We start from the raw sequence: 72,089 nt of genomic DNA, 5'->3' as shown, positions 1-72,089 counted from the left end.
TCTTACTGTCACTGACAGTATTGGCCTGCACTCTTAATATGTTTCCAGTGTCTTTTTCCTTGCCATGGAGGAGGTCATCACTCTGGAATGGAACAGTTTAATTTCAGGGGGAGGCAGTTTCATCATCTTTTGTTGTTGATTCATGTTGACTCCAATAATCAGGAATTAACTGAACAAATAAAAGATTTCATTGACTTTTGAGGGAGGGTTTTTTGTTTTGTTTTGTTTTGTTTTGTTTTGTTTTGTTTTGTTTTAAGCCCTCACCTGAGGATATGTTTATTGATTTGAGGAAGAGAGAGAAAAACATCCATGTGAGAGAGAAACATCAATTGGTTGCCTCCTCTACATGCCCTGACCAGGAATCAAACCCGCAACCAAAAGTATGTTCCCTGACAGGCAATTGAACCTGCAACCCTTTTGATGTACCAGACGACACTCCACCCAACTGATCCACCCAGCCAGAGGTTGGGGCGTTTTAATTTTATGGATCTTGCATTGTGTTACCCATTCCCAATGCAGTTAAGTGCAAAAGAAATTCAGACAGTAAAGAAAATCTTCAAAAATAAGAGTAAATTATGAAATAAGTATTTTCGTTGTATATATGTGCTGTAGATGTGCTTCTCATGTCCCAATAATGGAATGTGGGCTTAAGTAGCAATATTTCAGCCCTTTTTCATAGGTGGGAACATTGAGGCTCAGCCATGAAATGGCTGACCCAGGTCACAGCCCAGCTTGACTCAGTGTGGAGTTCCTCCCCTGCTTGCCCTCTGGGTCTGTGGGCTCACTTTTTCAGCTGCAGGGCAGTGTTCAGCCTGGGGAGGGACAGCCCCATTCTTCCACTTTTCATCCCGATATGAGGAGGGCAGAGGTAGAGATGGCTGTATCTGTGACCTGAATGTTGTCTTTTTGCTGCCTCTAAAAAGCTATTTTCATTTGTTCTGAATGTCCTTTTAATGTAGAATGAATGATACTCTGAACTCTCTTTTATATTTTGGTTTCATATTATGATTCTACTGGTATATTCAAATTGCAATTATCCTCAGTGAATCTAAAGGTCTCCTATTACCAAAATAAAAGCTGAGCGGCAGTTTAGAAATGTTTCTCATTTTTTTTTTCTTTTTCCTTTATGAGCAACTTATTGCATTACAGGTCAATTGTCAGGGATGTTTATTTAGCTGAGGTTGTCTTTCTGAGCTGACTGAGAGAAAACAAAAAAAGGTTGATTGAAAAGTCAGTGCGCATGAGTTCACCACTGTGCAATCAACAGGATGATCAAAGTGCTTTCTCCAGATTCGGGTTGCACTGCATTATGCCTGAACACATGCGTCTCAGCTTTTGTAGTTTAAATATTGTTGGGACTAAAAGGCCACATAAACATTACCCGAGCCCTGATTGCCACCAAATTGGAGGCAAAACAGCATGTCTAATGATTTTAGAGCCAGCCTTGGCATTTTTGTGTGTGTGTGTGTGTGTGACTTTGGAGATTTGTAGAAGTTTTAAGCCGTTAGTCGGACATCCTTAGCGCTCCCATGGAGGCAGGAGAGGCTCCCACCATGACCACTGCGCTGGCCAGCCGTGAGCGGGCTTCTGGCTGAGCCACGCTCCCCCTGTGGAACCACACTGACCACCGGGGGAGGCTCCTGCATTGAGCATCTGCCCCCTGCTGGTCAGTGCATGTCATAGCAACCAGTCGTTCCTGGTTGTTTGGTCATTAGGGTCAATTTGCATATTACCCTTTTATTATATAGGATGAATTAATACACACACACACACACACACACACACACACTGCTATACACATTACATTATAGCAAAACTGGCTGTGTCTTATGCTTAGAGAAGGTAGAAGGTGAAACACAGGTGCATTGCAAGTCACCTTTTGTAACTTACTTTCTCACCTTTTCTGACCTTTCAGTTGCAGGTAGGCTGGTTGAGGTTGCTGGCCTGTGCACAGACTAGTTTCCTCAGGCTACAGTGCCATAAAACTCATTTAGTCGTCATCACCTAGAAGATAGCTTTATTTATTAGAGGTTTAATATTTTTTCACAGGAAAATTGATCCTTTTTTTTTTGGTAATTAGTTTGTATATTTTATATATACACATTGAATACCTCTGAAATTCTAGGCAAGGGCTAGTGATTTTTATACTTTTCAATCTGCTATAAATTACTTTTTACACCTGTATTATTATTATTTTTTTTTGGTAAAACTAAACTGTGTACCAAGAGACTTTTCCCTTACAAAAGCTTGATTTTCTTTTTTGTCAATTTAATGCCTTGCCCGCTAGAAACATCCTTATCAGTTCTTTACACATACAACTCTATTTTATTTGTTCATTTTCTCTTTTATTGTCTTAATTTGGTTTTATATCAGGGTGTTTAAATTGTGCTTCTTTGCCTTGTCTCAACTCTGGAGATAAATTTTAGATTTCTAGAGAGGGCTTTTTCTTCCTTTATTTGTCTAACAAAGGTGCTTATTGTTCGAACAGCACATTGTATGGCTGCCTGGGGCCATAACTACACATCTAATGGTGAAACTTAAACATTTGTAGAGCTATCACCTCAGAATATTCCTAAATACATGCCCTCATCATCTTCCCTGGAAGTATTTCATTTGCTTCTCCCCTGACCTCCTTGTCTATAGTTTCTTCTCACTCCAATTTGTCTTCCAATTACTGTTCCAGTTCCTAAAACACTGGCTTGTCGATGTCATTTCCTCACTTAAAAACCTTTTCTGACCCTGCTTTCTCTGCAGAATAAATTCTGATACAATCTGAGAATACCTACCATATCAGCTTCATTCCTTGTTCCCCGCCACCCACCCCATCTAGAGTTTGCCCATCCTCAGCTGAATGCACTGTGCAGCCTCATGACTTTGCATTTCTCTCTTTTCCCTGCTTTCTTTTCTCATCAAAGACCTAATCCTACTTTAAATATCTCTTCAATGCCATTCCCAAACTTCTTGGACAAAATGGATGTTCCTGGAACTTTGCTTATGTTTTTAAAACTCTCTATTATACTTAATTGGCTCTTTACTCATGTATGAGCTCCCTGAGGGTGAAGAACTCGCTCATCATATTATTATCAATACCAGACCATTCAGTCCTTAACCAACTAAGTGCTCAGCCAATACCGGGTGAACAAGTGACTGAGTGACGAAACAAATAATTATATTGTAAGCATGAGTTGGACTGCTGGTCAGCAACATCCTCCAAATTGGCAAGACTTTTATGTCATGTCAGGAACTCTGAGGCATGACTGTTGGTGAGATAAGCAGTAGCAGACCAGGTCACCTTGAAACTCCAGCCAGAATAGTCAGGGAAACAGTTTTGATATTAAGTGTAAGGCATCTCAGTTTTTATTTTTTTTCTGGAATGAAACCCTCTTCATCACTCATATATTTCCTACAAACAATATTTAAATAAGCTTTTTAGATAACATATAGCCTACATACATAAAGGAGCACAGTGAATTTCCACAGGGACGACAGTCCAGGAAATCAGCACCCAGGCTGCCACAGGGGTCCCTGGTGCTGATTCTATCCCTGCAGACCATCTGAGTTCACCGGTATGTAGGGAACACAGTGCCTCACATACTGACACTTTCTCTTGTGCCAGGAGAGCTTACGTATGAGAGAGGTGGCGGGTTTGATGTCCCTGGGACAACCCTAAAACAATGGGCCTGGGAGTCTGGTCCTCCTGAATGGCACAGCCTCCCCATCATTCAGTGGGACAGTTCTGAGAGGTAGGTTCTCATACAACTGATTAGGTCATTCACGCTAATGTGTTTAAAACATAGTTCAAGAATTTGCCCACATAAAATTTTGCTAAAACCATTGTATTGAGTTTATGGACACAAATATAATTTTTATTCTACATAAACATCACATAAAGCCATTGCATTGAGAGTATAAATTTTGGATATTAAGTAAGGTGAGATATGACAATGAGAGAATATTAGCTCAGGAAATAATCTATTGGTATGTCTTGTATTGTAGGGTCAAAGGCTAACTACTTGGAGGTATAGTCAAGGCCAGATGTATCAGTAGTACAATAAATGTAAAATAATTAAATTTCCTGATTGAAGAGAGTTTATATAGGATTTAAAAAGAGCCAGCCATTTGCTCTTAATAAGACTGACACCTAAAATCTAAGGCGGGAGGAATTTTGAAAATGAAGGACTGAAATGTAAAGTACATAAGAACCAAAAGTATAAAAGTGATAAAGAAGAAAATCACTTTATGTGAAAAGAAACAGTCTGCTAAGAATATATAACTCTCAAGACTTTTCTGCATTTAATAACCTAGGCAGGATTCATGACCCATAAAATGAAAATAATTCCTCTTTGGGAGAATTCAGCACAGCTTTTTAAAAAACACAGACAAAGAATGAGAAAATAGATAATATTTGTAAGTATATAACTTAATGGAAACACAGAATTAATAATCTTAAAGTAATAAATGTATATAAAAATCTTTCATCCAACAAGTAGATAATGTAGTTTCTTTTCCAATAATTATTAAAGTTGTATAAACTTATTTATTATAGGCCCACAAATTAAGTCTCAACAAATTCCAGAGAATTAATATGTAAATAGTGATATTTGCTGACTAAAATCAACATGGTAAATATTCATAAATATAACTGACAGAAACAGAAGCCTTTTGAAGTTCTCAATAGTTTATAAGCTTGTAAAAAGGTCATGAGATCAAAATGCTGGAGAAACCCACTGATTTAATCAAATTTTCTGTCCCTTCCTTCTCCCTTATCTCCTCCCATCTCACTGTAAGAGAAAATTGAGATTCAGTCAGTTTCACAGTTTCATTTTCAAGGCTTTATGGAACAAACAGTTGCAGTATTTACCCATCATATTAGTTTTACCATCATAAAAAAAATCTTAATAGAAAAACCTGACAAGTATTGTAAAGGAAAAAAAACACATTTTAAGATGACTCACTTATTATGAATACGTAGCTGCAAACTGCTTAAATAAAACATAGTAACTAAAATCTAGCATCATATAAAAGCCACACCTTATCAGGTAGAGTTTATCTCACAATTAAAGGATGATCCACATGAAAATTTAATGTAATCTACTTATTATTATATTAAGGCCATATGCATGATAATCTAAGATATAGGAAAAGCATTTTGTGTTGTTCAATAATACACATTAAAAATCTCTTACCAAACTAGCAGTAGAAGGTAATTTCCTCTGTCTGATACATGGTATGTATCAATAGCATAACAAGTGGTCTAAATTTAGAAGCATCCAATTAGAATCAGAAACAATACATGTAAGGCTGCTATCACCTTCACTGTTCTTCAGTCTGTTGGTACTCAAAGCCTGTACAATAAGGAGGAAAAAACGTTATTTAAAAGGAAGAGATACAATAATCATTATTTATAGATAAAACATAGGTCTACAATAAAACTCAAGAAATTTACTGGTCAAATTTATAAATTAATGTAAATCTGTTTTACATTAAATCTGATTTACATTAATTTAAGGAAAATAACTAGATAAAGGATCAGTATAGAAAATGTAATAGTGTTCATCATATACCAGGAATAGCTGACTTCAAAAAATAATGACAAAAACAATTCCATTAGTAAGAGTAACCAGGTTGTAAGGTATCAAGAAATCAATCTAAAATTATATTTAAAATACCTTTTGAAGAAAATTTTCAGGTTTATTGAAATGTACATAAGAAGATAAAATAAATTGAGAGAATCATTTTTGCGGATAGAGTGACTGGATTTTATCAGTTTGTCAAGCTTAATTTCTCTTCAGGCTAATAAATTTATTGTAATTCCAATGGAAATTTTAAGCTTTTTCCCATGAAGCTTCACAAAGCAATTTAAAAAATTAATATGGATGATTGGAGTTCTAATAATAGCTGAGATAATTCTTATGGACAAAAACAGGAAGAGAGAAGTCCTGCCATAACAAAGCCATTTTTATTGTAAACATAAAGTGAATAAAATAGTGTAGTATTGGTGTAAGTACTGACAGGATCAACAGAACATTATATAGAAACTCAAAGCAGATCCACGCACCTGGGACAAATTGCATACAGTAGAAATAGTATTCACATTACTGGGGAGACAGTGATCTAGTGAAATGGTATTGGAAATGTGGCTGCCTGTCTATTACAAATAAAATTAGTCAATAGTTAGCAAAATATAAAATACTAGGGGCCCGGTGCACGAAATTCGTGCACTGGGTGTGTGTGGGGGGGAGTGTCCCTCAGCCCAGCCTGCCCCCTCTCACATACTGGGAGCCCTCAGGCGTTGACCCCCATCACCCTCCAATCACAGGATCGGCCCCTTGCCCAGGCCTGACGCCTCTGACAGAGGCGTCAGGCCTGGACAGGGGACCCTCATTTCCCCCCATCACTGGTTCTGCCCCCAGCCCAGGTCTGATGCTTCTGGCCCAGGCATCAGGCCTGGGCAGGGGACCCCCAGACCCCTCTGATTGTTGGCTCTGCCCCTTGCCCAGGCCTGATGCCTCGGCCAGAGGCGTAGACCCCCATCACCCTCCGATCGCCTGATCGGCCCCTTGCCCAGGCCTGACGCCTCCGCCAGAGGTGTCAGGCTTGGACAGGGGACCCCCATCTCCCCCCGATCACTGGCTCTGGCCCCTGCCCAGGCCTGAGGCCTCTGGCCCAGGAATCATGCCTGGGCAGGGGACCCCCATCTCCCTCTGATCGCTTGCTCCACCCCCCGCCCAAGCCTGACGCCTCTGACCCAGGCTTCAGGCCTGGGCAAGGGGACCATCATATCCCCCCAACCCCCGGCTCCGCCCCCCGCCCAGGCCTGATGCCTCAGCTAGAGGAGTTGACCTTCATCACCCTCTGATCACCAATCACCGGATCGGCCCCTTGACCAGGCCTGAGGCTTCCGGCAGAGGTGTCAGGCCTGGGCAGGGGACCCCCAGCTCCCCGCGGTTGCAGGCTCCGCCCCTGCCCAGGCCTAACACCTCTGGCTGAGGCGTCCGGCTCGGGCAGCGGGGACCCACAGCTGCAGCGGCCCCGGGATCGTGGGCTCCACTTTAGGCCCAGGCAAGGGACCCCTAGCTCCCGGGACTGCCAGCTTCGACCGTGTCCAGCTCCCATCGCTGGCTCTACCCCTACTTCCTGCTATCACTGGCCAGGGCGGCAAAGGCGCCTGATTCTCTGATCATGGCTGGGGGGCAGGGCAAAGGCGGCCCCAGGGCCGCCTTTGCCCTGCCCCCCAGCTCTTAGCTCCCCCCTGGGTTTCCGATCACTGTCAGTGGCAGGGGGCTTCTTCCTGCTTTCCCTTTCGCCTTCCTGCATTGTGCCTACATATGCAAATTAACCGCCATCTTGTTGGCAGTTAACTGCCAATCTTAGTTGGCAGTTAACTGCCAATCATAGTTGGCAGTTAACTGCCAATCATAGTTGGCAGTTAATTTGCATATAGCCCTGATTAGCCAATGAAAAGGGTATCGTTGTACACCAATTACCATTTTTCTCTTTTATTAGTGTAGATAATTATAATTTGAGAAAAAAAGACTTCCATTTTTCAATGACAACATAGGAAAACATTTTTATGACCTGAAAGTGTAGAAAGGATTTGCTTAAAAAAAAAAAAAAAAAACCCACAAAAAAGCACATATTACAGAGGCAAATATAAATTTGGCCAAATAAATATTAAAAATTTTATTACAAAATATCATAAAGTTTAAGATTATAGACTGAAACATGGTATCTGCAATGTATCTAATAGAATAAGTTCAATATTAAGCATATATAAAGATCACATAATATAACCCTATAATTAAAAGTTGAACAACTCAAAAGTCGGCAAAGCACAGGAAAGAAAACAAAATGGCCATAAGACATAAAATGAAATTCACTCTCACTACAATCAGAGATATGTAAAAAAAAAAAAAAAAAAAAAAAAAAAAAAAAAAAAAAGTGCCGAAACCGGTTTGGCTCAGTGGATAGAGCATCGGCCTGCGGACTGAAAGGTCCCAGGTTCGATTCCGGTCAAGGGCATGTACCTGGGTTGCGGGCATATCCCCAGTAGGAGATATGCAGGAGCCAGCTGATAGATGTTTCTCTCTCATCGATGTTTCTAACTCTCTATCTCTCTCCCTTCCTCTCTGTAAAAAATCAATAAAATATATTTAAAAAAAAAAAAAAAAGTGAGAGCTCAGCCATTGTGGCTCAATGAACCAGGAAATCATGGTTCCATTCCCTGTCAGGGCACATGCCTGGGTTTCAGGCTCCATCTCCAGTGGGGGGCATACAGGAGGCAGCCAATCAATGATTCTCTCTTATCATTAATGTTTCTATCTCCCTCTCCCTTCTTCTCTAAAATCAATAAAAATATGTTTTTAAAAAAAGTGAGATAGCGCCCTAACCGGCGTGGCTCAGTGGATAGAGTGTCAGCCTGCGGACTCAAGGGTCCCGGGTTCGATTCCGGTTAAGGGCATGTACCTTGGTTGTAGGCACATCCCCAGTAGGGGTGTGCAGGAGGCAGCTGATCGATGTTTCTCTCTCATCGATGTTTCTAACTCTCCATCCCTCTCCATTCCTCTCCATAAAAAATCAATAAAATATATTTTTTTAAAAAGTGAGATAGCTTTTCTATTAAATTAAAACAAGATTGTCAAAAGGGAAGCTTCCTGTTAATTAGTGTAAGACCATTAAAATCTATTATTTTCTGTACTAGTAGTGTGTTCTAATATACAAATAATTATTTTCTATTCTGTAAATTGTTTTCTCCCAAATTCATGTGCAATTTTAATAAGAATAGATTTCATAAAATGGACCATGCTTGGTTGATAACTGTGTGAAACCCACTGAAGATGTCCACACCCTAATCCAGGGGTCCTCAAACTTTTTAAACAGGGGGCCAATTCACTGTCCCTCAGACCGTTGGAGGGCCGGACTATAGTTTAAAAAAAAAAACTATGAACAAATTCCTATGCACACTGCACATATCTTATTTTGAAGTAAAAAAACAAAACGGGAACAAATACAATATTTGTATTTGCATGTGGCCCGCGGGCCGTAGTTTGAGGACCCCTGCTAATCCCTGGAAACTGTGCCTAGGTAAGCTTACATGGTAAGAGGGACTTTGCTGATATGATTAAGTTATAGGTATTGAGATGGGGAGATTACCCTGGATTACCCAGGTGGGCCCATATGACTAAAGTTCTTATAAGAGGGAGGCAGGGGGATCAGGGACAAAGGGAGAAGAAGCTCTGAGGATGATAGCAGAGGGAAAAAGGCAATGCGATGTGTCTAATGAGCTAAGAAATGAGGTCTACCTTTAGGAGCTAGTGAAGTGAGGACGGATTCTCCCCTAGAGTCTGCACAAGGAATGCAGCTCAGCTGACAACTTGATTTTAGCCTCCTGAGACTGATTTTGGACTTCTGACTTTCAGGACTGTAAGATCACATACTTGTATTGTTTTAAGCCACCAAAATGATGGTAACTTGTTACAGCGGCAATAAGGAGCTAGTACAATGACCTGTGCAGAGTATAGGATTTCTATTTCACTGTTCATAGATACAGAGGACAGAAGGGAAGGGGATTGGGTGAAAAAGGCAGAGGGATGAAGTACAAATTGGTAGTTACAAAATAGCCACGGAGATGTAAAGTGAAGTATAGGGAATAATATTGCATTACTATTGTAATAGCTATGTATGGTGCCGAGTGGGTACGGGAAATACCAGGGGGTGGCACTTTGTACAAGCATATGATTGTACAGCCACTATGCTCTACTGTGCGAGCCAGCTCAGTCAAGGGCTCCTCAAGCCTGAGTGAGGACAGTGAAGGATGAAGAAATGACAGACAAAGAGAATAAGCTGGGTCTAGGTGGATCTTCCTGTGCCTGGCTGAGGCCACAGAGAGAGATCCAGAGGCAAGCTGAGACTATTTTGTAGCCAGAGGTAAACAAGGTAGCGGTCACCATAGTTACAGTGTCCTTGTGAGTTTCACTTGTTTTGGCAGCGCTTGCTACATCTCCCTCAGCCCATCAGCTTCCCAGATAAGATCTAGGGAACTGTCATAAGGTCAAGCCTAATTATGCTAAGAGGGCTGTGCCCTCTAAGCTGGGACTTGTTTATGGCTTTGCCAACGGGTCAGTCCGAGGCTTAACCCTATAGCTGCTCCCTACACTGTACACTTGAAAGTAATACAAAATGATATTGAATGTAAACTGTAATTGAAAAATAAAATAAGTGACATCAGGAAATTCTTGATCCCTGTGAAGGCCCCACCTAGTTCTCCTGACCCCAGCAGAAGATCTCTTCTCCAGTGCCAGTCAATGTACCCCTAGTGAGAAGGGTCAGCTTACCACCACAAACAGAATTTCTCAGATGAAAGCAACCAAACGTAGACTGCTTAGTTACTTACTGGTGGCTCACGCCCCAAAACAGTTTATTTCCATCTGCCTGTTTATATGACCTCCCCTCTTGGGCCATTGTGAGAAATAGAGAAGTTGCAAACCCTTCACAGAAGAGGTTAGATTAGAACTATGTTCTTCTTGTCTACAGGCAAGATATGCCAAGATCAAAAGTAGTAGGGCAGCAACATTAACTATGAAAGGACAGTTACCTAAATGTGGTCAGGTTTATGTTAGTTTTAGTCATGCTAACAGGACACTGCCATTTGGAAAGTACCCTTGAGGAGAAAACTGGTCTTGCAAGGCTTGTCAGGCCATAAAAACTGAACAATGCACTGCCCTTGTGTGTGTGTGTGGGGGGGGGAGGGGGTGGCGGGGAAGGTCATCTGATAGGACCTGGGAACCCCAACACCTGGGGGCCTTCCTGTAAGCCCACAAGGGGGCGGAACCATATCTGCAAGACAAAGACCCCCAGAAGATTATAAAAAGCAAAGCCTCTGTATGTTACTTCACTCTGATTTGGAAAATCCCTGAGTCCACTAGTCACTAGTGTTAATAAATGGGTCCCTCCCTTTCTCTAGGAAGCCTGCTTGGTTTTTCTTTGCTCTTCTGTAACACCCTCACATTCACAGCTGCCCTGAGCCGTGTTCCTCGGACTCTGGGCTCCGGACTCTGGGTTTGGTTTCCACCTCAGTGACAGCTTTCAGTCTGTCCTTGTGTAGCAGTTGATCTGTGAGGTGATCGGAAGTGCCAGATGGCCTGAGGATGAATGGCTGCAATTTTCAGTGTTCTTGCTAGCCGCCACTTTGTACCTGTAAGCGGCAGGAGCCAGGCCCGCTCGATACAGCGACTTACTTTTAATGCCTGTCTGTCTCTGTGTGGGTGGCTGCCTATGTCATTGGGAGGCGGTGCGCTGGTGTTCAGATACAGGGGTTATGTAATCAAGTGGTTGGTCACATAGGAGGGACCAAAGAGGCCATTTAAAAGAAGACACGCCTCCTCCCAGTGGCCAACGGATGACAAAGGCGTGGACCCCTAACTACCAAAGATGGGGCAAACAAGAGAAAGGGAAGACAGTAGTGAAATAATATTTGTTATTAACCAGTGTACACCTTGGCAGAGTGGGCATGCTAGATTGCTATAGAATTTTTGGAAGAATAGGCTTGTGGTAGAATTTTGGAAGTTTCCAACTTACCTACTCAGATTCTAGTCAGCGGCAAATAATGTCCATTAAAAAGATGGTACAAGGAAATGTGATTAAAATTCCAAGTGCAAGATCACAGTGTGTGAGAGAGATTTGTAATTTATTTAAACCTCCAGGCTTGTTTTTAAGGGTTGGTGGTTACTGGTTTTGGTCGCTTTCCTAAAGTGATCAGTGTCGGGGAGTTCAAAGATAAAGTGGTCCTGGGAGGTGAAGGCTGTACTGAGAAAAAGACAATGTTGTTTTGCTGTCATTCCCTCAGGTGCAAAAGTGCCCCTACCCCCCCCCCCCCCCCACACACACACCTACTCACTAGGGAGTCGGGTCAGTATTATTTTTGCTCCAATTGATATCTTCAGCTCTTGGTGAAACAAAGCATTCTTGTTCTTAGCCGCCCATACCTGTTACATTCCTTTGTATTGATCCTTGCATACATTTAATTTCTTTCATCCTCACCATCACCTTTGCTAGGTAGATAAGAAAACTGGGTCTTCAGTAGTTTAAGAGATTTACCCAAGGTCACAAATCTGGTAAATGGCAGCTCATACTATTTTTTTTTTCTTTTTTTTTTGAGGAGATACATTTACAGAGGATACATCTGCACAGTATTTCCAAGAAATGGTTAAAATTTATATTTTATGAATTGATTTGCATGAACATGTCTGTCTGATGACAGGGTTTATTATTTTACTTTTCCTTTAGACAAGCATGGCACATATTTACAATCTTCGTTCACAGGAACTGTAGTGACCTACCAGTAAGTATAACGATGGTATAGTTGTTGGCATGAAGCTTTCATATGCTTTTTGTGTATTTGTTATTGTAGTTTGACTTTTTTTAAGCCACAAGAAGCTGTTAGCACTGAGTTTGGGCTCCTTATTACCACTGGGTTTCGCTAAACATCAGATAATAACCAAAAGATGAAAAACCTTATTTAAAAAATTCCAGCCTTTTAATGCATTTCCCAGCACATTTAAGCAGCAGTGGTATGTTCAAATTACAGTGGGTGCTGGCGTGTTTTGCTTTCATTATTTTTCTCTGTGTTTATAATTACACCAAGCCCCAATATATTTTTAATAACAGCTTTTAAAAAGTTGTTGCAAAAGCAGAGAGAGAGAGAATGGCAGAGATTTGTAGAAAAATAGCATTAATTTCATGGTCCTTTTCACATGGCTCATAACAGTTGCCAGTTTTTAACACAAGTATCCATCCCCAAGGAACTATTTGGTGTGAAACTATTTTAGACGTCAAAGTTCCCTGACCTGAATGTTTGGCTGCCTGGAGTGGAGAGAAATGTGGGTTATAGGTAGAAATAGTGTCGTCAAAATTTTTTTAATGAAAATGCATATGTTGTGAAACCACTAAGGAGCATATTCATAAAGATTTAAGTTTTACTTGTGTGGGTAGGGGTGAGTGTGTGGGGGGACCTCTCTTGTTCCTTTTCCCCCCTGAACAGATGTGAAGACCATGCTTGGCCAGTGGGAGCCTGGGCGATTCATTAATTTTTTCTCACTTCATCCAAGACAGCTTTCTCTCACACCTGAGGTGCTTACACTGTGACCCACTTCAGCCTTAGCGAGGGCTAGTGGAGCCATTGTCAAAATAGCAAAAAAGGATATGCATAGATATTTCCCCTGCCGGGTTACATGCCTCTAGCACTTCTCTTTTGTAAAGGGGCAGGATGCATGAAAAAGATCAGGGATTTATATCCACAAAAAACTCCACTTGAGTCCTAGGTCTCCCCCTTAATAGTGGTGTTAAATTGGGAAAGCTACTTAATTGCTGTGAGCGTCAGTTTTCTCATCTAGAAAATATAGTTAATAGCACCCTGTCTCGCAGGAGCTTTGGGGAATGAGAAGTCATGACATACACAGTGTGTGGTACGTGAAAGCCATTTATATAGATCCGTGGTCAGCAAACCGTGGCTCGCGAGCCACATGCGGCTCTTTGGCCCCTTGAGTGTGGCTCTTCCACAAAATACCAACTTCTGCACATGGGCCACAAAGTTTCAGTCGCACTGTACGTGCGTGCCCGCACGTGGTATTTTGTGGAAGAGCCACACTCAAGGGGCCAAAGAGCCGCATGTGGCTCACGAGCCGCGGTTTGCCGACCACGGGAGATGGTACTTCCTTTGGCTTCTCCATTAAATTCCAGTCGGCCTGATCGGTGGATGTCTATGTGAGGTGGCGCGAGTAGGGTCCAGCTTGCTTGGGAATATTACTTCCAGAAGGAAAACAACATTTCCTGTGTGGAATCTCCATGAAACAAGGTTGCTCTTTTTAACTTACTGAAAAACACACACACAACAGTTCGTTGTTGTTGTTTTGTAAATTGAGGTATAATTTACATCGAATAAATGTACAGCTCAGTGAATGCTTACATATTTATGTACCTCTGTAATTACTACCGGATCAAAATATAGCACATCTGGGAAGATCCCTCATGCCTCTTTCTAGTCAATGTCCCCCACCTGTTCAGAGGTAATCATTATTCTGACTTGTATAACCATAGATTAATTTTGCCTATTTTGAAAATCTCATAAAGATAACCATATAGTACGTCTTTTGGTCTGGCTTCTTTTGCTTTATATAGTGTTTTTCATTCACCCAGGTGTCAGTACTTCATTTCTTTCACCTCTTAAAAAAAAATATTTGGGTTGTGTCCAGCACTTGGCTGTTATGGAAAAAGTCTATCACTGTTCTTTGACAAGTCTTTTTGTGGATATATCTTCTTATTTCTCTGGATTTATACCTACGATGGAAATTGTTGGGTCAAAAGGGAAGCATGTGCTTAAAATTATTAGAAACTACCAAACTGGTTTCCAAAGTGCATGTTCCAGCTTCTACTCCCACCAGCGTGTATGAGAGTTCCAGTGCCCTCATCCTCCCTAAAACTTGCATTGTCACTATTTTTCATTTTAGCCATTTTTGGGGGGAGGGATTTTGTGGTGGCATCTTATTGTGCACTTAATTTGCATCTCCCTGAGTACCCATGAAGTTGAGTATCTTTTTTGTGTGCTTATTGGCCATTCGGGTATCTTTTTTGCGAGCCTACTGATAGAACCAGAGACTCATGAACCAATTGTACTTTTGTGGAGGTCCTCATGTGCTGAGGATAGGTAAGTGCTTCCCTTGGAAGTAATTGATTTAAGAAAAATCAAATCAATGCAAATATATTTGTATTTCCTAGATCAAGGCTAATTGGCGGTTAAGAACTATGGCTTCCTTAATAAGAAAAAGTACACAGGGGTGTCCTTTAGCTGGTTCCCCAACGTTCCTGTAATAAGATGTTCCTACTGCTCACAGCCTGTTGGAACACAAACATCAGTGGGGAATGCTTTGTGCCTAGAGCAGGATGGCTTTGCACATAGCAGAGATGATTAGGCGTTTCAGAGGATGACAGCTCAGAAGGGAGCTGACAGCTTCCCTGAGTCTATTGTTCCACTGAGGTGTTCAGAGGCCCTCGAGGGTGACATCAGGTGACAGGCGATTTAAGCAGAAAGTGTCTGGATGGCTATCATTTGGTGGCCGTTATTGAAAATGTACTTCAGGCAATAGAAAGTCCTAAGCAGAAATAAGTGCATGGTTCATAGAATTGTAGGATTTTAAAGTTAGAAGGGACCCTAGAGATAACTTAGTCTAAACATCCCCTTTTATGAATGAGGAAATGCATACATTCATGATACCATTACCATAATCAAGTAATAAACATATCTATCACCCTCAAAATATTCCTTGTGTCCCTTAGCTTATTGTGTGTGTGTGTGATTAACACACTCAACATGAGATTTACCCTCTTAGCAAACTTTAAAGCACACATTACTGTATTAACTACAGATACATGTTGTATAGCAGATCTCTAGAACTTATTTATGTTGTATTAATTATACCTGTATAACCATTCAACAATTCTTTCCCGGAAACCACTATTCTATTTATTGCTCGTATACATTTGACTGGTTTGGATATCTTGTGTAAGTGAAACCAAGCAGCATTTGTCATCTGGTGACTGACCTATTTCACTTAGCGTAATGTCTTTCAGGTCCATCCGTATTGTTCCATATTGTCGCAAATGGTAGGATTGTCTTCTTTTTTAAGGAGAAACGTCCCAACCTTTGTGTTAATATTTGCTTCTGGCATAGACTCTAAAGCCGGGCTTCCTTCCTGAGATTACTTGCTATCCCAACTCCAAGTGGCATACACAGACAATTGAAAGGTAGAAAAGAGAACATACCTCTCTTGTGTCCCATTTAAGGAATAAAGAAATTCCTCCCAGAACCCCTCAGCAGACTTCGCATTTTTATTGGCTGTAATTGTGTCACATGTAAAGGCCAAAGCCAATCACTTGGGAAGGTGAATGACACTATCTTAATTGGCTTAGCTTAGACCCATTAAGCTTTATTGGACTTGGGTTGTGGCCCAGCTTCCTCTTAAGAACAGGTTGTACTAAGGATAATGAATGAAATTGGGACTTTGGAAGAAAAATGGCAGGGGGCAGGTGGGAGGAGGAAACTAGGAAATGAACTTGCCTTGATACATGATCAAATTCTTCAATTACCAAATGACCGACAAATAATTAAAGCCACACAAGAGTCCACTAAACACCAAAATGAAGAAAAAAATTTATAATCCATATTAACAAGAATGTGATGTAACTGGAATTCTTATACATGTTGGAATAAAAATTGGCATTACTACTTTGGAAAAGCTGTTTAGCTGTATCTTCTAAACCTTAACTTAGGCCTGTCCTATGACCCAGCAATTCCACTTCAGTATACCTAAGAGAAATGTGTGCAGATGTTCACCACAGAACATGTATGTTCATTGTAGCACTATTCATAATAGTTAACTGGACATAATTCAGTGCATAATAACAGCACAATGAATAAAAGAATGTTCTATTCAAAGCATGGAATAAGACATAGAAATGAAAATGAATATTGCGATAGGCAAGTACTTGGATAAATTTTGATTACACAATTTTGAACAAAATAATCCAGGTCCAACAATATGAATGATCTTATTACTACAAAATTTAAAAAACAGTCAAAAACCCTCTGCGATACCAGAAGTCAGGATAGTGATGGCCATGGTGAAGGAATGGGTACTAGTGAGTGAGGATACACCCAGGGAGGACTTCTGGGTGTATGTCCCATTTCTTGAGCTTGGTGGTGTTTACATGGGTATGTTCATTTTATGGGATGCCATTTACCTATATATTTTGGAGTAATGCACTTTCCGTTTTGTATGCTATACTTTAATAAAAGATTATGTTAAAGTATGATTAATTATATTAACATATTAAGTATGTGAGCCTGGTAGGTAGGTGTATTTTTTTAATTCTCTGCAGTTTATCTCTAAAATAATTCTTAATTTAAAAATAATAAAGATAAGTAAAGTAAAACTGTTAATAAGAAATCACTCTCTTGAAAGGATTGAGTCTTAAAGTACAGATAATACTATCCTAGGTATCAGTTAATTTATTAAACCAGTGAGTTAATTTAATAGTTTAACTTAATTCTCCATTTTCCTGTCCTGCTCACTCACTCTCTCACCTGTTAAAAATAGCCATCATATTATATTACCATGACAACAAACAGTATTCCAAAATCATCCTTTGACTGTCTTTCACTTAGCTTCTCTATTTACAATTTCAGTTTAATTTTAGAAGTCTTTAGAAATGCTGATTACATTCTTTATGCTTAGCTTGGCAGAAGAATGGATAAACTGGTTTATTAATACCACATTATTTTACGGTTATAATAAACACAATTAAGTTGTAATTTTAAGCCAGTTTGTGAGTCAACCCAAAGATTTTAATGCGCTGCTTTAAAGTCTGTCATCTGCTTAAAATTAAACAATAATCTGGCAGCCCCCTCTGGTACATGTACAAAATAAACTAGTTGGAGGACTGTAACCCAGAAAGTTGATGGTGATTCAGCCACAAAGTTTATCTATGGGCTTATACTCTCCACTTACTTGATTCTTTTTGATAGATTGAGTCCATAGGTACTCTAAATGAAAAAAATCAGAAATTAAATTCATAAAGGAAACTTCTGACCCAATGTGTAGGGTCTAAGATAAATCACTAGAACATAATGGAGTTTACCTATTAAATATTATAGACTATATTTTAGTTTATAATGTTCTTTGTAAGAAATGACACATTTATAAGAACTTAGACATTCAAAATGATCTAAAATGCCACTGCTCCTTTTTGGCAAAGATGCGATGTCTAAGTGAGTTCTGGGAGTTGGCCTTAGAGACTTCAAAGCCTCATGTTTATCTATGAAGTGCTTCATTATTAATGTCCTAATATAATGTTTAGTCTAATTGGACTGAAATAGCTATTGTAGGAAGTTTTTATGTAAGGTTATTTTTACAGCCTCAGTGATAATATCTTGTGTCATTGAGAGTTTTCTAAGAATATTTGCCAAGAGACAAACATTTTCAGTTGAATAGTTGTATTTCATTATCATGCATATGATGGAATAAATTAATCTAGCAACTTTATTAATAATGGTCCTATTTTTTCTAAGTATATAGATAGCAGAGGGATTTGGTTCATATTAATTGTTCTGTTATAAGATGATATGTTAGGCTTGTGTGGTTGGGGTGGAGGGAAAGGGTTGCTAGGAAATATATCCCCCTCCATCTGCATAAGAAATGTCAATACCTTTGATCCTGCTCCCATAAGGGAAAAAAGGTGGGGATTGCTGGAAAACTTTGTATGATTGGAGCAGGATCACAGTGTTCCACGAGTTACGGTTGTTATTCACAAGGACAAGTGAGTGACTTCTGGCTATGTCTGTCTGACTCTGTCCGTGTGTCTATCATCTATCTGTTTATCTATCTATCTATCTATCTATCTATCTATCTATCTACCTATCTATCTATCATCATCTAGCTAATCTTGCATGGAGTCTCACTATGAGCCAACCTGTGTTCTAAGTCCTTTAAAATATTAAATCCTGGGTGAGGAAGAGGCATTTATAATGGTATAAACTCTATTTTGTATTTATGCTTATAAAAAGACCAATGGTAACACCATGAAACTAAACTAAACAAAACAAAACCTAGCAATAGCCACAACATCATAAGTGATGAAAGGCAGGAAAACAAGCGAGTTTACACAAGGGTAGAGAGTCCCTTCAACTAATCTTGAAATAACTGGGAGATCCAGCTTTCGGCTATGAGCACGATACATTGTTTGCATCTGTTAAAGGACTCAACAGCCCCTGGAGACACCATCCTTCCTTTTTTAAAAGAGAACACTGTGGGTCCCAGTTCCAGAGACGCCCGGAAGTTACGGTTGGAGCCAATGAGTATTTTATTGTTTCCATCTTTTTCTCTCTCCAACCCTAATGTGTGTTTCCTCCCTAATGATCCCACTTTGATGGCCACCTTATAAGGCACTGGAAAAGATGGATCTTTTTAAACATTATAAAATAGAATGGACATTATTTTAGTTCAATGGCAGAGACTAGTAAACAGGCAGGACCTGGGATTATTTAATTATTTAAAAAATTTTAAGAACAGAGAAGAGCAATTCTTTTTTTTTCTTTCTTTCTCTTTTTGATTTTTAGAGAGGGAGAGAGAAAGAGAAACATCGATGTGAGAGTGGAATATTGATAGGCCACCTCCTTCACACCCTCACTGGGGATTGAGGCTGCAACCTGGACATGTGCTCTGACTGGAGGACAAATTTCTTCCCCAGAAATTATGACCTAATTGGAATTCCTCCTGTTCTGTGATGAATAAGGCCATGCTACTGGGTTCATCTGGCTTATTGTGTCAGGTTCTTTCTTCCCTATGATGAGTCTCTATCTAAAAGCCATGTCAGTCCCTTACGGAAATTGGTTTCCAGCAGGTCAGACTCTCCAGTTTGTCCTACATGTCCATATATTTTGGAACGCCAGATCTATGTGGAGTTACACTGAAGCAGAGGAATCCATGTATTTCTCTTTAAGTTCCACAGGATCTCCCAAAAGAGAACAGGGGGTGGAAATATGTAAGTGGAGCCATCTGGTGGGAGGGCCACCTACACACATCTTCCCTCACATCAGATTTTGGCTACTATGGAATTCACACACACACACACACACACACACACACACACACACACACACACGCCAGATTATTATGACCACCTGACATTTGTAGGCAAATTAGCTATAATTTCACACTGAAGTTGCTAGAGGGTCAGACCATTATAAATAGGAAAGCAGGTTGTTTACCACGACAGTAGAAGTGATTTTTTTCCTGAAGATATGGGTAAACAATGCGATTTAACAGCCTTTGAACGTGGGATATACTTGAACGTGAGTGGCCAGATTATTATGACCACCCCATCAGTACTTCGTTGGGCCACCTTTTGCCTTCAATAGTGCGGCGATTCTTCTTGGCATTGACTCCACAAGATGTTGAAAGGTGAGGCGAGGAATCTGACACCATGCCTGATGAATAGCACTGCCCAGTTCTGTGAGATTTGATGGTTGTGGAACCAGCTGCCTGATGGCTCTTTTAACTTCATCCCACAAATGCTCAATTGGATTGAGATCTGGTGATTGTGGGGGCCACCTAAGCAAGGTAAAGTCTCCCTCATGTTCTTGAAAGCACTCCTGCACAATACGAGCACCGTGGTATGGCACATTGTCTTATTGGAAGAAGCCATCTCCATTGGGATACACCATCAACATGATAGGATGAATTTGATCAGCAACGATACTTAGGTATGTTGGGCTATTCAGATATTGTTCCACATGAATTAAAGAGTCCAAATCATGCCAGGAAAACATGCCCCAAACCATAACACTGTCCCCACCAGCTTGAAGGGTTGTACTCATGCATGTGGGGTGCATGCTTTCATGCTGTTTCTGCCAAATTCTCACTCTGCCATCTGCATGATGCAACTGGAAACGTGATTCATTGGACCACATGACTTTTTTCCAATGCTCGACTGTCCAATCCTTGTATTCCTGTGCGAATTGGAGACGTTTTATCTTGGTAACTGCAGACAGCAAAGGTGTTCGAACAGGCCTTCATCTTCCATATCCCATACGATGCAGTGTGCAGCTAATTTGCCTACAAACGTCAGATGGTCATAATAATCTTGCCACTCAGTGTATGTGTGTGTGTGTGTGTGTGTGTGTGTGTGTGTGTGTATCCCACGTTCCAAGGCTGTTAAATCGCATTGTTTACCCATATCTTCAGAAAAAAACCCACTTCTACTGTCATGGTAAATAACCTGCTTCCCTATTTATAATGGTCTGGCCCTCTAGCAACTTCAGTGTGAAATTATAGCTAATTTGCCTACAAACGTCAGGTGGTCATAATAATCTGGCCACTCAGTGTATATAAAAGGCTAATATGTTAAGTGTCTGGTAGAACAGTAGCTCTGATGCGCACTGACCACCAGGGGGCAGATGCTCAACACACAGGCATGGAAACATGGAACGGACTGATGAATCTCAGAGGGAAGGTGGGAGGGGGGAGGGTGGGAAGAGATTAACTAAAGATCTTATAAGCATACTGGATCTTGTATCCATACTAGGGTCCCTCAGCCTGGCCTGTGCCCTCTCACAATCCGGGACCCCTCAGGGGATATCGGACTGCTGGTTTCGACCTGATCCCTCAGGCCAGGTTGAGGGACCCCACTGGTGCACGAATCCATGCACTGGGCACCTAGTCTTACCTAATAATAGACAAACATGTAAATTAACTATCCCTCTGCTACGCACACCAGCCAATCAGGAGAATATGCAAATTAACCCAACAAAGATGGCAGTTAATTTGCATACAGAGGAGCAAAGCGGTGGAGCAAAGACTGAAGTCTCCGTCCGGAGCGAAGGCCTGGGTCCCGGGTGCTGGAGGAAAACCAGTGCCGGCAGAAAACTGGTGCCAGCGGAAAAACTGGTGCCGGCAGCCAGGGGAAGGGAAAGCCTATTGCAGGAATCTCTTCATGCAACGGGCCTCTAGTATTATATAATTAGCTTCATCCTTATTCTTACATATGGAATGATAGTTCCCAATTCTCTAGTAATGAAAAAAAAATCATGCTTTCTTTCATATCCCATAAGTTGACTTCTTAAAAATCTAGTTTACAAATGGAACTAAATATAGTCTAATGCTCAGCTAGAAAGTTGATCTTGAAATGGCCTATATGTCAGTGGCAGCCAGAAAACTAGTTGGAACATTGAGAATTTTATTAGTTGGTGCTATGTGATCCCCAGAGAGACTGGTTAACTGGTTTCTTCTTACAAAAATGTTGGCGTCCTCTCAAATGAGACACGTACTGTGTTAACAACACTATATAAATTGAGTGAAAAACCGCTTGTTTCCATCACTTACACCATGCAAAAAGAGGGGGCTAAAGAGTGGAATTTCTTGAAAAGCTACTTACTAGTAAGTCAATATTAGGAAAACATCTTAAGGATCCAGTATAAATCCAGCCTTACGAGGAAAACTAAAATCTCTTCTTCGACCCGTATAGAATGTAGCAGAAAGCATTTCTGACTTAAGGGGTTTTTTTTAGACTTTTGGAATATTAATGTTGGATTTTAATCCATAATCCTTCAATTATTGGACCCTCTAACTCTGTTATATGGACCGATACTACCAGCATACATAGATGGCTCTATTCTGGTGGTAAAACAAAGCAGAGTAACACCTATTCTGGGCTGTGCCTCCACGGGGGAATTTCAGGACAGATATGCTTATTTCTCCTGTTTCAGAAATTTAACATTTTCCAAACTAGTATGCTGTAAGTATTACTTTTCTTTTTTTTACTCCTTCTTTCCCTTCCTTTGTCCCTTAACTATAACGAATCTATCAGGAACAGAATTTACAAAGATGTTTCTCTAACTACATATGCTCAGAGACTTAATCCTTCCTTTTGGTTAGTTCTGTTTACATTCTACAAAAATGTACTGAGTTTAGAACGATTGCAAATAGTAGGAGAGTTGGTAAAGCAGATGAGAGTGACAATGGATAGTTTGACACTAAGGTAAACAGAGGCAAAGTGCTTCCAAGACTTGGAACCTTACACCCTTGACCTGAGAGGGGAAACTTCAGGTGGTTTTAAGAGAAACCTGGTGCTCTTACAGGACGAGTGGGCTAGTATGCAGCCCAAGGCTCAGTTATAGGCTTTGAATTCTGATGTTGAAGCCACATTTTTTGAACTTGGTGAATACTCTCATCTTCCTGTGGCCCTGGGGGAATTTCAGCTTCAAGCAAGAATACATCAACTCTTAATCTATTATTACAGGTTTGGGAGCCTGCATTACTATGCTGACAGGCCCTAGAGATAAAACAAGACACTCTCTGGTGTTCTGAAGATAGGATCTTCCAGGTAAATAACCACAACATGGCATTATAGGTTGTAATAGAGAAAGTATGGATGCTGAAAACAGCCTAGTGAAGGAGGCAAGTAATCAGCTTAGGGAGAATGAAAGGCATAATCCAATAGGTGACATTTGACTTGACATTGATAGATGAATAGGAATTTTCCAGGTAGCAAGGAGCAAAAAGGGAATAGAGTTGTTGAAGTAATGCCTTGGGAGGACGCTATGCACCCAGGGAAAAAGAGCTTTCCATGTCCATAGTCCTGGCCTCTATTAGAGCTTAAAATGTGAGTAAAAGCCCTCTTTGTCCTCCTATTTTCCTGTATGCTATTCTGGAAGTTGATGTATGTGTGGTGCCAAATGGAGTTTGTGCTCAAAATTTCCTAATCCATTAATCTTGAGGTGTTTTTCACATTTTCCACTTGAGTGACTACAGTAGACCCACTGACCTCTCAAAAGGTTGGTAAGCCAATGAGAAAACAGCAGCAGACTCCCTGAATGCTGACTATTTATAGAAAGGACAGTTCCCTCAGAGTCATTACTCAGGAAAATTAGGACCAATGTATGGACTGAATGCCCATCATGTATTAGTGTAGAATAAAACCAAGTATAGTCTGTGACAAATGGATAGAGACAACTTTTTAAAGTAAAACCCTCTGCCCCAGTCATGCAGACCTCTGACACCAAAGCCTGTGTGCGTGCTGAATCACTCCACTTGTGGCTCACAGCCCAAAATTCAATTTCTATTGTTCAGTGTCCTCTAAAGCATGTTCTCTCTGAGACTCAGCTTGTTCTGGCAGAACTTTGCGTTATTGAATTCTGCTTGATTCGCCCTTTCTTCTGGGCCCGATGCAAGTTTCCCATTCTTTGCAGCATCTACGTCTTTCTGCTTCAAGAGAAGAGCGAGCTTAGTTAGCTCAGTTCGATTTCCCCTGTGGGTTTTTATTTTTTTTTAAATCCTCACCTGAGGATATGTTTGTATTTGTGTGTGTGTGTGTGTGTGTGTGTGTGTGTGTGTGTGTGTGTGTGAGAGAGAGAGAGAGAGAGAGAGAGAGAGAGAGAGAGAGAGAGAGAGAGAAAGAGAGAAATTGGTTGCCTCCGACGCTCCCAGATTGGGGATCGAACCCACAACCTAGGTATGTGTCCCGACTAGGAATGGAACCTGTAACCTTTTTCATGCACAGGACAGTGCTCCAACCAAGTGAGCTACTTGGCTGGGGACCCAGTATCTTTCTTTATTGCAGAAGCCCTTGCAGATAGAAACATGGCCTCTTGCGTGGATAACAAAGGCACTTGTTAACGAGTGGCATTAACCCTTATAAAGACCTCACTATTTGCCAGGCACTACTTTAAAAGCTTTTCATGAATTAACTCAGCTATCTTTACAAAAACTGAGGATGCAAGTATTAATTTTATTTCCCAATTGTATGTAAAGAAATGGAGACACAGAGAGAATACGGAGCTTGCCAAAGTTCCCAGACAAGTTCCCAGTTGTCTCTGCTTTCAATAGCTATACCCTATGGCCAATCATTGAAAGCCAGAGACTTTACATGAATCAGCAGTCTTAAACATTTTTTTTCAACTACAGTTTACATTCAATATTTTTTTGTATTAGTTTCAGATATATAGCATAGTGGTTAGACAATCCTATACTTTATGAAGTGTTCTCCCAGTAAGTCTAGTATCCACCTGGCACCATACATAATTATTATAATGTTATTGATTATATTCCCTATACTGTACTTTACATCCACATGACTAGTTTTGTAACTATCAATCTGTACTTCTTAAACCCTTAACCTTTTTGACTCAGTCCCCCAACCCTCCTCCCCACAGTCTGTCCTCTATATCTATGAGTCTGTTTCAGTTTTATTTATTTTGTTCTTTAAGTTCCACATATAAGTTAAATCATAGGATATTTGTCTTTCTCGGGCTGACTTGTTTCCTTTGGTATAATACTCTTTAGGTCCATCCATGCAGTCACAAATGATAAAATTTCATTATTTTTATGGCTGAGTAATATTTCTGTGTTATATGTACCACAGCTTTTTAATTCACTTGTGTATTAATGGGCACTTGGGTTTCTTCCATATCTTGGCTGTTGTAAACCATGCTGCAATGAACAAAGGGCTGCATATATTCTTTTGAATGACTGCTTTGGTTTTTCTTTTATATACAGTGGTGACAAAAGTAGGTTTACAGTTGTTCATATAGAAAATACAATAATAAATAATATAAGAACAAATTCTGTGTTTCACATACTCACAACAATAAATCTACTTTTTCCTATCCCTGTGTACTCAAAATGGAAATGTTGGCTCATAAGGTAGTTCCATTTTTAAGGTTTTGAGGACTTTCCATACTCTTTACCATAGTGGCTACACCAATCTGCATTCCCATCAATAGTGCACAAGAATTCTCTTTTCTCTACATCCTCGCCAACAGTTGTTGTTTATTGATTTATTCATGACTAGAGGCCCGATGCATGAAATTCATGCAAGGGCTTAGCCCTCGCAGCCCTGGCTTTGTCCGGAAGGTCATTCAGCTGTCAGGTCTAATTTGCATATTACACTTTTATTATTATAGATAGCCATCGTATAGATATGAGGTGATATCTCACTGTGGTTTTGATGTGCATTTCTCTGATGATTGGTGATGTTGAGCGTCCTTTCATATGTCTATTAGCCATTGTTATATTCTCTCTGGAAAAGTGTCTGTTCAGGTCCTTTGCCCATTTTTAAATTGGACTGTTTGTGGGAGTTTTTTCGTGTTGAGTTGTATGAGTTCTTTATATATTTTGGATATTAACTCCTTATCTGATGTATCATTGGTGAAATGAATTAACATTCTCTTTTTTATGCCCTCCATGGAAGGTATGTACTCTAATCTTATTTACATATGAGAAAGCGGAGGTTCATAAAGTTTATGTAACTAGCCTAAGTTACACACAACTAATAATTGGCTGAGATGTGTTTGAGTTCCTAGTACCTCTAACATCAATTTTGTTGCTCTTAATCACTTCACTGAGCACGATTTTTTTGTTTTTTTGTTTTAAAAAGCTGTGATCCAGAGTTCATATCCCAGACTTGTCCTCCTTCCATGGGGGATCATATCCTGCCTCATAGCTTTATATAACTACTAGAGGCCCATTGCACGAAATTCGTGCATGGGGGGTGGGGTCCCTCAGCCCGGCCTGCACCCTCTCCAATCCGGGACATCCCTCTCACAATCTGGGACCACTGACTCCTAACTGCTCGTCTGCCTGCCTGCCTCATTGCCCCTAACTGCCCCCTTGCCAACCAGGTTGCCCCCTAACTGCCCCCCTGCTGGCCTGGTTACCCCCAACTGCCCCCTGCTGGCCTGGCTGCCCCCTAACTGCTCCCCTGCCAGCCGGGTTGCCCCCTAATTGCTCCCCTGCCTGCCTGATCATCCCTAACTGCCTCTGCCTTGGCCCTCACCACTGTGGCTTTGTCCAGGAGGATGTCCAGAAGATGTCTGGTCTAATTAGCATATTACCCTTTTATTAGTATAGATACTCTGATGTCTTCCCCGTGTTTCACATTCACATATTTGGTGCGTGGGGGCGGGGAGAGGCAGGTCAGGAAACACATTCTATAAAGACCCGGCTAGTAAATATTTTAAGGATTATATGTCATGAGGGTTGTCTCCAATGGTATGAGCAACTTGAGAGTAGAAATTGGATCTTGTTCATCTTGGCATCCCTGGTGACCAGGACAACAGCTGGCAAATATATGCTCAGAATTTGTTTGTTAGATAAATTAATGAATGGATATTACACATTATCCTTGAAAGGATGAGGCTGAAAATCCTCGTTATAGAAACCTTTTCCTGATGTACTCTGAATGCACATTAACTGTTCAGTGCAAGGAGATAAGTTTTTCTCAAAACTGAATTCTCTGAGAAAACGAATTTTCTTTTCACACTCCTGAACACAATACTTTGAAAAAAGTTGTATAAAAATACAAGTGGTCATCCTTGTTGTTGGTGTTAATTTTGATGTGCATAGTTAATTAGCATAGTATTTGGGTCCAGACACAGCTGTGATCAAATAGTTACAGTGTCCTTTACTAGTTTTATGACCATATTAAATCACTTAAACTCTCTCAGCCTCAGTTATAAAAGATGATGTAAAATTTTTACAGCTTATGTAAAAGATGCATTATGTCATAAATCATATAAAATCATAACACTGTGAAGATTAAAGAACATAAAAATCACAATATTGTGAAGATTAAAGAACATATGTTCCAAATAATGTAGTGTTGTTGCACACACTACTAGTTGCTTAATTAATGGTAGCTATTATTGTTGTTGTTGTTCTCTTGCTTAATTAGTATTATTACTCATCATCTGGGTACAAGAAATCAAAATCACTGGTACCAAAACACTGTCACTAGCCATGAAGCTATTGTTCAAGTGGTTACTTTGAATAGAATATCTAACATCAGAGCGGTCAATATTGATTAGTGCCAAAGGCAGGTTTTCCAGCATTCCTGCGAAGAGAAGCTGGTTCGGATCACACATCAAAGGCACTTCCTGAGTCAGATGCTTTGTTAGCAACTAGGGCAAAGGAAGAGGGAACCTCTGCTGTAAGGAGCATGGCATCTGGTTAACATGACTATAGACCAGGGGTGGGCAAACTTTTTGACTCGAGGGCCACAATGGGTTCTTAAACTGGACCGGAGGGCCAGAACAAAAGCATGGATGGAGTGTTTGTGTGAACTAATATAAATTCAAAGTAAACATCATTACATAAAAAGGTACGGTCTTTTTTTTTTTTTTTTTTTTTTTAGTTTTATTCATTTCAAACGGGCTGGATCCGGCCAGCGGTCCGTAGTTCGCCCACGGCTGCTATAGACCCAAAGGGAGAGAGCACAGTGTAAATTCTCTGCCAGTGGCTCCGTTACAAATATGTGGCCTAACATTTCAGAGGGCAAAAATAACCCATCTAGTAAGAGGATCTTCAAAGGCTCTCTTCCTTGTGTTACAATCCTCATCCCAGAAAACTGTCCATTGTTTTTGATATTAAACAGAGGAGGATGCCAGATGGGGCTGAGGAGTATAATTCTTTTCTCTGTTCCCAATGCCTAGCACAGTGCCTGACACATACTACACTTTGAGTAAAATAGGTTGAATGGGTATATGAATGAATAAACAAAGTGTTCAACGCAGAACATGAAAGGGATATAGGACTACAGGAATATTGACTCTCTTCTGTCCTTTATATGATATATTTAATTTCATTATCCGTAACTAATTCATGGGGGACGGGGGAACAGCCACATCAGCATCACCCTAATTATTATCACAGCATGAAGCCCAAAGAGATATTGATGAAAGCTTAAGTAGATTGCCTTACCAACCTCACTAGGAGCATAAGAGTAGCTGAAATAAGAATCTTATTAGAGCCATTAACTCTGACTTGGCCCAGAGTTTTATTTGGAAGCAAATGATTTCTTTTCAGCTCTAATCCGAAAGGCTTATTCTGAACATTTCAGAGGACAAAAATAACCCATCTAGTAATAGGATCTTCAAAGGCTCCCTTCCTTATGTTACAATCCTCATCCTAGAAAACTGTCTATTGTTTTTTATATTACACAGAGAAGGATGCCATATGGTGCTGAGAAATGTGTTTCTTCTCTATGTTCCCAATGCCTGAATGCTGCTCAAATTTTAATGTACAAAAAAATCTTATTTATTTATTATTTAAAAAAATTTTTTCAATTGGACATTCAATGTTATATTTCTTTCAGGTGGTCAGCATATTAGTTAAATATTTATATGACTTACAAAGTGCTCCCCCTGGTAAGTCTAGTACCCCCCAGATACCATACATAGTTATTACAATATTATTAATTCTATCCCCTGTGCTGTACTTTACATTCACCTGGGGATATTTTTAAAAGGCAAAGTCAGATTCTGGAGGTCTGGGATGGTATTCAAGGTTTTGCATTTCTTACAAGCTCCCAGGGGCTGTTGACCACATTTTGACATCAAGGGCTTTGCCATTATCCAACATATTTCAGGAGCTTCTCTGTATAAAATTCACTGCTACCATCTCTGTCCTCATCTCTACTAATCTCAGAACCAACCCAGACTGAAGTTCATGGACATGTTGCAACATTTTAATTTCTGGTGAAGTCTATAAGTCTATGGAGCTCGGTCCTTTGTATTTGGAAAGCACTATGAAATGAATGCAACCCTCAGAGATATCGTCTGCATTTGAGAAGGGCTTTTGGGTCCTCCCCTCAGATATCATATGTGCAGAGGGTTTGACCACATCAATATCAAAATTACTCTAGACACATCATCATCTCCATAGGAACCAAGAGGGATTGCTTGAAAACAATAGGGAGTCTCAGAATTCTTATCAGAGTGGACACAGCCAACTTAGACTCAAAGAGGTCAAATATAATCCTGTAACATTCTCATATCACTTCAAGAATGTGTTTTATAGATAAATGAGTAAATATTATAAAGAGATGGTTGTTGAGTCAGTTCTGAGTTCATGTGGCTTTAAAATGCAATTTTCATAGAATTTTTTTTGGCAAGCAGATCTGTAGTTATAAGCTAACACATTTCTCCTAAATTTTTAGTGAGTCTTAGAATATGATTTAAAATACATACATTTTAAAAACATTAGCAATTCACAAAAAGGCCACTTGCATTTTTAATCAAAAGAAATTCCATGTTGCATTTTCTCAGTTTTATTCCAATATTTCACTTGGTATTTACCTAACCATTGCAGATATACTGTGTCTTTATTTTGGCCATTTATCACTTGACAAGGTGTTGATATTCTTTAGAAAATAATTCTAAGGTAGGATGCCAAGAGTTTTCTAGTGTTTGAAATACCTAGTGGCAAAAAGCACTGAAATGCTGGGTATCCATTACCCAAAGAGAAATCAAAGTATTCAGGGAAGAGCACGGCCAAGATGCATTGAAGAGGACAAATACAGATGTGTGTGTGTGTGTCCCTTAGGTTATTTTATTGTCCAACAGTAATGTGCTCATTCCAAAAAAGAATTTTAACAAAGAATCTCTTGCCAGATTTCACTGACGATTCCCCTTAGAAAAAAAATCCGAAACTTTGGCTTCTTTCAAATCCCAAAAATCTCAGGTCACTAATTGCCTAAGAGAAAGACAAAATCTGTTATTAAAACCACCAGACCAAGCTTTGAACTTTAGTTTATAGAAACTGGAAAAGAAAAGAACCTCTGAAAATAAGCTTCTTTTTCTCTATTAATCAGGGGTTAGTAGATCTGATGCTGGAAATATTTAAGACTGTCTTACATCGAGAATGAGAGCTGTATAAAGAAAAAAAGGGAAATCCACACCTAAGATGTTAAAACCTTCTATGTTTGTGATGATTTATCTAGGGCACTAGGGTTCTGAGAATAATCAGGCAATGACAGCAAATAAGAGAGAAGCTCGCGGTGGAGGGGGTGGTGCTTATATTCCAGGTTATACTTTGCCCATAAGTACAATCATTTTTGATAAAATTTGCATTATACAGGTTAGGCTAGGTCAGTGATGGCGAACCTTTTGAGCTCGGTGTGTCAGCATTTTGAAAAACCCTAACTTAACTCTGGTGCTGTGTCACATAGAGAAATTTTTTGATATTTGCAACCATAGTAAAACAAAGATGTATATTTCTGATATTTATTTTATATATTTAAGTGCCATTTAACAAAGAAAAATCAACCAAAAAAGTGAGTTCGCGTGTCATAGGTTCGCCATCACTGGGCTAGGTTATGTTGCAGGAACCATCTCTCTCCCCTGTCTTTCTCCTCCCCCAAAAGGGCTTAGACAGTACACAGCATTCAATGGGTATCTGAATGCCTCTCCTGGGAAACTCTGATGGAGGCTCAGTATTTCAGGCTATCCTGCTCCTACCCTGTGAGCAGTAAATACCTAAAGGTTGGTGAGGGCAGAGGGGACATGACAGACTTCTCACCAGCTCCGGATGTTTTCAGCTGGAAGTTAAACCATCAGTTCTACCCACACTTCTTTAGCTGAAGCACATCATATGGCGCATTTGCCTTCAAAGAGCAGGTAGGTACAACCATCTTGTGTGCCAGGAAGTAATAACCATCACAGAGTTCTCTGTATTCATATCTCCTGAAATTTATTTATTTTTTTCTCCCCGTTTTTAACCACTCACCTAGATAATTGTTTTAGGCTTATTGATAAACATTTTCTTCTTCACCACCTCCAAACCCTCGTCTATCTTGCACATAGTCACAAAGTAAGTTTCCCCAAAACAAAGAGGTTCCAATATAACCTCTGCCCTAAATCATCTACTATTTCCCAACTGGCCCATCTCCTAATGTGCCATGACTCTGAAGGGTTCAATGTGGGTGGGGCCACATGGAGATGCTATGTAATTGGGAGCCCCAGCAGAGAAGCAGACATCTTAAACCAGCCTCATCCACTTGACCTGAGAAAACACTAGGGAGAAAGGTCCAGGGACAAGCTTAGCCTCTGCACGACCTGAGAGAGTGTAATGATAAGGCAGAATGCGTCATTCATCCAGACAAGCAGTTGGCATTGCAAAGGCCCACCCAAGAGAGTTATGGACCTCATTTCAGTGAGGCAGCCCATGGGCATAGGCATTTAGGAGCACTGACTGTGCACAGACTAATGCAGGCAGATATCGGCAGGAACTAGGAGTCTCAAATGGAGAAGTGGAGCCTAGGAACAGACTCCAGTCACTGAGCAATGCTGAGGGGGAAGTGTCCGTGTTGGAGCACAGGTATGGGACTCATGCTGGAAAAGACAGGTAGGATTTAGAGACTCACAGTCATCTGTAAGACACTGGTTTCTAAATTTTTTATTGCCATTTCAAATGAAACATTCAGAAATATATATATATATATATATTACATGACAGCAGAGCTATTCTGGTTGAAGTCATCAAGGTCTCCACCTCTTTTCCCTGTAGAGTAGCAATCCCAAAAGTAATTTCCAAATATCTCTAGGTTTCCATTGAGGAAGTATATAAAGTCTTAGGGTAGGGGTGGGGACCATCCGGCCCGAGGGCTGTATAAGGCCCTCGAAATCATTGGGTCTGGCCCTGACAAGGCACTAAGGGTGAGTTCGTTAAACGTTTGACCAAATAGAGCAGGCTAATTTTTAAGTTGATAATTTCATATGGCCTGCGAATGATGTTACAAATATCCAAATGGTCCTTGACAGAAAAAAGGTTCCCCAGCCCTGGTTTAAAGGATCATGGCAGAGGTACAGGTGCGAAAGCTAGGGTGGGGCAGAAGGTAAGAGGGAGAAGGTCAGATGAGTGCCAGCAGTAAGAGTCTTGCTCTGAGACTCCTGTGTAATGAACCAGATCTGGCCTTGTAATCCCATCAGACAGATACAGATTGGACCCAGACTGAGGGGCAGAGGGAGCCTACAGCGCAATGTCTTCCTGTTTCCATAGTAGAAGTGTCCCTGTTATAATCAAGGGTATTTGTTATTTGGATGCTAGACCCTTACGCGTTTTCAGAAACTTTGCTCCTAAAGTTCTTCCTCTCTTGCATCGCCAACATCTTTCTCTACACAGGACCATTTTCTACAAGCACATGCTGGAGACCAGAAGTTCTCAAAGTGTGATCTCAGATCAACAATATCAGTATTACCTGGTAGAAACTTGTTAGAAATGCAGTTCTCACATTCCACCTCCAACCAATTGAATCAGAAACTGTGAGGCCCAGCATTTTTTTTTTTTTTTTTTTTTTTTTTAGTAAGCCCACCAGGTAATTCGGATTAAGGTAAAATCTGAGAACAAGTGCTTTAGCATAACCCACTGAAAAAATACACAAACCAAAAAACTGAAAACGTAGCCTTGGCTCCTCACTCTCCGATAACCATTTCCCATTCGCATCCAGGATAAAACTCCTCAAACATGTTGTCCACACTTGTCCTAATCTCCCACGTAGCTTTATGTGCATGATTGATGATCTATTTATGGGAATTCTTTGCAGTCAAAGGGAAATGGGAGTTACTAAAATTTCACTTTTACTATAAACTTTTTAAAAAAGTGTGTGGCCTCATTAGCCCAAATGATCTTCACATTTTGGAAGTTCTGCTTCATAAAAAGGGAACCGACCATAGCAGCCACACTGTTTCTTTGCCAAACCAATAAGTAAACAAAAAATCCAAATGAAGCAGTTCAGTCCTTAGACTTCAACGAGAGAGACATACCACAGAGTTAAAGCAGAAAACAGATATTTCCACTAAGGCTATCTTAACTGAAGCAGCTATTTGTTCAAAAACAAAAACAAAATGAATGCAATTTTGGCTTAATTCAGTTTTGTTTTATCAAGTCAGCAGAGTCAATTCTATGTCAATAAAAAAAGAAACTCAAGCTGTGCAAATCATTTTACACTCTGTGAATTTCTGGAGGAAATACTGAAAACATATTTAAATTGCACCGCAGGAACTGTGAGTACATTTAATTTTACAAAAAAAAAAAAAGTGTCATTCGTGTTTCTTTGAGAATAAAAAAGATCCAAACAAAACAAACCATTTCATAATTTAGTGTTTGGAAAACAGTGGGTTACCAATTGAAGAAGTTCCCTCCCAGGCTCAAAACAAACACTGCCTAACACATTGTTCTTCAAATCAATACCAGACCTAGGGACACGGGTTGTGGGGGCTAGTTCCCTCTCTAGCAGTTTTAACGTACATATGCACACTGTTTTATGAATGAAGAAGATTTGGTTCCTGGTGGGACGATAGCATAGGAGTTATTGTGCACAACTCAAAGTGCTAGTTTTGATGCCCTGAGCGATGTTATCTGGGCTTAGAGTTGGAATTCAATGTGTGCTTGTCCCTGTAGGTAAATAATAACTGTTGACAGAGACTGTGAAAAAGAACAAAATAAACCAGTTAAGTGATCTGCATATAGCTCAACTTCACCTCTTCCAGTAGTCTCTAAAAAGAAGAAAAATCAATGTTTATATATTATGTGCTTTAAGAAGATAAAATGAAAGCCAGTCATTTGCTTTATGAATGGTTTTTTAACTGATTTTAAAATTTATTCTGGAGTTTATATACGAGGAGCTGGTACAGCATGAGATTTAAAGGTTGTTTACTCTATCCATGGTAGCCCAACTTACCCCCCTTATTTTGAGAAGGAAAAGAATTGACCTAAGTCATCTATCTAAGAAGATACTTTCTTGTTTTCTCCAAGGTGAAAAATAGAATAGATTTGGTGTTTAAACACCAATTTTGTCAGCAGGATGGGACTGGACCCTTGGAATAAAACTCTGTGGTGTGTGTGTGTGTGTGTGTGTGTGTGTGAGAGAGAGAGAGAGAGAGAGAGAGAGAGAGAGAGAGAGAGAGAGAGAGAGAGAGGTTCCTTAGTATAAAGAAATGCCTGAGAATTCATAAGCATGGCTGATACTTCAGAACAGATATCACCTGTGGTCAAGAAAAAAATTATTCAAATGCTACTTCCTTGTGGTATTTCTGTGTGTGGCACTATTCCTATAGCTTCAAAGATCTTGTCATCTAATAAAATCTCTTTGAATATTTTAAAGTCATTTCCTCCAAAAGTACATGATCTATTTACTTCAGATGAGTGTTACATGATATGTTTTTGATATTAATATTTGCATTTTGAGTTCATCATTCATTCATTCATTGCATTTGCTAGGCATTTATTAAAGCACTTCTATATCTAACAAAGTTGATAGCAGATCTTTTTCAATACCACCTATCCCTTCCCTATATTTCAACATTATTTTAGTAATAAAGATGAAGTAAACATATATATAGCTGAAGTTTGTACCTACCAAGCAAAAATATTACACCTTGCAGCTTAAATTCTGTTTCACTATTAAAACTTTAAGTATAAACAGAAACTCTTAAGAGGTCAAATGGAATGATAAAATTGAATTTACCTAAGCTCTATTTCTTTGTCTTCACAATCACTATGTTATTATTATTAATTTCAAATCTGATGTTTAAATGTGGGAATCTTAGTGGAAGAAACAAACTGTGCCTGAAGGGTGATTTGGATGATTTGTAACTGCTATGAAATTATTCTTAAAATGAGCACATGTAGTTGAATCCACATATGTTGAAAGTTGACCATGTAACTGAGATTTCTCCCAATTAACTTTCATGTAGAATGCAAGGCTTATTTAAAGTAATAATAAATATGTGCTCATTTGAAGCATATATACATGTAGATTTATATCCTATGTAATAAAAGCCTAATATGCTAAGTTCCGGTCATCCACTCAACCAATCAAAGCATAATATGCCAATGATATGCTAAGGCTGTTCAACCATTCGCTATGATGTGCACTGACCACCAGGGGGCAGACGCTCTGGTAGGTTAGCTTGCTGCTGGGGTCTGGCCAATCAGGACTGAGTGAGATGGGCTGACATGCCCTGGACCCTTCCTGCGGTCTCTCCCGGGCTGGCCAACCTCTCACCTCCCTCCCTGGCCCTGAATGTGCACCGGCAGGGTCCCTCGGCTTGGCCTACACCCTCTCACAATCCGGGACCCCTCGGGGGATGTCAGAGAGCTGGTTTTGGCCCAATGACAGAACCATCAGTTGCTATGACATGCACTGACCACCAGCGGACAGACGCTCAACACAGAAGCTGCCCCCTGGTGGTCAGTGTGGGGAGCACCACTCAGCTAGAAGCCGGGCTTTCAGCTGGCGAGCACAGTGGTGGTGGTGGGAGTGCTAAGGATGTCTGACTGTCGGCTTAAGGCCCCTTCCCATGGGGAGCAGGCCTAAACCATCAGTCAGACACCCCTTGAGGGCTCCTGGACTCCGAGAGAGCACAGGCTGGGCTGAGGGACCCCTCCAAGTGCATTAATTTCATGCATCAGTAAATAGTACCTATTCTGGAACCTAGTCTTCCAATTCCAATTTCTGTGTAATTTTCATCATCCCATTTTGACATATTGTACTGCCAGTTGTAGGATCAAATATTTATTAGTGATGTGCCTTGCTGAGGACTTTCACATTCATTATGTCATTAATCTTTACATTCCTACCTTAATTACATAGAATCATTCCAGCTTTATAGATGAGGAAACTGAGCTCAGACTGTTGAAGTGACTTATTGAGGTTGGTAAGTGGCAGAGCTGGGATTTTGACCCCAGGCTTCCAACTCCAGAGGGAGGCCCTATAAATAAATGATCAGAATGGGGAGACTCTCCTACTTGAATAAAATAAATTTGAACTTAGCCACCAAGAAATTGCAGGATAACTGTAGCAAAGTTATGGAAATAAAAGATTTGGGCCGAAAATGAATGAGTCTAGCTGTTGAGAGGGGGCTTCTCTGGGAATAGTAAGAGAGGAGACTGGAGCTGCTCCAAAGATATAGGGCTCATACAGTTGGTACTGAGAGAAGGAAGTCAGGGTGGGAGTTTTATTTTAGAACAGATTTGCAGTTGCTGTTTGGTTCTGCTGTCTTGTTATTCAGATTTACAGAATAAAGCATCACTTCCAGAAATTTGTGAAGACAATCAGTCTTTGGCAAGCTGATTCACACTAGCCAAATCATAAGAGAACAACTCATGAATCAGAGTTATTTTACCATAGGAAGTTCATTTCACTTGAGACCTACTAGGACCTGGTAGATGATGGGAATCCAGTGGAGCTGTGGTAAGGGGATTGGCAAACATCAACTCTAGAAGTAGGTTTAGCTCAGGAGATAAAATATAGCAAAGGATTTCTTCTCATATATGAAGGCTCATCAAAGAAAATTGACGTTCTTTCTTGCTAAAGTAAGCTGATGAAATGCTGTTGTAAACTCTAGGACAGTGGTTCTCAACCTGTGGGTTGTGACCCCTTTGGCAGTCGAACTACCCTTTCGCAGGGGTTGCCTAAGACCATCCTGCATATCAGATATTTACATTACGATTCATAACAGTAGCAACATTACAGTTATGAAGTAGCAACGAAAATAATTTTATGGTTGGGGGTCACAACATGAGGAACTGTATTTAAAGGGCCAGAAGGTTGAGAACCACTGCTCTAGAACTATCTATTGAAGACCGGAAGTCATTTAAAAATATCTCCGATAGGGGCTACAGGAAAACACTCCTTCATTCTTACCCTCTGCTCTCCTTTTTAATACCAGGATGACATTCTCATTGGAAGATATTTTCTCATGTTACAATCTTGAAGTTTATCGTTGCAAAGCCACTTCAGAGCATTGGGTTGTGTGAATCAAGGGGCCCATGTTTAAATATCAGTTTTGTCAATGATTAGACAGTGGACTTGAATAAGACACTTCTACAGATAGCCCTGCTTTCCTCATCTTTATATAGAAGTATTGAAGTACATTATAATACATATCCCATTCTGCACTAATGCATTATAATACATTTAAAACTGCTAATGGTCCATATTTCTTTATAAAGTGTGTTTTCTATAGAGGATCTCTGCTATTTGCTGCTCAGTGTCTTTGCATCTTGTCTCATGGCTTAGCTGGAAAAGCAGAGGAGACTTAGGAGAGTTCCTTCTGTAGATTTTGAGCAAGTCTTTGTCATGGACTGAATTTTTGCATCACCGTGTCAAAAGTCATATGTTGAAATCCTACCCCCTAATGTGAGGCTGTTAGGAGGTGAGGCCATTGGGAGGTGATTAGGTCATGAGGATAGAACCTTCATGAATGGGATTAGTGCCCTATTAAAAGGGATCCCAGAGAGCTCCCTTGCCCTGTCTAGCATGTGGGGACACAGGGCGAAGATAGCCATCTGTGCAGTAGGAAGTGGGCCCTCGCCAGACACTGACTCTGCTGGTGCCTTGATCTTGGACTTCCCAGTCCCTAGAACGGTGAGAAATTAATGATGCTAAAGGTATTCAGTCCCTGGCATCTTTGTTACAGTTGTTCAAGCAGAGTAAGCATCCTCTTGTTTTCAAACCAATCACTCCTCCCTGATTTTCCTTCTTCTTTGTGTTTCAGTTAATGAAGACTTTCTGAGAGTCTGACTAGCATTTATCTAGCTTTTTTTCTTTCTTTTTTTTTTCTCCCTTCCCTTCCCTTCCCTTCCCTTCCCTTCCCTTCCCTTCCCTTCCCTTCTCCTCCCCCCTCCTCCTCCTCCTACTCTTCCTCCTCCCCCCCTTCCTCCTCCTCCTCCTCCTCCTCCTCCTCCTTTAATAAATTTTTAAGCTTTACTTTTATTACAGATGTCTCCATTATCTATCCACCTTTCCCTCTGGCTATCACCAAACTGTTGTCTTTGACTATGTGCTAAGTTTTTCAGTTAACTCTTTCTCCTTCTTTGATCCAGTCTCCCTTTCCCCCTCCCCTCTAGCAGTTGTCAGCCTTTTCCATGTATACCTGCCTCTGTTTCTATTTTGTTCGTCAGTTGATTTTGTTCATTAGATTCCACATGTAAGTGAGATCATGTGATATTTGTCTTTCTCTGACTGGCTTCTTTCACTTAGCATAATAATTTTGCAGAAGGTAAGATTTCATTATTTTTATAGCTGTATGTTATTCCATTGTGTAAATGTACCATAGCTTTTTTATCCACACATCTAGTAATGGGCTGTTTGTAGATCTTGGCTATTGTAAATAACATTGCAGTGAACAAGGGAGTGCATATATTCTTTTAAATTAGCATTTTAAGATTCTTAGGATACCTTCCCAGAAGTGGGATCACTGGGTCAAAAGTCTTATGTCTTTCACAGCTCTTAAGTGTTCATATTCAACGCTCTGTTAAGTCAGATGTCTGCTGCCCAGTTTGCCCATGCTGGTGGACATCTCTCCTTTGTTCTTTTTCTCCTTTTGTTTACAATGTCCTTGCTAGTTGCATATTTTGAAATGCTTTTTAAAATGGGGTTTCAGGAAGCAATAGAGGCAAACACATGTATTCAATTTGCCAGGTTTAACCAGAGAAATCACCTCTGTAATATTTGATTAAAGGAACGAAATGGGAAATTATTTTGGCAGCTCCGTGTGAATAATGGAGTGGAATAGGTCAGGAACTGGTGACAGGGAATCAAAGAAGGCAGTTTCTGTAAGTGTAATGTAAGGAGATGAAATAAGGGCTTCCTGATGAGAACAGCTTGAATCAGGAAGTTATATTTGAGGGAAGAATAAAGTAGGGTTTAATAACTTTCAAGGTGCTGAATAACTGTGGTCAAAGGGGAGAGACATTGAAGTAAACTCCGTGATTCAGAGCTGTGCTGAGTGCTGATCATTGGCGTCAGGGAGACTGTGTTAGTGTTAAAATGAATCCGGGCTTATATGACTTGTTGAAAAGTTTAACTCTGAAAGGAAAATGAACTAGGGCAGGAATTAAAGGCCTTACGAATTCAGAGAAGGATTTTGCTTTTCTATCCCGGTAAGTGACACCCAACTTGAGCATAAAACCAGCCAAGAGGTGGAAGATTTTGGTATGTGGGAGAAAATGGGTATCTGATGGAAGGACTCCTGGTTAGGCAACTCAGAGCTCTCCCCAAAGCCTGCTCTTTGGTGCCATCAGGGCAGGTTTGCCTACAGGATACTTTCTGATTTTGATGGTTGTATCTTCATAATTACCTCCATACAAAACTGTTGTAAACACGTGGGAGCAACTCACTTCTTGCTGACTGGTCACTTTTGAGATTGTCAACAATTAGTCCCTGTGTTAAAATGAGCAGAGCTCCCTAATTAGGTGCTTACAACACTTACTTTACGTATTACCTAACCTAATAGAGGCCTGATGCATGACATTCATGCACTGGTGGGGGGGAGGTCCCTCAGCGGGCCTGCGCCCTCTTGAAGTTGGAAATCCCCCAAGAGATCCTTAGCACTGCTGCAGAGGCAGGAGAGGCTCCTGCCACGGCCGCTGTGCTCAACAGCTGTGAGCCCAGCCTCTGGCTGAGCGGCACTCTCCCCGTGGGAATGCACTGACCACTAGGGGGCAGCTTCTGCGTTGAGTGTCTGCCCCCTGGTGGTCAGTGCACATCATAGCGACTGGTCATTCTGCTGTTTGGTCAATTTGCATATTAGCCTTTTATTATATAGGATATTTCTTACCCATGAGCTCTACTCCTCCATGTAAAATTTTGAGGGGACACTTACTGGTTTTCCTTAATTCTTAATGAATTTAAACTCAGTATCTGTGTAGTATGAAACATCTGCTATCTCCTCCCCAAGCACATAGGTCCTATGGTTATGAGCTCTAACTGAGTGGCAAGTCCCCCCTCCCACCTTCTGAGTGGTTGACTGATTGCTCTCACAATCCCCATAGGCTTTTATGACTTAGGATCTGCATATATTTGGCACTTCTTTTTGTATTTAAATACTTCATTCATATCTTCGGTCTTGCTTTATCATTCTAAAAAGCACCTGAAAACTTTTTAATAAAAGTATAGCATTTTCAATATAGTTACATTCTAGCTACTTCCAGCTTCTGGGATTAATTTTTTTCCTGATCTCTGGGAAGGAATATATTTCTCTTGACATCAACATATTCTAACTTTAGAGGTAATTTTTTTTTCATGGCTGTGTTTCAGATGTTTCAGGAAGCACAAGATGTTTTTGGCAGTGTCATTTTTATTATTTCAGGATTCTTCACACTTTGCAGAATCCTTCTTTGTCAGCTGCCACTGTGCAGAAATTCACAAGGGCAATGTATAAGCAGGGTCAGAACACTGGCATAAAAATCAAGAAATTATCACTTCTGAGGGGACATTTGGGGAAACTTTGTCATAGATATAGATTATTACATATTGTGTTACTTCTGTTAAGAATAAAGAAATACTATCAGTCCTAGAGAGAAAGAATATGAGTTCCAACTACAGGTGAGCAAAAGGTGTTTATGATGTTGATGGATAAAATATCTACAGTTTGTGATGAAGTGTTTGGGAAGAAGGACAAAAATGAAAGCACATTTCAGCCAAGGAACTGATTAGGAATAATAAATAAATAACGTACAAGAATGTGTGTGTTATGGTTGGAATGAAATAGATTATTTATATATATAGGAAACAAGGAATTAGCTGAGTCAGACAAAATAGAATGGGATGATATAGTATATTGATTCATATAGTATTACTGTTGTTTTTTTCTTGGAATTTCTCTGAAGTGAATTTGTTTTTATTGATGGGCAGTCACAGTTGGAGAATACTGAACATTAGACTGTTCACGTAAGGGATAGAAAAGAGAGATATTAACATATTAATATTTTCTGAGTTTGTGGAAAGAATATATATGGTATGGTTGGGGAGCAAACCAAGAGACTTCCAGAACATGTTTTAAAATGTGTATAATTAAAGAATTTCAAAGTAAGGTTAAATGACCAACCCTCAGGGATTCATCATTTTCCAAGTTTTCTCTCAGTGAAGAAGTCTTTAATTATGTATTTCCGAATGGACAAGATATGTTGAGAAATGGTGTCTATGAAACAAAAAAAATGTTATATAGCAAGAATTCATTTCTCTCTTCTTTGTTAAATCCACTGCTACATAAAATAGCAGTCAGCATTTCTAATGACCATGGGGAAGGCTGAATAACTATCTTAGGTTAAATTATATCCCGTGGTAGTTTCAGTCAGTCTGTGCATCCTTAGCTTGGAGAAAATGAACAGTTTTCATTAACTTCTCTGAAATAGTAAAAATAAATTCTTAGACCACTATGCTTCCCTTTAACCATCTGGGTATTTGAGTGGCCAGACTTAGGTTCTCAGACTTTCCATGTTGCCCTGGATGGGAAAGGTGATTTGAAAATGAATTTAAAGATGAAAATGAAGACACTGCCCTTATTCTACATTTTGCTCATAAGTAGTTAGAGTTTTTAAACAGTCTTTCAAATAGAAAATTGGAAGAAGTCTGAGCTGTTGGCCGTATCATTACCAAGACCCAGTAGGTTTTATTGTTTTCCCATTAACATAATTTCGAGAGTGTATACACTGTTGAGGAGGTGTTTTGGAGCCCCTGGTTCTCCTTGAGACATTCATTTCTATAATGTGCCCTGTCAGTTAACCTAGAAGTACCAAAGAAAATAAGTGGAGAGACATTATTTTTGCCTGGTGATAATATGCCCCTGTTGGATATATTGATTTGAAAAAAGTTATTGGAAATCTAGTGGATCAGAAACAAGAGACACATAGAGGAACCAAGGTAAAGAGACTATCAAATACAATTTAAAAGGAAAGTAGATCATCATATGAAAGTAAATATTCAGAAAGGATGTGACTAAAAAAGACTTTCTGCTCTAAGTAGATCCCTGGGATATCTTATTTGAGTCTTGCATGATCCAATGAGTCTATAGGTATGTGAGTCTCTCTCTCTCTCTCTCTCTCTCTCTCTCTCTCTCTCTCTCTTCTCTCTCTCTCTCTCTCTCTCTCTCTCTCTCTCTCTCTCTTTCTCTCTCTTTGAGTGCGCTTAAAGTTATCAAATAAATAGCTTAATTATAGCCTAAGAAAATAAAATTGTAATAAATAATTTCCTTCCCAGTGAAAAATTATTTAAACCAGCAAATGGTTAGAAGAAATATGCAAAAATTAGGCTCAATATAAGTACTCCAAAAGAAATAAACTTGAGACACATACTTGATTACATATTAGGAATATAGAATGCCATGGTTCTTTCTAGCTATATTTAATAATTAGTGTGAGCCAGTTAGCAAAATTGGTTATAACTTCCTCTTTTTTTAATTGAGATATAATTGACATATAAAACATTATTATGTTTTCAGGTGTACAACATCATGATTCATTATTTGTATTCTTTGCTAAATGATCATCACCATGCATATTTACAAAACACGTTTTTCTTGTGATGAGAACTTTTAAAAGTTCTGGTAACAACTTTCAAATATTTAATACACTATTAACTATAGTTACCATGTTGTACATTACGTACCCATGACTTACTTATTTTATAATTGGAAGTTTGTATATTTTGATCCCTTTTCCCCATTTCTCCCATCCTCTACCCCTCATCTCTGGCAACTACCAATCTGTTCTCCCTACCTATGAGTTTGGTATGTTTCTTGTTTGTTTTTTAGATTCCACATGTAAGTGAAACTGCACGATATTTGTCTTTTTCTGTATGACTTATTTTTATAGCATAATGCCCCCAAAGTTCATCCATATTGTTGCAAATGGCAAGATTTCATTCTTTTTTATGGTTGAACATATATATTCTTTATCCATTTCTCTGTCCATGAACACTTAGTTGTTTCCATATCATGGCTACTGTGAATAATGCCGCAATGAACATGAGGGTTCATATACTTTTGGGAATAAATGTTTTCATTTTCTTCAGATAAAGAGCCAGAAGTCAAAATTTTGGATCATATGGTCATACTATTTTTAGTTTTTTTGAGGAACCTCCATACTGTTTTTCACAGTGGCTACACCAACTTACATTCCCACCAACAGTGTACAAGGGTGTCCTCCTGTTTTTGATGCTAAGGCTATAGGTTCATTTTCTCCCTGGGACAGATTAGCTATAACATATGGGCTTCTTAGCAAACAGTTCTGTAGCATGGCTCCATCGTGTAGCCATAGTGAGCTCTGAATAAGCAAGATGTAACCATCCTTGTACAAGCAACCCAGAAGATCTGCTATGCTGATGCATCTTGGCACAATTGAAGCTGCAGAGTGTAGAAAAGGACCCTGCCACGAAGTTAGGAAGATAAGGTCCTGTCTTTAGATGTTCCATTGCAACCCACATATGTTTTTTTCAAAAAATTCCTTTCCACCGAGTATATAGAACTTAAAGCAGAAGCAGACAGTGCTAACCCTTGTTAAGACCCTGTTCTGTAAGAGGTGTTGCTTGCTTATCTGATTAGTCTGTCATTTCCCTTTGTCAGTTGTAGTCCACATTATCTACCTGTCTCTCTCTCAAACTCAGGGTTTTACGAGTCACTTCACTAAGGATTGAGGGCTATAGAAACTTCCTGTGCATTCCATATAAACATGTACCAAGATGCTTTTTATCAATATCAAAGAATCGTCAGTCTTTGAAAAGTCTAGTGTTAATAGAGTCCTCACCAACGACAACTTTGCTGGTTCAGCTACTGTGAAGATGTGTATTTGTAGAACTTAAGATTTCCCCTTCAACATGCTTTCCAAATGCCCGCTGCAGTTGCTAATGTCCCGATGACAAGCCTCACTATTTGTGTGGCTTCTCAGTCCTTGGACCCTCTGTAATCCTGATAATAAGTGTACTGCACTTCTCTGGTTTGGAGAGGAGAATAGCGATGGAAAGCTTGGATTTAAGGTTAAGAAAAGACCTCAGATTAAACAAGATGAGCGACTCTCTACCTCCCATCTATTCTTTGCCCATCCTCTTTCCTGAATGGAGTCACCTGCCTCATCTCTACAGAAGGAGCGTGCATTATCAGCCAGGGGTTCTCAGTGCCTTATTTAATGGTCCCAACCTGGGGGGCATCCAGGTGTGTCAGGACCATGTTGTCAGTTACCTTTGTCTTTTCAGCAGTAAGGATGTCTCAGAGTCTTGTGATGAAGCCTCTATATTTCTGGGAAAAAAAAAGGAATGGGAGAGAGTTAGAAAAATAACCATCTCATATTTGTAGTATACATTATTGCTTTCATGTTATATTTCTTGTGGTTCTCTCCACAGCCCTAGAAACCAAATAGATAACATAAAAATAAACATTATTTATTGATAAAAGAACCAAGAATCAGAGACCCACTTACATTAGTAAGGAATGAAAATAAGAACTTTAAAAGTCCCTTTCTCTTTCCACACTATCCTATAAATCGTATTTTTCAAATGCTGATTTCTTGGGAAACTTTTCCTGTGACTGACATAGGACATCTGCCAGCTCCACTAATAGGAAAGTGTAGTCACTTGAATAGGGGAGAGTAGAACGGGTCCAGAAGCCATTGCCCATAACCTCCTATTAGGCATCATGCAGGGCTGAAAAGGTGAGGGCTGCAATTACACCTCTGCAGGAATTGTAACATTTTTGAGTGTTAATTACCTCAGTGTTCCTGAGGCCCTGAGTTATTACTTGACACAAAGGAAGTTTTAGAGTGTAGTAATAACGCTGCCATAAATTTAAGAGTATAAGTTCCGGTGGAATTTCAGAAGGAAGGTGGAGGTGGGTGGGAAGAGATCAACCAAAGAACTTGCATGCATATATGCATAACCCATGGACACAGACAATAGGGTGCTGAAGGCCTGAGGCAGGGGTTAAGGTTTATAAGGCCAGGAGGGGTCAATGGGGGGAAAGGGAGACTTATGTAATACTTTCAACAATAAAGATTTATTTTTTTTTTAAAAAAGAGTATAAGGTCCTATTTTGGGCAGTGACCTGTCATTGGCCCAGGGACAGATCATATAGGATGTATTCCAGAGAGTGGCATTCAAAGACATGGTGCTCATTCATCTCAGGAATCTTAAAGCCCAGAGAACTTCATACTTTTTGTTGCACTGTTTGATATTTTTTTTAAAATTTAATAACCGTCAATACTGAGTTTGCATCTACCCCAAATTCATAAGTTAAATCCTACTGCCCAATGTGATGGTCTTAGGACATGAGGGCTTAGAAGGTAATTTGATGATTAGAGTGAAACCCTCATGAATAGGGTTAGAGCCCTTATGAAGGAGAGTCTAGGGCAGTGATGGCGAACCTATGACATGCGTGTCAGAGGTGACATGCGAACTCATTTTTTTTTTGGTTGATTTTTCTTTGTTAAATGGCATTTAAATATATAAAATAAATATCAAAAATATAAATCTTTGTTTTACTATGGTTACAAATATCAAAAAATTTCTATATGTGACACGGCACCAGAGTTAAGTTAGGGTTTTTCAAAATGCTGACACGCCGAGCTCAAAAGGTTCGCCATCACTGGTCTAGGGAGCTCCCTTGTCCCTTCCATCATGGAAGGACACAGCCAGAAGATGGTCATCTGTGAACCAGATGGTCATCTGTGAACCAGGAACAGGCCTTCACCAGATGCTGAATCTACTGGTGCCTTAATCCTATGCTTCTCTGCCTTCAAAACTGTGAGGAATCAATTTCTGCTGTTTATAAGCCTCCCAGTCTTCGATAGCTGGTTATTACAGCCCCAAATGGACTAAGATGCAGGCTTAGTGTCCAAATAAAAGGAAACTTTCGCTAAAATGATGGTAATGCACACTCAAGTTTAGGTGCAATGCTAAAATGATATACTAGCCATATTTAGACATCAGTCATAATTGATAATTATTTTCCATTGGTAGTGTTACATCACAATTCTCATCTACCTCCTCCTTTTATCTTTTCAGTTATAGTCTCTTAAATGAAGAGAATGTCTAAAGGATGAAAAATGGACTGCAGATACTTATCCCAGGCACATGCACATGTTGCCAGCAGTATTATTAGCATCAGCAAAGAGAGTGCAACATTTAAATCAAATTGACTTTTTGAAATCATTGAGTTATTCATTGGAAAATAACGAAGAAGAAAGACAACCTGAATTTTTATCGTTTGTTGCAGTAGGTAGCATTATTATTTTTGAAATGATTTGTTTGAGGATAAAAACCCCATAGTGGTTTAAAAGCTATCTATTGGTTAGACAAATAGGCGGTATAATCTTTATTATTGTTATCTTAGTAAAAGTATTATTTGCAAAAAAAGGCGAGTGCTTTTTCTCCTTTGTTACTACTTCCTTTGCTGGCACTTACATAACACTTAGTGCTTTTCAAATACTTCCACGATAGTATTTTTGTCAATCCAAAGGGTTTTTTTCCAGCTCTCAAAGGAACAGCAGCAACAACAAAATCTTTCATGATAAATAGATAAATAGATAGGACACTGTGAAAATGAAAACATTACTAACTGTAGCTGAAATTATCAAGGAATAAGGACTACAGGTGCTCTGTACTACGTGATAGGATGGTTCTGGAGGTCAGTGCTGTGATAATTTACTAGTAGCTCTGTCTTTTGGCACTCATTAAGTACTGATTTAAGTCATTCGTCATCAGAACAATCTGTAGTTTAAATCATTTCACGATCAAATCGACCCTAAACAGCATGCTTTATTTTACAGATGAAGAAACCAAGGCACAGAGACATTAAGGAATTTGCTCAGGTTGCACAGATAGTAAACTAGAATTTGAACCCCAGGAATCTGTCACTAGAGGCTGCATTTTCATGCATAGTTTATCAAAAGAATTTGGTTTGGAGTAGAGGAAAGATCCACCCTTGAAAAACTCAAGTTTTGAAAATGTACTTGTTCTCATCTAACTTTAATCATTCCTTCCTGTCCTCTCTTGTCTAAGCAACACTGTTGAATGTCAGTGAGTCTATGTTAAATTCAACTTCAGCCATCCATTGGGGGTAATTAATCTGAGTTTTACACATCCAGTCTCTCTTTTAATGAGTGAACCTTGAGCGACGCATGCTTCCACCACTGAGCATTTGCCTCTACTTGTGAAGGCAAATGAACAACATATATCTGTTTTCTATTTTGCTGTCCTTATTATGTATTCAATAGTAAAGACAAATGGCAACATAGTTAATCAGAATATAACCATTCGTGTTAGCAATGGATTGTGGGAATTCTGACACACACACAGATGGCTAAACTCATCAACAAAAGACAAACAGAGCTTGTGATTTGTACAGTGAACATAGAGGCACTAGTCATTCTGTGACACAGTCAGTGGTATTCAAGTGGACACTTGTCAGTAAGCCATGTTTGCTCTTTCAGGAATGGCCAGCAAAAAAGCAGAATTAGGATGCTTTCCCCACCTGCATTGATTTTTTCCCCCTTCTTTCTTTGACCGTGATTGAGGATTTAGGGTATCCTTACATTTTGTCTCATAACATAGCTGGCTGTAGTTCCCCCAAATTCTGCAGGTCGCTGGGAGAGACTTAAAATCCTTCAAGAACTTTAAATGAGATGAATGCAGGAGCAATACACCGATTCAGAGTATGGGACCTAAGAGGAGATTGGAGCAAAGGATTCCCTAAGGGTCCCCCGTAGCCTGTGCTTAAGGAAGAGATGGGGTAAGCCTTTGACTAAGCCTTTAGGGCAGTGGTTCTCAACCTTCTGGCCCTTTAAATACAGTTCCTCATGTTGTGACCCAACCATAAAATTATTTTCGTGGCTACTTCATAACTGTAATGTTGCTACTATTATGAATCATAATGTAAATATCTGATATGCAGGATGGTCTTGGGCGACCCCTGTGAAAGGGTCGTTCGACCACCAAAGGGGTCACGACCCACAGGTTGAGAACCACTGCTTTAGGGAAATGTACAGTGGAGGACTGTGTCTCCCACCTCTTTTGTGATACACTGTGTTTTGAGTCAGGGTGCACACACAATACAGATGATGTACTAGTATTAGAGAATTGTACACCTGAAGCCTATGTAATTTTATGAACCAGTGCTCTAGAGGTTAAATGTATCTATGTGTGTGTTGTGTGTGCAGTCAGCTTTGCCTCCAACTTTCCATCTTCAGTCTGCCATTGGGGAGGGCTCCGGAAGGGATGTGGGGATAGCACAGAGAGAGAGGAGAGGCAGAGGTGCCATGGTATAGGACTTTTATACTCTTGTAATCTTTGCACATTGCAAATACAAGAATGCAACATGTTAGAAAGAAAATGGCAAAAGCTGTAGAGCCAGAGAGCCGAGAGCTTCAACCACAGCTCAGCTCTTTATTCCTTGTCCATCATTGGCAAGCTCTTCTTTTTCTCTAAGTCTCAATTTACTCTTTCGTGAAATGGGAATGGCACTATCTAACTTGCTATACTGTTGTGGGGATTTAATATGATTGTGTATTTAAAGGGCCTAACGAGTGAAAGTACATACTAGAAATTTTAAACTATACCTATTAAGCAGAAGTTTTACCAAATTGACGGCTTTGACAAGATTGATTTTATAATTAAGTCATAAGATTGAACCGTATTGATTTTTAACCAAATTTAACTAATTTCCCTCACCACAGATTTAAATTATTTATTTGACTGGTGGTGATTTCTCTGGTTCCTTATTGACTCAGCCTTAATCAAGTGCAAATATTCTAATAGCCACCTAGCGACAGGAATATAGTAACATGCAAACATCTGATTTAAAAAATATTGGCTAAAAGGGTTCATTTCTCCCTATGTTTTTATAAATGGTATTCAATAAGAAACCTTTAAAATAAGATAGGGGGAACATGTCCTGGGCAGTATATAAGTCAGTGTCAATAACTAAAGACAGGATCAATTCTTTGCCTCCCCATCTTTTCTCTCTCCCACAGCAAACTGAGGTAGAATTGGCAAAAATTATGGAATAAAATGATTAGAAAAAGATGACATGGGCTTTTCTCCCCCAGGATTATTTGGAAATATAAAATGTGGTTCTCACCTACAGTATGCATGTGTTTTTTAATTACAAAGATGCAAGCATGGGAAACACTCTGAAGAGCTAGTTTATGAGTAATTCAAAAGGATCAGACAGGGTAGTATATGTCTTATATGTAATTCACTGCATATGTGATGATTGCACTTAGTGTCAGCTCATTAGGAAACATCTGCCTTCTCAACTGCCACCAGGCTAAATTATGTTTGTGCCTCAGAGGACATCTTCAGTGTAGATAAATTATATATGTTAAGAGATTTTTATGGATTAACTTAAAATGTGTTATTTTCTTCAATTCTGTTGGAAACACACTCATTGCTCTAGAGGATCTGATTCAATTTCAGTTTATTATGATCATCCTGTTTCTGACTTTAAATTCCCATTCACAAAATCAGTGAAGACCATTTTTATCAGCATGTCCTAAAAATAATTATTTTTAAAAAATAATATTCAGCCTCCTCTAACTACATTTTCTCAGAACCTTTAATAGTCTTTACCAAAGGTCTTTGGATACCATTTTTAAATCCAAATTTAGTGTTACTTATCAACATTTGTCACCCAGCCGGGTGGCTCAGAGGTGGAGCATCGACCTATGAACTAAGAGGTTACAGTTTGATTCCAGGTCAGGGCACATGCCTGGGTTGCAGGCTCAATCCCCAGTAGGGGGCGTGCAGGAGGCAGCCTATCAGTGATTTTCTCTCATCATTGCTCTTTCTATCTTTCTCTTCCTCTCTCTGAAATCAATTAAAAAAATATTTTTTTTAAAAAATGTGTAAAATGCCTAGAAAAAGGACCACCAAAACCTTCTATGTTATTGTTTGTGACAAGTGGGGGTTCAAACTAACATTAAAAGAGTGTTTTATGAACCAGGCAAAATATTTTCCTCTATTATTTTTTCCAAAAACTAATAAATTTGTAAATGAAGGAGATTATTTTAACCTCACACATTTGTCTATAACAGCGATTTCAACTGGTGTGACAAAGCACCACTCTGTGCTGCAAGAATTTTTAAAATGTTCAGTATCTGACTAGTCAGGCACACTGACCTCTTTGTCCTTAAGTGGTCAAATAAAAAATGACAATGGCTAACACAACAATAGCCATCTGTTGTGAATAAATCAAAATTATACCTCCCCCCCCCATTAGATTGGCAAAAAAATATGTTTTTTGGTGTACCACAGAATTTTAGCAATTAGTTTAAGTGTGCCATGAGATGAAGAAGGATGAAAATTGCTGGCCTATAACTTTGTTACTACTGGTACAAGTCATACAGAAGCAAATGGATTTATTAAAAACACATGGATATGTGTATTATGATATCATATACAGTGGGGCCTTGACTTACGAGTGTCCCGACTAACGAGTTTTTTGAGATACGAGCTGTCTCTCGGCCGATATTTTGCTTTGAGTTGCGAGCTAAAATTCGGGTTATGAGCCAGCTTCAGATACCCCACCGCTAGTTGGTGCAGCGAACGTCACAGTGAACGCCACAACATCAGCCCAGCATCACGTGTCTCACTCGTTCACTTTAATGATTTGACATACGAGTAATTTGAGTTATGAGCTCTGTCACGGAATGAATTAAACTTGTAAGTCAAGGCCCCACTGTATTAGTTAATAACTAAAGTTACTTCAGTTAGAGAAAGAAAAAATGTATATTTTGGAGAAATACCCAAGTAGAAATTTTATAAAGAAATAGTATAAAACAGGCAGAGAGAGCTTGTGGTAGGAATCAAGGTGAATGGTAAGAAGATTTGGGAAGAACTGGTTTTAAGTATGGGCTCTGTCTCTGATTAGTTGTGTGGTCATGGGCAAGTAATGTGGTTTTACTGGCTTTAAGTTCATTTATAAATAAAGAAGATTTGACATAGTGATCTCCAACATCCTTTTCTGTGCCGTAATTTGCATGATATTATTCCAGCATCCATGACTAGGCCATACTCTGTATCATTGTTCCTATGGTTCTGTTAGGACAAAATCTGATATTATTTTTCTCGACACCCTCTTTTTCAATTGCAGTTTGCATGTTGTTACTTGAGTTGTTTCTTTCTTCCACTGCTTTGCACAATTTATGAAGCATTGTTTTAGAGGACAGTTTTAGTATTTAAACTACCTTATTTTCCAGAGAATATATTATCCAGATATTACCATCATCAAAATTATACAATCATGGAATATTAAATTATAAATGGCCCTTAAAGGAAACTCTTGTTTAGGGGGATTTTATTTTTTTAACTTTTGGTCAAGACTTATTCATTATAATAAAAGCTCAAAATAGAAAGCTATATAAACGATCGCTGAGTTGAAAATGGAAGTGTCAATTTTGATATAATCTAATTAAACTGATCATTCATGGAGTATAGTTCATCATAATTGTCAGTAGTTCTATTTTTAACATGATACCTGTCCTACACAATTAGAGAATATAATTTAAGGAAACACTTTCTCTATAAGTTTAAGATCGACTTTATCAAAACCAAACAGTCAAATTCATGTTTTTGTATCCTCTTCAGCTTCATTATCATTGTCATCATCAAGGATAATATTGATTGAGCCTTTTCTATGTAATAGTGTCTTGGGTAAGCTTTCCCCAGAACTAGATTCTAAGGTGGAGACTCCCGTGCAGGAAGTTTATTGGGAAATGATCTTGTGATCAACACTGGTAAGAGAACAAGGAAGCGGGCTTAGATAGGAGAAGTTGGGCTCCAGAGTAGTCAGAGGTCTCTGCCACCCCTCTAGGCAGATCTGGACTTGTGGCCTTTTAGAAATTGTACTGAACTAACACAAGGAGGCTCTGACTTTATACTATCTCATTGACCAAGCATTGTATGTAGAGCTCCCCTCCCTGTATCCTGAACAACTGTCTAGCAGAGGGCAATTCCCAGAGAGCAACTAAACTGAGAGTCATCAACTTCCAGTATCAGTGGAGGGAGACTTCTGTGCCTCAGTTCAGAAGAGGGGATCCCCATAATCAGGCCCTGGAATATGCCCTTACTTGGCATATCTTAATCTATAAATATAGTAATAACTCTCTAGTTAACTATTGTGAGTATCCCATTATTGCTGTTGAGATAAGGCCTAGAGAATTAACTTGCGCGAGGTCACACAGCATTAAGTGGGTATGGCCAGATTCTTAGCACTCTTTGACCAAAGGCTGAGCTCTTCCTTTTATCTTTTAAGGAGTTGTCATCCAGAAAGTGTATAGTTGAAGTTATCATGTTATCTTGAGCTAGATAATGGCTTTGTAGTTTAGTTCCAAATTCATGACCATACCACAGCAGATTATACCAAAATCAGATACCACTCCGTCCTCTTAAACTACTTCTCTTTCTCCATATTGGGGATCTGAAATAATGTGGCCTATTATTTACACTAAGTAGTGGTCTTATCCTGTAAGGTAAACTATTCCACATTTGACACTTGGTTTGCATACACATTTTGCTAAACTATTCTTCTATTGAACTCCATTACCCCTGATTATCATTGTCGGCAGATATAGAATTTGGGAAGTGGTGCTTGGGTGAAAGAGGGGGTGGGAGTTTGATGTGGAGTGTATGTAATATCCTTCTTCCACGTAAAACAAATAAATCTTAACCAAAATAATACAAATAAAGCATCTTGATAAACCCTGTCTATGAGATGCAATATATTATTACAAAGCAAAAAAAAAAAGAATAATTAGGAGAGAGCCAGTGTTCAAAAAGTTGACACTAGCCCAACTCTTTTTTTGATGATGGGTAAAATCTTTAAATAAAGTGACATTTTTAAAGTTGTAATTTTCCTCTAAAAATGTGTTTATATAGTCTGTGTTGATGTGATTTGCACACAATTTGTTTTTATAACTTACACATGTATGTCTAAATGACACCAAATAAATTAGCTTGCCTTTTAAATAAGTAATTAAAAGACCTTTGGCTTATAGAGATAAACTTGTAAAAAAGAAATAATATTCAAATATAATTATAATATTTTTCCTTGTTCTCTACATATTGGTAATTGAGGATTTTTGTCTAGGTTTTGTACATTCTGGGAGGGATTACATTTCTTGTGTATTCTGAATCTCTCCATTCTAGCCTCATTTAACATACTGCATTAACTAGCATTCCTCCTGACTGTATGTGGCCAAAAGCTCAAGCTGGCTTAAGCAAAAATGGAGTTTATTGACCCAGGTAATTAAAAAATCAGCAGCCAGGAGCTCAGGCAACTCTCAAACTCCCTCTCCACCTTTTACTTTTACTTTCTCTGTCTTGGTTGAATTCTCAGACTTGCCTTTCCTCCTGAGGGCAAGCAAGGTGGCTGAAGCAGTTCTAGCCTATATCCTCTCATGTTCAAGATCAGGGAAGAACACCTGCCTCTCTCCTTGTAGTCCAGCAGAAATTTCATATTTTTTCTCAGTGGTTCTGGACCAATAATAGCCTTAACCAAATATAGTTGGGAGAAGAGTGAACAGCAGCCAGGCTCCAACGATGTCTCTAAGGTTGGAATTAGAGGCAGTCCTTTCTAGAGTATAACTGGAATTTCTCCCTCAAAACAATATGAGAAAGTGAAAGCTGGATAGCTAAAATGGGTGAATATTTATCACTACTTCTTATATCCATAAAGTTTCCTCTCAGAAAGAATTTGCCAACAAATTTATAGCCTACATTATGTATTTTGTGTTCCCTGAGGGTCTGGAATAAAAATAAAGCAAGCAGAAAAACTAAGAAATAAACTTTCTAACATTAAAATGAAACTTCATGAGAGAGAAAAAATATGCAAAGAAGTCCTACGCGCAGGTGTGAGTTTTATGCAAAGCACTTTTAACTATTCATGAATGTTGAGTTTCCGTGAACCCTAAGAAATACAGTTTTTGTTAGGATGAGAAACTTCCCTTCAAGTTCACTGTGAGTTGATAATTTTGCAAACTGTCTTTTAATGTTGCAGGAAAGATGTGAAATACCCCCTTCAGTTTAAAAAGCGTTGATGGGTGGCGGCTTGTCAAGGTTACTCCTGTCAAGTAGATGAGTCATGTTTAAACATGAGTGCATTATTCTCAATGTTTGATTTTGTCATGATTTTAATAGCTTTTGTGATTGTTCCTGGGGGATGCAAAATCCATATATATAGCAGATGATTCTTTGCATTAACCTTGCCAAAATTTAATCTTATCATCTAGCTACAAGTTAGAGAGCTGATAGGTCTTTTTCCTAGTAATTTTTCGTAATTTATACATCTAGCTCACCAAAAGTTATAAGGGTGATTATAATTGGTGGGTTAGATAAAATAAGCCTAAATTTTGTTCTAGAGTTCTGCATAAACTAGTTTATGTCAGTTTCATGTTCACACATTAAAGATGGCTTTCAAATAAGGCATCAGCTTAAGAATAAACACATTACTGGATGTAGTATACCTTTGATGGGGTTAATCTTCCTTCTTTTCCAATATTGAATTTGCTTATCTTACCACAGTTAGGTGCGAAAGCACTAGAAAGTGTTCCTGGGGAGGATATGGATGTGAAACTAACCACTGGGATTGAGAAACACTGAAGAGACAAATCCAGACACAGGCTATTGGATAATGTTCCATTGGGCAGGTCCACACTGTGCCAAGAGACAGTCAGTGCTGATCCAAGGAAGCATTTGGGGCCCAGGTCCACAGAAGAGATGGGCCGGTGGGGATAACAAAGCAATCAGAGGCAACACAGTAACTCGATTTAGAAGCATGACTTCCTCAGGGATCCACAAAGGAAATCAGAATCTGGGGCCTCGCTGCTGGAGAGAGAACTTCCATTCCTAAGCCCAGGAATGAGATTTCAGACTCTATGAGTAACTGTTAGCATGTATCCAGGACCTCAGTCTTGGAAGAATTAGAATTCTGGGTGACTTGTCTAGTCGGGGACTCAGAGCAGGAGAATAAGACAGAAATCCAATAATCAGAAGATGGTCCAATGGGAACTTAGTCTCAGAAATAAAGCAGAGGTCAGGGCTTGCTTCACAAAGTGTCACCTGTGGCCCAGCAGCTTCACATGGAGCTTGCTAGACATGTAGCCGTTTGGCCTCCTCAAGAGCAACCGAATGAGAATTTGCATTTCAACAGGGTCTTCAGGTGTTCGATGTGCTCTTTCAGGTCAGAGACATTCTAGAACCTAAAGCTAAGGTTAGAGGATTAAAAGGTTGATCTTGATGCTGGGTTGCCTTTAAATGTCGAACTGTGGGGCACTGATGCCCACCGAGCTCCCTCCTTAGAACGGATCCCAGTTTCTTTCCTCTACCTTGTCATTTAATCTTTACATCAACTCTGTCAGGTGGGCTTTCCCTCACGTATAAATTAAGGAGCTGGGATTTAGAACAGTTAAAGAATTTATCCAAGACTAAACTCATAAGTGATGGCACTGGATTTCTAAAAATCTTCTTATTTTGGAATTTTTCAAGGATCTACCAAAGTAAAGAGAATAATACAAAAACTCTAGGTGCCCATCACTCAGCTTCAATAAATATTAACATTTGGCCACTTTTGTTTCACCTTCCCCCACCACAGCACTTATACTTTCTTTCTCTCTCAGAGCCTGGATCGTATATGGGTCTGGTTGAGTCCAGAGCCTGTGATATCCGCCATACCTGTCACCTTCTTGAGCCGCTCTGATGATTAGAAGGATTGTCCCAGATACTGACATGGAATGGAGCACAGAGCCAGTATAAATGGAGCAAATGGGGAACAGGGAGAGAGGAAGCTTACAGAGTTTGTGAATCAGACAAACCCAAAGCTAGTTACTGAAAAGGAGTTCTTTAGCCAATGCATCCCTATATGAGCAATAGGTTTCTTGCTTCCAGAAGTAGTTTATTCTTCAACCAATGTTAGGCACTATGCCAAGTGACCTGGTTTACCAGGCCTCTCCAGCTCACCTCTCACCTCTTACTATGTCCCATTCATACTTGTACTCAGTTACTTGAAGGTCATTTGAAGCTTAAAGTAATTATATATGATGTTTCCTTTGTCTGGAGTAGTTTGCACCTCACCATCCAATTTGGACCGTCTCTCAGATCCCAACGTAAATCTTACTCAGAACAGCTTTCCTTCAGCAGCATTCCCCATGTCCTCCCACCACCACATTCAAACATGGGTTAAGTTCTATTTCATGCTATGAAGTCACCATACTCAGGAGTTATCACAGCCTGCAATCTAAGCTGTGATAGATAGTGGCTTGGTTTGTCTTCATTGTACCAGTCTTCATGGCTTACATAAGACCAGCCTTCACAGGGATAGGACAGATAAAATGTATGAGTGCTTGGATACTCCCATTCTTTCCTTCATCCATCTGCAAAAGAGGATTCTGGCATTGTTGGCTCTCTTTCTTCTTCTCCCTCACTCTCTAAGGAGGGCTCTGTCCCTGCCAGACCAACTCCTTGGGCTTTTGTGATATAGCATTCTGGGACAAATGGTGGGTTCCCTAGGGAAATGGAAGGAACTTTTACAGGATAATTTTGGAGGAACTGTGGAGTGTGAGGAAAATTAATTGTTGCTACAAGGCGTTGATTGGTTATTAAACATCTAACTGCATGTTAGATGCTCATATGCTATATTATTTCATTTAATTTACATTGATTCTGTAAGGTAAGTATGGTTCCATGCACCAAGAGGTCAATGGTTCAATTCCCTGTCAGGGCACATACCTGGCTTTTGAGCTAGATCCCCACTAGGGGGCATGCAGGAGGCAGCAATGGATGTTTCTCTCTATATATACCTCCCTTCCTCTCTCTCTAAAAATAATCAGTAAAAATATATTTTAAAAAAGCTGTGGTACGTTTACACAATGGAATACTATTCAGCCATGATAAAGAAGGAAATCTTACCTTTTGTGCCAGCATGGATGGACCTGGAGAGAATTATGCTAAGTGAAATAAGCCAGTCAGAGAAAGACAAGTACCATATGATTTCACTTATATTTGGAATCTTATGAACAAAATAAACTAGCAAACAAAATAGAAACAAATGCATAGATACAGAGAACTGACTGACAGCTGTCAGATGGAAGGGGGTTGTGGGGCTGGGTGAAAAAGGTAAAAGGATTAAGCAAATAAAAAAACCTCATAGACACAGACAACAGAGGGAAGGGGGCAAGGGAGATAGGAGAGGGTAATCAGTAGGCAATCAGTGGTGATGGAAGGAGTCTTGGAGTCTTGACTTGGGATGGTAAATGTACAGATGATATATTACAGAATCATACACCTGAAATCTATATAATTTTATTAACCAATTTCATCCCAATAAACTCAATAAAAATTAAAAAATAAAATAGATATAAAAATAATGCAATCTACAAAAAAAGAAGATAAGGCATGAGTTCTATTAGAATTGTCTAATTCACATACCAAATATTTACATAAAGATAAATCCTACAAAATTGCAAAACATATTTGTTTTATTGTCTAAGTCATCATCTGTAGAAAATTGCTTACTGGAATAATTATAAGATAAAATTCCCAATTCTGAATGTTAATAAGTAAACACTTAAAGGAGCAGTATGAGAAAGTTAATCTGTCCCTTTAAGAAGCAGTGGAGTAGCATAGCTGGCCCCTGGGGGTTGTCGTAGCTGTCCTAGAACTCCTAGGGAGTAGGTAGGTACTTTTGTAAAATAGTGAGAACCAAAATACCCCACTTCACCAGCACACATGACTGTGAGAAGCTTTCTTTTCCAAACTTATAGATGCTCAGAACTCTCAACTGTAGGCTAGTGAACTGTTTTTAAGTGTTCCCATTCTCCATTTCTCCAAAAAGTCAGTGATGTTTTACATTCTTTTAAGGCATCTATTCTTCTGATAACTAGTATTTACTCCATCTTATTGTAAGTTCCATCAAGCTTGTTTATGTATTAATGCTTATTTCTTCTCTTTAAACTTATAAAACAAATTTTATTTCAGTTGTTCAGGTGAGAAACAGTAATGATCCCCCCTCCCCCCCACCCCACTCCCTCCTGGAAGCTGGTATTATTATTGAAATATTTTTCTTAACTTTTCTTTATCTAAGCCAATTCCTTTGCTTCTTTACTTTAAAAAAATATATAATTGATATATCATCAAAATATAGTCATATTCACCCTTCCTCGTGTCCAACTCAATGAGTTGCCTCTCCTTTTATTGTGCATTTTCCTGCCAGTCTTGGCTCTACCTTAAGGAAACTGGAACCAAGCCCCAGACTGGTGTGTTTGTCTCTTCCCCCAGTGCAGCCTCAACAAATGGGGATTGATTTCCTATCACTTACAGTTGGTTCTGATTAGCTCTTGTCCTTCACCAAAGATTTTAAACAGAATTAAAGAGAATTGGTATGATTGTGGCATGTCTTTAACTGAAAGAAACATTGTCTGCCCGAGGACGGAGTTATAGGGATGACCTTTGTTCCTTGCCATTTATGGAAATGGGTTCTTTATTTTATTATATGCTCTGCTTCAAAAATGATTCAAAGCTGACGACTTAGAAGACATGCTCTGATCTGTGCTATCCCAGTCTTTTCTGGACGACTTTCTACTTAAAAATGCTTGATCCTCAAGCCATCAGAGGGAGAGAGGGAGAGAGAGAGGGGGGGAGAGAGAACAATTATACAGGGAGCAATATTTTATTATCCATTAACTTTTACTTTATTTGAATATATTATAATGAGCAAAACCAGCTCCAAGGTTTATACAAACCTTTTCCTCTCCAGTATCTTCACTAGACAGGTTAGTCCTGTGGTATCCTGGCACCTTAAGCCTTGGTTTAAGGAAGAGCTTTGGCTAGAACCATTTATCGCTTTCCATTTCCTTTTGCTGAGAAGTTACAGGGCAAGTTTATATCCACACATTGCAGCAAAGGAGCCCCTTTTAAAGTCTTCTCTTAGAAACTTCTTTAAAGAGTCACTGTCATCCCAGAGAAGACGAGCAGACTATCAATGTCTAATCCTCTTTTATCTGCAGAGAACAAACTTCAGCTATTTATCAGGAAAATACTTTCAGTCGAATCCATTATAGCCACAATCTTTACTGACTCATTTTGGGAGACATTTATTGAGCATCTACCTTCCATAATTGAATTTTAATACCTTAATTCATTTTATCAGTTTGTTAAATATTTATTAGAAAGTTCCCCTTTTACTGATGTAAAAATCTGAAGCCCAGATTTGGGGCTAGAATGTATAAGCCTTCTTTCTATCTTTGATTAATTCAGGATTCCCATTACTAGGCTCTGTTCTCAGGAACTCTGTGGATCTACAAGAGGAGGAAAAGGCAGGGAGACAAATATAAATACAGAATGCAATATTATTTACTATTTATTTAGCTCTTGCCATAGCTAGGCATTATGTTAGGTACCATTTAAAATTTTCTTCTAACTGATCATGAAACCCATGAAATACTGATGGAAACTAAGGTTTGGAGATGTCAAACTACTTGCCCAATTTATTAGTTAACAGCTAATAAATATTGGGCCAAGGTTGGATCTTAGGCTTGACTTCAAAATCAGGTGCTTAACTACTTTGCTAAATTACCTCAATAAAAATTTTATAGAAAAAAATAAGAACTAGGTACAAATAGGAGCTTCAGGGTGCCATGGGTTCAGAAAAAAGATGGGTTTCTATGATCTATAATAGATGGTCTTTTAGCATTCTTCTCCACTCTTTGTGCTCTCCTGGTTATTCTTGTAATATACTGCATTATTTATTAGTTTATCATTTCTACTGATTATAGTTTTCCTCCATTGTCCTCCCTCTTGAATAGAATGTAAGGTCCACGCTGGCAGGGGTCTTCGTTGTAATCATTGTGAATACGAGCTGTCTAGAATAATGCCTGGCACACAGTAAGAGCTCCATCAGTATTTGTCAAGTTTAATACATCAAGAACGCTAATTGGGAGAATGTCTCCTAGAGGCATGTCAGGATTTTCAGATGATTGTAGGATTTTTAGGTTCAAAATGGGGACAATAGTATTAAAAGTATCAGGACTCTGTTCAAGATAAATAATCTTCAAATTGGACATGACCAAGAATGTCTTAAAAATATGTGTTACCTGTTGCTGGTGTTGAGATACCTGCCAGAGGTATCCTTATGTGATGGAAGAGAACAGCTGTTCAGCTTATGTTTTCTTTTAAATAACTTAGATTTTGAATAACATTTTCTTTTTTAGGGAAAGCTGAAAGGCAATTTGAGGAGTTGTTGCTCTGCGCTTGCCTTCCTAATCTGTCCTTTGAGCCACCTGGATCTGTTGACACGTTATTGCCTCTGTCTTTACTTCCTCTTGATGGCAGAGTCCCTGGCATCACTGTTGGTGACTGGATACTGGCAGTGGACTTCCTTTGCTGAATGAGTATGGGCAAGGTGTTGTGGCTTTTCACCTGGGTTTCTGTGCATATCTGTAAAGAAACCACCGATTGGCCATAGCCCTGCTTAGGTTTCAGCATCAGAGAACCAAATAGGGCAATGGAGTTGTAAGAGACCATTTGCGCATAGACAATAGCTAGGTCTACTGGTAACAGATACAACCTGCCATGTTTTTTCTTTGTATTGGAAATGGGAGTGTGGGGAGCCTCCTAGGCTCACGTGGTAATGGTGTTGAATCTCATGACTCTGTCAAAAGTAGGTTTCTATTCGTTGTCTCTTACTAGTATTTGTTTAGGCTTACTAAGAATGAGGTTTATCTTTTCCTTTTTATTAAAATGTATTAGGGGGACATTGGTTAACAAAATTATACAGGTTTCAGGTGCACAATTCTACAACATATCATCTGTACACTATATTGTGTGTTCACCACCTCAAGTCCAGTCCATCACAATTTATCCTCCCTATACCCTCCTCCTGCTCTCAGCTTTCCCTCAGTAATCACCACACTGTTGTCTGTGTCCATGTGTTCTTTCTTTATTTCCCCCTTTTTTCCCAATCCCTTCCCCTTATCCCCCAGCCTTCCCCAATTCCCAGAAGTGAGGTTTAGTTGCTTTCCTTTTAGCTTAGGTTTTGGAACATTGGTGCTTTGAGCTGTGAGAGAATTTCCTGCAGGATGACAGTTGAAGCCAGTATAGACAGTCCAACACCAGATCACAATATCCAAGAGCTAAGCAAAAAGTGGCAACCTAAGCACAGAACCAACCATTGAGAAAGGGTTGGGCAAGCACACTGTGTCAGGGGAGGAATGGCTGACTGTGGAGTTTTGATGCAAAAGCAAAATACACTTGTATGTGTTTCCTATATAACCTGTGTGTACATATCAGGTACATATAAATTGACCTAAACAGAGCAAATAGTATCTTGAGTAACAGGGGAAAAAAATGTACTGTCATTCTCACTGAAATGACAGCCAAGATAAACATCCTTGTTGCCACTTCCCCTCGGAAACCCCAGGATGTTGTATTTGAACAGGACCCGAACTTTTCATTCACCCTCTTTCCGTTTCTTTCCACTTTTGAGGGTAATGTTTGCACTGATGGGCTCGTGAGGTCAGACACGGAGGAAAAGCAACCCCAGATTCTTTCCATCAAAGCTACATGTCTTGGTATCAGTGATTTTCCCCTAAATGCCAAGGAATCTGCTGTGAGGCTTTTCCCAGGATGATTTGAACAACAAGCACCTTCACAGAACCTTACGAGTCTGCAATATTTAGGTTTTGGTACAAAATGCTCTACCTTTGGAAGAGGCCCTATTGATTGTTGCCCAGTGGGCATTAGATGATTCAACCATGAGGTAGCATACACTGGTAGCTGGACACCACTGGACACCAGGGAACACAGGGTGGGACTTCTGAGGAAGTGAAGCCACTCTTCACTGGATTACTGAGATTGAGGGTGTAACATTGGGCTCCTCCAGTATCTCACCCTCGGTCACTGACACGGAGGGTAGGGGAGTTGACATAGTAGTCAGGTTCACACTTCTACATGTGCCCGGGCATAATCTTTGCTTTTAACACTAATCACCACACTTGGCAAAGTGTGTCCACAGTTCAAGGATAGCCATCTGCTTCCTCTTGAATACCTGATCAACTTTTTGTAGTCTGAGAGCTCTGTTGAGGCTCAGGGAGAATGCACTGTGAGGAGAGGCCCCTGACTCATTGCCTACTCTGGTGAGTCATTTCCTGATAATTCTCCCCAGAAAGGTAGAATCAAGCCCCCACCTGTGAGGAGACTGGTGCACATATGTTCACATTTCAGTAACCTTAATAAGTGGAAGTTCTGAGCTGTGAAACAAAAAACTAGGGCTTAATTATCCACTTTGTGAAAAATCATGTTTGCCTAAAAGCAACATTTTCCTCCCTTCCCCTTCCTTCCTTCCTTCCTTCCTTCCTTCCTTCCTTCCTTCCTTCCTTCCTTCCTTCCTTCCTCCCTCCCTCCCTCCCTCCCTCCCTCCCTTCCTTCCTCCCTCCCTCCCTCCCTCCCTCCCTCCCTCCCTCCCTCCCTCCCTTCCTCCCCCTTCCTCCCTCCCTCCCTCCCTCCCTCCCTTCCTTCCTTCCTTCCTTCCTTCCTTCCTTCCTTCCTCCCTTCCTTCCTTCCTTTCTTCCTTCCTTCCTTCCTTCCTTCCTCCCTCCCTCCCTCCCTCCCTCCCTCCCTCCCTTCCTTCCTTCCTCCCTCCCTCCCTCCCTCCCTCCCTTCCTCCCCCTTCCTCCCTCCCTCCCTCCCTCCCTCCCTCCCTCCCTCCCTTCCTTCCTTCCTTCCTTCCTTCCTTCCTTCCTTCCTTCCTTCCTTCCTCTCTTCCTTCCTTCCTTCCTCCCTCCCTCCCTCCCTCCCTCCCTCCCTCCCTTCCTTCCTTCCTTCCTCCCTTCCTTCCTTCCTCCCTCCCTCCCTCCCTTCCTTCCTCCCTCCCTCCCTCCCTCCCTCCTTCCTTCCTCTCTTCCTCTCTTCCTCTCTTCCTCTCTTCCTCTCTTCCTCCTTTTCTCTTTCTCCTGTGTGGAGGAATAAATGTTTAAAAATTAAAGAACCACTGCAAAACACTCCCCCGAGCCTTGAACATAGCCTGTTTGGGGTCCATCATCAATGAGGTTAAAAAACATTTATTGGGGAAAAAAAGAAAATGCAGAATTATAGATTCCACAGCTACAGCATTGAATGCAGTTTTACTCATGGATCTTTCACATTTTTCTTTTACTCAGTATTTAAAAGTGGTATGTAACCAAACTAACCTTTTCACTTCATGTTGTAGCATCCAGCAGGTTTGCTCCCTGTTTTAGAGGAAGCCTTATGTTTTTGTTTAGTGAAACTTCCTTTGAGTGTGAAGGGGGCATACACTTATTTATAATACAATGATGTAAAATAACTAAGCCAATCCTTTCCCTTTCTCTTCAGAATCATGGAAACATATCATGTGGCCTCTTGGCCTCACAAAGCCTTGGCTAGAGTTAGGGCCACATTGACAACTAGACTGCTATCCCCACAGGGCAAATCTGGAAGTGGAACCTCTCAGCCTTCAGACCCTCAGTCTTAAAGTACAGTTTAGATTTTTGACCTAAATCACGGATCAGCCTAAGAGCCAAATTGTGCCCACTGCCTGTTTTTGTCTGGCCAAGACCTAGGAATGACCTTTACATTTTTGATGACAGGAAACACTACATTTGGATACAAACAAACTGATATTGCATCTTGGCCCACAAAGCCTAAAATATTTATCATCAGGCCCTTTCAGAAAAAGTTTACAACTCTTCATTTAAATGCGTGGCTTATTAAATAATAACACATTAAAAAAATTAAAGCACACCTTATTACTGTTTTTATTCCCCATATAGCTGGCTCATGAGATTTAAAGCATAAGAGAATTTTTTTGTTGTATGTTTTGTTTTTTAATGAATTAAATCAAGGAATATCAAAGTCAAAAGCGGGCTAGCTAATTAATTGGCAAAGTAGTTCTAAGAATTTTGTACACAAAAAATCATTTTTGTTGTGCTTTGTATCTGAGAGATTAATTCATCAGTACAAATAGCACAGTTAAAATCACCTAGGATCCAGGTTGGGAGGACCATTCTCAAGGTCCACCGGAAGGACTTTGATCTGTTGGAATATATTGCACACTTGGGGAAAACCTTTCTAGCAGGCTTTGCCGATGTTAAAGTGCACCCTGAACCCGTGGGAATGGCTCACGTGCTAATTCTGATGCGGCAGGTGTGAGGCTCGGCCTGAGATTCTGCATTTGTAGCAGGGCTGCAGGATGGCTGCTTGTGATCCATGAATTGAGAGGACTCTGGCCCCTCTCCACTGAAACTTCACCACTTTTCCCTTGAGCTGTGATGAAGCCTGGTGGCCAAGGTAGTTCTTTGCCCTTGAGAGTCAAGATCACAAAAATCAGGAAACACCTGGAACAAGTTTTTGTTTTACGGACATTTTACAGCGTTGGCATTCCACCTATCAAGGTTAGTATGGAAATTTTAAAGGACAATTGCCTCAAACTGTGTATGTCTACCTGGAGGGGCAAGAGTGACAGCCTGGTGGCGGTACCTTAGAAATGCAATGCCGTGTATTAATCAGGCCAAGCAAACAGCAGACAAATGCTGATGAAGGGGAAAAAGCAATTCATAATAATCATAGAGAACTCACATTTCATAAGGTAAGCTAATTGTTATTGGGGTTACACTAAAGTTCACCCCATCTGTGCCTCATAAGTACTGCAGTGCACTGACTTGGAGATTATGCAAAATCATAAGGCTGCGAGCACTAGTATTATTCTGACTTCTAAAGTTTGCATTATCAATAATAGACGTGGTTGGTAAATAGACTAACAGATTGAATTAACGTATTGAATTAGCAACTTCCTGTTTCTGAGAATTGAGTAAGTCTTTTGATGTACTTGCTTCTAATGCTTTTTTGTACAGGTTTGGGTCTTCCTCCTTCCTTCCCTTCCTCCCTCTTTCTCTCCCACTTTTTCTTTCACTCTTTTATTTTTTGAAGAGATTTTCTGGTATGTAAGGCAAAGGGACCTTGCTATATATTTCATCTATGTAATTCAAAGTGACAGAGTTTAAAAAAAATCAGCCTTCTTAAGTCATCTTATTTTTTTTTTCGATCCATAGTCACATAAAGAAATGATTTGTGGAACTGAGAAGGATATGTCTATAAAGCACACCAAGAAAAAAGAATCTGATGTTATTATTAATGAAGCAGGTGGCTCATCTTTTCAAATTCCCCTTTTGGCTGGGCAGTGATTTGCAATGGAAAGCTGACCTGTTCGTTTTTGCCAGGCTAACAAACACAAGGTCTATTGAAAGTCAGGGTGAAAAAAGAAAGGGAAAAATTCTCTTTAATAGGCCTAAGTTATTGTTGCTGAATTTTTGTGGCTTCCCTTTCAAAAGCTAATTTTTGTCACTGTTGGTTGCCAGGAGCTTGCTAGTATGATGGAGATAAAACAAACTACAGTGATTTGTAAGAGTCTCTCTACAACTAATGGATAATTGCTAATTCAAGTGTGGGAAAGTTTGAGACATTCTTCTCTCTATGCTTATTCTGTAAGACTTTTTAAAAAAGACAAAATGTAATTGCTTGGGGTAATCTGTATTCAAGATTTCTGAGTGGAGCTGTAAATTATTTAGCTGTCATAAATATGACGAACATATTTAGTCTATTAATTATAAGTGTCCCATCACACAGTCTCTCTCCTTTGATTAAATCAGGTGACTAATCCAGACAAAAGAGGAGGTAACTGACCTTTAAAGGTAGTTTTACAGTGGATCTGTCTGGGCTATAATTCTTTCTCATTTTAACAGAACAGATTTTAAGACTTATGAATATTTTAGAGTTCTACTTAGGTTTTTTTCCCTCCTTCAGGGAAAGAGCTATTATGAGAGCGAATTTCTTTTTTCTTTTGTATCAAGTGTGGTCCATGCAACTGCTGGAAACTGTTTTCTTGCTGGAGTCAGTTCACACAGTAGCTAATCCTAACTCACATGTAGGCTGGAACTTTTTATGGCATTAGATTCAGCAAGAGCATCTGAGTAGTAAGGATTCGTATCTGATTTTGGGCTGAGTTGTTGAAATCTGTTTTATAGAACAATTGCTTCAAATAGCGCCTGAAGGTGAGGCTGATGTTGAAGTAATATTCTGGTTTCCAGAAGAAATGCCTAATTCTGTGTGGGGTGGGGAGGGAGTTGCCTCATATCCACGGTTCAGAAAAATGAAACAACTTCCTAGACCCTTATCATGTTCTTTTAAATATATTTTCAAACATTGAGTGCTGGAAAATAACAAACACAAGAGTGTTAGCCTCAGTTTACCCTGTAGAATGTGATTCGTTCAAATAAAAAGGTGCTACCGAAATGAGCCAGTAAAATCATCCTAGAAGTTTCTTTCTTAGGGGAAGATCATCAGGGGGTTGTTAGGTCAGCGTGTTTGCTCCCATTTATACCTTTATTTATCTTTCTGGATGCTGAGAAGAAGAGTAGAAAACTTAGATGGACACATAGATCTTTCCCATGATGAGTTCTAATTTGGTTTTAAATGTAGAAAAGGAAGGTGACTGGAAGTCTGCAATAGACAAGAGAGAGAGGGAAGGTTTTCAACTCTTAGCTCTCCAGGAGCTTGGAAGACACAGTCAAGTCCCAAATGGCAAAATGAAAGTTTAGGGTGAATAAGAGGTATACTCTATTCACACCAGGCAAACCAGGGTTAGGATACAGTTGGAGAAGCATAGCAGGCCACTCAGAGGTACCCAAATCTACCTGGTTGTATTTGTTTCAAATACTTATAGACCTTATAGACACCAAACTACAGTAATTAGTAGTCATACTTTAACAGGGAAAGTATAATAAAAAAAAATTTATATAGTGGGGAGGAGGGTTGGAGATGGAAGAGGATATGAGGGGACTAAATGGTGGTGGAAAAATAAAATAAAATTTAAATTTAAAAAATAAGAAAGGGAAAAAGCTCATAAATTAAACTTCCTACTAGTTTGCATTTTCCTTGGGGTCGACCTCCACACACCTAAAGGATAGTCATTCAGTCCTGTGGCTTTGTGGACAAGTTTCTCCCCACTTGCCTGGTGCTCAGAATAATAACAACAACTCCATTCACTAATGCTTAAGCTGCTATTAAATTGCAGACACGTTGTCAATTGCAACTGAATGAAGATAGCGTCTAACTAAAGAACTAAACGTGAAGTGTATTAGCAGTATTAAGCACCCAAACCCTGATGTTACAGCAATGAAGTAGTTGTTTGAAAAACAAAGTAGTCCACACAAAATATGAATGCGAACCATTTTAAAAATAGGCTCTAAAATTATGTAAAATATAAGCTCTGATACAAGTGACTACGAACTGTTTCTCTGGACAATTCTCAAAGAAGGAACATAAAAGAACAATTATAAAAAGATAATGAATTGGATAAATTGTGATCAATGAGTTTGCTTATCCTAATTAGAAAATATAATTTCCATTTTTTTGCATTTGCATAGGAAAACATTTTTTGCACCAAGGGAGGGTCTAAAATCTATGCTACATGACATTTGCATTAGGATTCATGGTGCATTTCTTTGTCCGCTAGCTTGCTCTGAGGATAATGGACTCTTGTTTCAATGGACTGGTTTTGAATATCTCTAGGACTTTGCAACATCAGGAATCATTATAATAGTGCCAAGAAGCCACGCCTTGCTTTGTCTTCCCTCCTCATTGAGTGTCCTCTTTCAGACAAGTGATTGTTCTGTATGTAGCCTTGCGATGCCACATGTGGTTGTTAGAAAGAATTATAATAAAATTTCAACATTGTAAATTTTTTTTGGCTGTACAATTTCTGAAACTTCTTTCTTTTGAAATATATTTCAAAAATATATTTTATTGATTTTATACAGAGAGGAAGGGAGAGGGATAGAGAGTTAGAAACATCGATGAGAGAGAAACATCAATCAGCTGCCTCCTGCACACCCCCGCCTGGGGATGTGCCCGCAACCAAGGTACATGCCCTTGACTGGAATCGAACCTGGGACCTTTCAGTCCGCAGACCAACACTCTATCCAAACCGGTTAGGGCTGAAACCTCTTTCTATGCTTAGAGAAGCTCTAGTTATGTGAATTATGGTGGGAAGAAGAACTCAACCTGCCACTACTAGTGACCCCAAGAAAAACCACCCAAAAAAGGCCAGATGCCTGCTCTTCATGACCTCTGACTTCTAGAGCTCAGCCAAACAGATGCTCTTGCCTGGAATTTAATTCAAGAATGAGAACATAAGTAGGGGTGGTCTAGAGCAGCAGTTCTCAAGAGTGTTGTCCAGAAACCCCTGTGAGTCCCTATAACCCTGCCAGAGGGTCCACAATGTCTGATATAATTTCTTAATCAAACTAGCACATTATTTCCTGTTTCACACTCATCTGAGTGTGCAGTGGAGTTTTCTAGAGGCGATGTGACATGATGTTGCGACAGATTGAATGCTGCTGAAGCTAGGAGAATCCAGCTGTTTTCAGGAAGTCAGATTTTGCAGAAATGTAAAACAATATCATTCTCACTTTTGTTTGTAAGCTCTCTTGGCTCTTACTCATTTTTAATTTTTAAAATATATTTTTTATTGATTTTTAGAGAGAGAGAGGAAGGGAGAAGGAGAGAGATAGAAACATCATTAATTGGCTGCTTTCGGCATGCCCCCTAGTGGAGATCGAGCCCACAACCCAGGCATGTGCCCTGACTGGGATTGGAACTGTGACCCCCTGGTTCATGGGTTGATGCTTAAGCACTGAGCCACACCTGCTGGGCTCATTTCATTTTTTAATGCTGTTTCCTATTCTTCACAGTTATACATACACATAGTTTAAAATGTCAAAGAATCGACAAAACTTAAGCAAAGCAGTGATCTCCTGTTTCTCCCCTGCCTTTCAGAGGCAGTTGTTTCTAATCTCTTAGCTTTGGATAGATCACAATTTGTTTATCCATTCCCCTGTTGAAGGATATCTTGGTTTCTTTTAAATTTTTTGAAATTATGAATAAAGCTATTATAAACATTAATGTGCAGACTTTTGTATGGACGTATGTTTTCACCTCCTAGTATGGGGATACCAAGGAGCATGATTGCTGGATTGTATGGTAAAAGTATGTTTAGTTTTCTAAGAAAACTCCAAACTGCCTTCCAAAGTGATTGCTATTTTGCATTTCCACTAGTAATCCTTGTTAGCATTTGGTATTGTCAGTGTTCTGGACTTTGGCTTTTGTAATAGATGTGTGGTATGTTATTGTTGTGCTAATTCTCATTTGCATTTGCTCTTTTTCCACAAATAGTTTTTTATGAAAGTCAGTGGTTTCATTCACATATCAGTAAAGTGGTGTTATGTAAAAGCTGTGCTTAAAGAGGCACCCGTCACATACACACAGATATTTTTTTAGGGCAATATTAGTAGAGGAAAGTCATAAAAACAAACATCTCTACAAATCTTGATTTTTTTAGCTATAAAAACTAGGATAAGAAATATAATTAATAATATTGTAATAAATATGCATAGTGTTGGTTGGGTACTAGACTTATTGGGGGGGGATCACTTTTTAAGTTATATAAGTATCTAATCACTATGCTATCCAACTGAAACTAATGGTGAATGTCTACTGTAGTTGAAAAAAATTAAAAACTAGGAAAGGAAATTATTTTATTTCAAAGAGGCTCGGTTCAAGATGAAAAGAATTTTTAAAATTGTTGTTTTCTTTGAGAGTCATTCATGCTTAGCATCAAAGTTGGAATAGCTTGTGTGATGTTAACACCTGGTTCACTCTAAATTTCTCATGGTCCTAATGTCATTATCTTTTTATCAGTGTGTGTCTCTGGAATGGAGATTAGATTTGAACAGACAAGTAGGAGAGAATAGCCAAATCATTAAATTGAGTAAACAGCAAAGCAACGCATCCAATAACTGTTTAGAATTTTAATACCCAACAAATAGATTACAGAATATCAGGAAAACTCGAATCCTGCCTTCAGCCTCACTGCCTGGATCTGGAGAGTTCAAACCAGGCAGCCTGAATGTGGGTTTAAAAGTTGGTAGGATCTGACTGGATTCTCAGGCAGAACCAGGAATTCAGGCACATCTTGACCTGTGGATCACCGATAGAAAAAACCCCCACTGAAGTTAAGGTTCACTTCCAGAACTTCTTTAGGGTAGAAGTTTAGAAATGATAACATAAGTAGCTTTAATTTGACCATCAGAGTAGCATTTGCAAGGCCCTTTCACAATAGTCTTTCAAATTTCCTTCTTAGTTTTCTCTGCAAATATTTGCTGGGCAGTATCCCCCTATATCTGCTGGGCAATATCATCCACTGGAGGCTCAAGAATCAGGCACCGCCTGTATGGTGATGGTCTTTTCTACTGAGTTCTAGACACGTCTTTCATTCATTCATCAACCTGTAGATGGACCCTTTGAGAAACTCATTCATAAACCTCTCCATAAATGGGCTCGATAGAACAATCTATCATCTAGGAGGCTTTGAACACCGTATTATTGTCTCTATGAACCAATTTTATCTATGCTGTAGGTGTGATAGTACCTAGTGCTCAGTGTCATAAAGAGTATTAAATAAAACAATATTTGTAATTTTGTGTCTGGATTCCTACTGCTACTTCCTTAGTAGAGAATATCTTAACTTCTTTACTGGACTAGTACAACAGATTTCTGAATAGTTTCTTTGCCTTTTGTCTGTTTTCTTATCTATATAAATTCTCAGCCTATTGCTATAGACTGTTCACACTTCCATAAGAAGTGGTTGGGGTTGGGGAAGCAGACTCCAAGAGGAAAAGGTGGAGTCCACCTGTGGAAGGAAGTGACAGATACTATAAAGAACCCAGGTGAAACTTACAGATCTAGAATCTGCTCCAGAAATGTGTAACAAGCTCTCCCCACCCCTGTATCTACAGATGCCTGTAAGAAAAAGATAACAGAGTGGGGACCTTTGAAAATTGACAACATTTTTCTGAAAGGAAATTTTTAAGCTAAAAGGGCACTATTTAAATGGAATGAGATAGAAATATCATTTATCAGCAGGCTTATGTTTGCCTACTAGTTCATAGTTTAGAAGAAGATAAATTAGCTAAATATAAAGATAGACACGTTATCTTCATGTTTAGTATAATATGTAAATTTGCAACCCCGAAATATAGACTTAAAGTGGTGTCTCCTGGAATTACAGTTCTGCTACTTTCCAGACAGTGGAACTTTGCTAACAATGTCTTCTGACTGATGATTGTTTCTTGGAAATCCTAACCTTTTACTCACTGCCCTATTAAAAATACATTATTTATAAATTTGGAGAATAAACATATGACAATAGTTTTTCCTGATACTTGCTGTAAATTTTTTAAAACAGTCATATTAGACAATATAAATCTCTCTGGCCTTTGGCTTCTCCATGCAACAAGATAGTGATAAAAGGCTTTCCAATCCTTAGGGAAATGAAACATGACATGTTCTAGAGTTTGTAATTAACCAAATGGACATTCAGTTTTGATCATGCAAAACCATCTCAGAGAAACAACCATGTATTAAACTTTACTCAGCACAAAGATGAATGACGAAACTGTGACTAAATGACTTAATGGCTAGCGAATCAACTTAATTAATGGTTGAAGATTAAATGCAATGTGGAAGTTATGGAAGGAGACAAGAATTGGAAATGTTATAAACCTGGCCCTACCTATAGCTTTCTTTCCTGTCTCTTTCTCATCACACTCCAGGCTTTTTTCATACAAACATTCTTGAAGTCAGTGGTAATGCTCTTACCATGCAGCCTTTACACAAACTCTTCATTCTGCCTGGGACAGGCTGTCCCAATGCCCATCACTTATCCAGACATTCACTTTTCTCCTGCCCAGTATCTGCTCATCCTCGGGACTCAGTGTCTCATCACTTTCTTCAAGAAAGTTTTCCCATCCCCTTCCTCTTTTGTGCTTCTGTACTCTGTCACTCGTCACACCTAAGCAAACTTCACTGGGGGCTGC

This window comes from Myotis daubentonii, chromosome 14 (assembly GCF_963259705.1).
Source record: "Myotis daubentonii chromosome 14, mMyoDau2.1, whole genome shotgun sequence".
NCBI classification, from domain to species: domain Eukaryota; kingdom Metazoa; phylum Chordata; class Mammalia; order Chiroptera; family Vespertilionidae; genus Myotis; species Myotis daubentonii.
Note: the sequence above shows the minus strand (reverse complement) of the source record.